Source organism: Tauraco erythrolophus, chromosome 4 (genome assembly GCF_009769465.1).
Source record: "Tauraco erythrolophus isolate bTauEry1 chromosome 4, bTauEry1.pri, whole genome shotgun sequence".
In the NCBI taxonomy this organism is placed as follows: domain Eukaryota; kingdom Metazoa; phylum Chordata; class Aves; order Musophagiformes; family Musophagidae; genus Tauraco; species Tauraco erythrolophus.
Genome location: NC_141468.1, coordinates 88,341,063 through 88,410,017, shown reverse-complemented (window position 1 = coordinate 88,410,017; position 68,955 = coordinate 88,341,063). Strand labels below are relative to the sequence as shown.

General features: G+C 52.4%; 3 protein-coding genes across 6 annotated transcripts in view; 1 reads left to right on the top strand and 2 right to left on the bottom strand.

The window, feature by feature from the left end:
- The window catches only part of LOC104379888 (alpha-2-macroglobulin-like protein 1), a 25,864-nt gene extending 22,097 nt beyond the window's left edge, over positions 1-3,767 (top strand). For both annotated transcript variants that reach the window (XM_086610701.1, XM_086610700.1), the window contains exons 31-35: positions 316-431; positions 1,280-1,370; positions 1,625-1,693; positions 2,935-3,037; positions 3,727-3,767. In XM_086610701.1, the coding sequence (XP_086466827.1) occupies positions 316-431; positions 1,280-1,370; positions 1,625-1,693; positions 2,935-3,037; positions 3,727-3,767 (420 nt within the window). The remainder of the gene's footprint in view (positions 1-315; positions 432-1,279; positions 1,371-1,624; positions 1,694-2,934; positions 3,038-3,726) is intronic.
- Positions 3,768-6,340: 2,573 nt separating this feature from the next.
- LOC104375769 (alpha-2-macroglobulin-like protein 1) lies at positions 6,341-30,084 on the bottom strand. The gene is made up of 35 exons (XM_086610785.1): positions 30,026-30,084; positions 29,553-29,736; positions 28,966-29,128; positions 28,384-28,436; positions 25,579-25,599; positions 24,944-25,103; positions 24,439-24,523; positions 23,170-23,281; positions 21,748-21,862; positions 21,218-21,327; positions 20,503-20,670; positions 20,087-20,317; positions 19,364-19,427; positions 18,831-18,976; positions 18,399-18,548; positions 18,025-18,177; positions 16,869-16,953; positions 15,945-16,059; positions 14,560-14,785; positions 14,331-14,457; positions 13,632-13,753; positions 13,088-13,142; positions 12,345-12,428; positions 11,148-11,324; positions 10,936-11,017; positions 10,002-10,158; positions 9,704-9,778; positions 9,188-9,350; positions 8,559-8,773; positions 8,207-8,422; positions 8,000-8,124; positions 7,708-7,798; positions 6,911-6,979; positions 6,502-6,604; positions 6,341-6,381 (listed from the first exon to the last, which is right to left on the bottom strand). The coding sequence occupies exons 1-35, from the start codon at positions 30,082-30,084 to the stop codon at positions 6,341-6,343; spliced, it is 4,302 nt and encodes a 1,433-aa protein (XP_086466911.1).
- Positions 30,085-34,642: 4,558 nt separating this feature from the next.
- Positions 34,643-55,637, bottom strand: LOC104374157 (alpha-2-macroglobulin-like protein 1). 3 transcript variants are annotated; one of them, XM_086610696.1, is made up of 36 exons: positions 55,579-55,637; positions 54,831-55,014; positions 53,671-53,833; positions 53,280-53,332; positions 52,359-52,376; positions 51,691-51,850; positions 51,019-51,103; positions 50,096-50,210; positions 49,189-49,303; positions 48,665-48,774; positions 48,033-48,200; positions 47,468-47,701; positions 47,018-47,081; positions 46,132-46,277; positions 45,067-45,216; positions 44,543-44,659; positions 43,813-43,960; positions 42,811-42,928; positions 41,899-42,124; positions 41,652-41,778; positions 41,242-41,363; positions 40,709-40,763; positions 40,212-40,295; positions 39,631-39,807; positions 39,375-39,456; positions 38,861-39,017; positions 38,564-38,668; positions 37,949-38,023; positions 37,635-37,797; positions 37,243-37,460; positions 36,848-37,063; positions 36,054-36,178; positions 35,599-35,689; positions 35,097-35,165; positions 34,776-34,878; positions 34,643-34,704 (listed from the first exon to the last, which is right to left on the bottom strand). In XM_086610696.1, the coding sequence occupies exons 1-36, from the start codon at positions 55,635-55,637 to the stop codon at positions 34,643-34,645; spliced, it is 4,464 nt and encodes a 1,487-aa protein (XP_086466822.1). The 3 variants fall into 3 exon arrangements, with proteins under 3 accessions (XP_086466822.1, XP_086466823.1, XP_086466824.1); XM_086610697.1 differs by lacking the exon at positions 37,949-38,023 and having other exon boundaries at positions 38,594-38,668; XM_086610698.1 differs by lacking the exon at positions 37,949-38,023 and having other exon boundaries at positions 34,643-34,683; positions 35,097-35,159; positions 38,594-38,668; positions 42,811-42,925.
- Between the last annotated feature and the right edge of the window lie 13,318 nt (positions 55,638-68,955).

Below are 68,955 nucleotides of genomic sequence, written 5' to 3'. Positions count from 1 at the left end.
AAACAGATTGCTGCAGCGACTTGCAAAAATGTGGGCTTCAAGGCTGGTAGGAGTAGCTGAGATCCAACAGGAAGGGAATAGCAATTCCCCAAATGAAATCTGGATCATCTCCACCCAGAGCTGCACCTGCCCTCCAGGAATTCCAGTGACCACCACCAGGAGCAGTGCCCTGGCAGAACCTCTGCGTCTGCCACAGTTTTCTCTTCACCAGCGCGAGACAGCAAACGGCAGCCAAACGCTAGACAAGGACATACTGTCCAACAACAACAACAAAAGTGCTATTTGCTGCCAACCAGCTTCCTTCTGTCCCGGCAGGCCATTCTGCGGTACCACATCCCTCCACCACGGAGTGACGTCACCTTTGCCGTGTCTGTGCAGACAGAGTGCACTGCACCCAACGCCACCCAGTTCCCCGTCACCGTTCATGCTCGGTAGGAGACACTCCGTTGCCCCTTGCCTCCCCTGTGCTAAGAGCCTTCTGGCACCACACCAGTCTCTTGATGGCCAGAATTCTCCTTCATTCATGAGGTCCAAGTGCTAAGATAGAATCATAGAATCACAGAACGGTGTGGGTTGAAAGGGACCTCAAAGATCATCCAGTTCCAACCCCCCTGCCATGGGCAGGGACACCCTCCACTACACCAGGTTGCTCAAAGCCTCGTCCGACCTGGCCTTGAGCACTTCCAGGGATGATGTCCCCATTCCATGAAAGATGTCTCCATTCATTTAACTGTGCTCTCCTCAGCTGGGTGAAAGGTACAAGGCCCCGGAGAGAAGGCTTGGGCTTTGGTCCTATCTCAGTATCATGCCAGTCACCACAAGCTCTCCCAAGATCTATAGGTCTCACTAATGTTATGATTAGGTCTCATAACACTAGTGACATGAAGGTCCTGTAGGACTGACTGCTGACATTTATCCCTAAGTCTTCCCTCCTCTGCTCCTGGTTGACTGTCACACCACTCTCCCCTGCTGTACCCCTGCCTGACTTGGGACAGAACTACCAACGGAGCAGGCAGAGAATGTGATACTCCCTGCCATGCCTTGAGAAGGTAACTCCAGAAGCCTTCCAAGGAATTTATTCTCCTTGGCTCAGCACAATTAAAAGAGAGATCAGGGGAAGCACAAGGTTTTACTACAGTACAGGAATAGATATACTTACAGGAGAAACACTGGAAGGAAAGGCAGATTCCTCCACCTGGGCACCAAAGCTGGGCTGGAGTATCTGGAGTTCATGGCTCAGAAAGTAACGTTAGTGCTGTCCCCTGGGTTCCTGCTGCAGCTACGCAGGGAATCGTGTGTCCACCAACATGGTCCTGATCCAAGTGGAGCTGCTGTCTGGATACAGCCCCGTGGCAGGTTCACTGGAAGAGGTGAGACTGCGAGTTTGTATCCAGCTGGGAGGGGAAGAGTGGTGGGTGTCCATCACGCAGGACTGTATGCAGAACTCTGATCATTCCTGTGGGCAGAGAAACATGGTTCTTTTCTTCCCTTTATACCCAAAGACTCTTCTAACCCTTTCCCTACCCCACAAGAACGTTTTGCCCACGTTCTCACAAGGACGAACATCCCTGAATGTTTCTGCTTTCTGTTAGAGTGTTTCTGACATTTCCCCCCCTGTTTTCAGCTAAAGAAAATGCCTTTAGTGAAGAAAGTTGAAAGCGAAGCTGACCGAGTCATTCTCTACCTGGAAGAAGTGAGTGGCCTTTAGGCTAACATCATTGTTAGGAGGACTATGGGCTAGCAGGTAGCTTTTAGCCTACTCTCATATCTTGATTCCATTAGTATTTTAAGTATCTGGAGCTGCTGTTCCTGCATACCAGCCACCTTTGATGACCTGGAGAAGTGTGTCGTGTCAGCCTGCAGTAGCTCAGCTGCAGAGCCTGCATGTAGGGCCACTGGAGTTGAGTGAAACCAGGATAACTCTGATGCTAGGCCTACATCTGTGGGCACTGTCCAAAGACTGTTGAAGGTCCATATACTGTGTCTGATCAGGACTGGGGAGCAGTAGTAGGATCCATCTAGTGAATTCAAGCAAGCCCGAATTCTTAGGAAGCCCTTAAGCAGCCTGAACGTAGTAGGGAGCGTCCAAGTTTGGTCACGGAGTTTGCCAAGATCGCTCCAAATTAAACCAGGCGATTGCACGAGCAGCAGTGCTCGCTCCACAGCCTCATTAATCACCTGATTAATGACCACTTCAGCCTTTCTCTAGCTATATGGTTCCTGTAACGGAATGGTTCCTAAACGGCACCAGGGACAAGACCTGGCTTGAATTAAAAATCTTCAGAAGCTCCAAGGAGCACTCCTACCTTTCCATGATTCTCCATCCCCAGTTGCCAAGAAGCTGAGCTAAGCTAGCCTCGTAGCAAGCGAGTTATGTCCGTGTGCGTGCACCAAACTTGCAGAGATGCTGCTTTTGTTACGTCTGCAGCACAGAGAAAGATTTCAGCTCGGGCTGCCAGGTAGCACAAGGTGGAACCCAGTCAACAGCTAGTCATGTAACTACCACCACCCATCAGATGTTCATCCACGCCTTGCGTTGGTCTGCTTAACGGTGAGGGTTGTGTGAGACTGGAGAATAAGAGCTGATGTGACAGGACTGCGTATAAGAAAAGAGCCGCTGAGGCAAGATGGACAGGGGAGCTCAGAGCAGAGCTGGATGGGAATGTGGGCTTGGTTGGGAACACCAGTGCTACAGCTTGATCCCTAATTCATGTTGAGTCTGTGGGTTTGGTGTCTCTCGTGAGCTGAGTTACATTTGGTGACCAAGAACGGGAGATGGCTACGGAATGTGGAGTAAAAGACATTTCTGAGACAGACTGGAAAGCAGAACAGATGTGTCACAGTGGTGAGGTCTCCACAGAGTCTGAGTGAGAGCAGGTGGAAGGGACTGTCTTACAGGACTTTGGTTCTAATCTTTGCATCTCTTGGTCTTAGCTGACTAGACAGCCTCACACCTACACTTTGCTGGTGCAGCAGGACATGCGAGTGAAGGACCCTAAGCCAGCTAATATCAAGGTCTACGATTACTACATGCCAGGTGAGCTCAGAGAAACCACCCGAAAGTACCACTGCAAAGAAATTTTCTGCAGTTGTCAAGTCTAAGACAATACCATCCCTGACACATCCAACTGCCCCTTAGAAGCTCTCTAGCAATGCACTTACACTCTTGGGTTTCAAAACGGTGGATCCTTCTTTCGCTGGTTACAGAATTTGCCACCTTGAAGTCGGCACGTAGATCCGCTGAGGGTCTGACTGTCCCAACGAGAGAGGAGCAAGGAGCTGCGTCGTTGTACCCTCCCTTTGTGGCAGGCAGCGAAGGCAGAGGGACCCTAGTGAGGGGGTGGCTTGGACAAGTGAGGGCCCCCTTAGGAGAATGGCACTGAAACCAACTTGTCCTTTGTTCTCTGGGATCCCTCGTGGCAAGAAAAGCTAGAAACGTGTCACGGATTGCTATCGCTCCAGAAAGTGAGGAATCCATAACTGTAATGGAGCTGTTTGGGACTTACAGCTTCAAAAGATGGCAAGCCCCACGGCGTGGGTGACGCCGGGCTAGCCGCACACAAAGTCTTTGGCACAGACCGGTGGCTTCACGCATCACAGCGGAGGGGAGTCGTGGTCTGCAAGCAGAGGGACCCCCTTTCCTAGAAACAGAGGCACAACGCTGGGATGCTTTAGGGGGTTTTGGGGAAGTGTGTCTCACCAGCACTTTTTTTCCTCATCTTCCAGAAGAAACTGCGGTGATGAGCTACAGTGCCCCGTGCGAGTGAGGTGAGGGTCCAGCCGACACTTTTTGCCATCACAGGCATGGTCCTGAGGAGTATGGAGAGGGAAGGAGGTGCAGGCAAGGGCCCTTGGTGGAGAAACTGGCCAGTCTGCTGGTTCAGGGTAGGGAGTAACGCTAAGTACGGGTAAGTTCCTGTGTCCCAGTGGTTAGACTGAGGGAAAGGGAGAGCTGAAGTGGCAGGTTTGAGGTGCCCAGCTCACGGCAGACTTGGAGGTACGTTACAGAAAACAAGGGCTGCCTGTCCCGAGTCAGTCCTCCCATTTTGCAGCAAATATACTTTCAAGGCCACACGGTTCCTTTTCCCAGTACCTTCCCTGCAGTCCCACAGCCCTCCAGCCCCGAGCACACGCCACGTTCACCTTTACCTTTTCGGTGCCAAGCCTTTCGCAGCCCCAGCCCGGCTTCTGGTCCATGCTGGGGAATGGGCACCTGCCCAAGCGCTCTCCAGGCTGGGCAAAGGCAAAGCCTGAACTCAGTCAGTGCCCGCTCCTGTTCTGAACAGCCCACGGGATGGAGAATGACACCTGCTCCATGAATCGCCCATGGGAGGCACGCAGCCCTGCCCCGGGGTGCTGGCCACGAGCCCCACGCTCTCGGTGGAGATTCTGCCGTAGGCTGCGTACGGGCAGAGTCAGAGCGCCCCGTCCTTGCTGGCTCGGTGGTCCCGTTTCATCACGAGGTGCAAAACCCCCTGCCCGAGCTCCCAGTGGTCTGCCTTACAGAAACACAGCTTCTTTTGTCCTTTGTTGTCTTCACAGGACCAAGGACGGACCCACTCTCTGTCCGTCAGTCCTTCGTGACTCCCGCCAACAGCCACCGCACGGAGAGGGGAAGCAAAGAGAAAACACTTGAACTTTCCTGCGGAGCAGTTGGCTTCTGAAAGGCTCAGACGGTGCCTGGCACCTTATTAAAAATCAGGAGACTAGAACTGTCTGGTTGAGCGATTATTCAGGTTTACTGCTTTTCTCCCAAACGAGGAAAACTGCATTTAAGAGCACCTGGGAAAAATGACTTCTTCACCTTTGCACGGACACGTGCAAAACTCTGCCCCACCAGCAGCGGACTGGCATGGGCGGAGGCGGAGCAGGCACCAAGGCAGAGCTGGTGCCTTGGTGGGGTTTACCATCACACATGCAGGAGCTGAAGGCCAGGGAGGCCTGGGATGCGTTCCATGGGTCCTTTGGCCAGCAGTTGCATTTAGAGACCGTTATCGAGAGCAGTTGGCAATCATGGTGCTGACGGGGGGTGAGGGGCTGGAGGCTCCATGCGCTGCGTTACTACCTGGAGACTGCTTCAAAGAAGAGTGGTGGCACAGGAGCTGGCAGGGAGGGCACAGGAGGTACAGCTGTCACAGCGAGTTCAGTTGCATCTCGTACTCCAAAGCTGCCCGAGTCCTACTGCAGGAAGTATTAGGAGAAACCACGGGAAGTATGAGGAGAGAGCAACAGAGGAGCTAGAAGGTTTGTACATCGACCATGGCAGAAACGGTGTCCTCACGGGCTGAGCCTGTAGTTCATTGACTGGCACAATGGAGGCAGGGTCAGGGCTCATGCTTACTTTAATTATTCTTCCCAGGAGTGTTGCAGATATGTGACAACCCCCACCCCACCCCATCCCACCTCAGGCCCTCGCAGTGCCGGCACGACTGCTGTGATCCCTCGGTCCATCCACTCGGACACAGGAGCACATGGGCTCAGCTTTCACGTGGGCTGTGTCCCAGCTGGGGCACCTCCTTCCATTCAGTGCCCGATCTGAAACATTGGGCAAAGGCAGGAGTCACGGTGTGGCAGTTCCTCTCCTTTCCTTCATCACAAATTTAGGAGCTCCTCCACCCCTTTCTGAGGAACCATGTGGGGGATAGAAGGCAAGATAAACAAGGAGAGCGTGATCCAGTACCCTCCATGGCTATCACCAGGCTGTGGAAGGTGCCTTGTCTTGGCTCGTAGTGGAGGTGGCTCTCTAGACAGGTCTTTGTCAGGTGGTGTCAGGATGGAGCATGTACCACGTCAAGATTCTGTCTTATCCTTCCAGAAGGGACTTTTCCAGACCTGTCCTGGCTTCAGGCTGCTACTAACACGCCACCCCCCTTCTCACAGCTGGGTATGTCACCCCACAAGACAAAATATTACGTCCTCCCAGCTTCAGCTTGCTCCCTTGGCTCCCTGAATCCCCTGCAATGAGTACAGTGGGGAGTGGAGGCAGAAGAGCCACGTCCAGGTCTGAGGGCCCCAGTTAGCACAGGCTGCTATAGCTCTGCGCTCTCACTCCACGTCATGCTCAGCCCTTCCTTCCTCATTCTCACTTTGAGAGACACTGTCCCTGTCCTCACCTTCCACCAGAGCCTTGCAGCTGCCTCCCCGGCTGCCAAAGAGCCCCCATCCTATCTCCACACACCAGCCTCAGGCAAGTCCAGTTCCTCTTTCTAGCTGGATAGATGCTCCCCATGGATTACCACCCTCCTTCCCGCCCGTAATTGCTTACGTTCACCCTCTCCCACCCAACACCCATCATTTCCTGATGCCATTGTTTGTGTCACGCAGGGACTCGCTGCCTACCTCAGCTGCAGACGGCGCTGTACTCGGCCAAGGCTCGCTCCTCTGCGAAAGGAAACGAGGAATTTGACTACATGCGCAGAGGAGAGCGCGTGACCCTTTTCCCAGCCAGAGAACTGGGAACCCAGCTCCCAGCGCCAGAGTAGGAGGGAATCTACAGCCCACCTGGCTGGTAGTAATCGTAGACTTTGATGCTGGCCGGTTTGAGGTTCTTCATCTGAATTACTTGTTCAAGTTGGAGAATGAAAGTCTGAGATTCATCGTTGAGCTGTGGAGGTGGAAAGAAATTAGCAAGGAAGGGGAGTAAGAAGTCATTGTCTCTTCACCTTCCCTAGGTGGAATGCTTTCCTGCACTACATCTCCCCAATCCATTAGAAATCATGGATTTTAGAAATGGAGTATGTGTGAGGAATGGCAAATGCTAATCCAACGACAATGACATTGGGCAAGCTTCCTCCGCCCGGGGTTCTGCCAGCGCTCTTGCCCCATGCCTAGCCCAGCCTCGGGCTTCTCACACAGCTCCTCGTTCTCTTGCTCTCACTGTGCCAAACCAAATGCTTTTGTTCTCACGTACCTTCTCCAGATAAATGTAGACCACATCAGCTTTCACTTCTATTTTCTTAACAATGGTTCTGCGCTCCAGCTAGGATAGGCAACAATAACACAAGGAACTTTGTGAGCACTTTCCTTAGGGCTTCCTGACCTGAGGGACCCACCGTTGTATCAAAGGGATGGTGTGGAGCTGGACTCTGTGTGGAACTGTGTCTTTCTCACACATAAGGGTTTGTATCTTTGGTAGTCCCTCCTGGACCTCCCTTGTGAGCATCTCGGGGATGAGTGATGCTGTCCCTGTGCAGCTGGAGGAACCTCCCGCCCTGGGGACAAAAGGCCACGGGGACAGTACATAGGGCTGATGTGTTGGTCAGCAAAGCGTTGCAGGCACCAGTAAAGATTCTCGTTATCTCATCTCACTGACTGCTAGACTGCTCTTAAAGACCTGCCTGGGGGCTGGGCAAATAATCCACCTTTCGATTTTATGTCTTAATTGGAAAAAAATAATCTTTTTTGACTAAATCTAGAGTTTCTCTAAGAAATCTTGTCTTAGGATTTCTGGCAAACAAATCCTGCTGTTTAGCACATTTTGTTCCTGGCCCGAGGTAGAACGGCGTCAGTGGGAGAAGCTGAACCACCTCTGATCTCCCGGGGTCAACCCCTGTGGGCTCTGCACGGAAACAAGAGGGCTGGGTTTAATTACAACAAACGGCCCCTGCTAATTTAGTTCCCTCATGAAATGAACAGTTGCCAACTGGAGCGAGGAGGTGGGACCCATTCACCACAGCCGCTCCAGTTTTTTTGTTCCAAAGTCCTTACCGACATCCTGGATTTGGGAGCCAGGGCGAATCCGGACAGCAGGGAGACCTCCACCATCACCATGTTGGACGTGACTCTGCTCCCGATGTAGCTGAAGAAGAGGCGGTCAGAGGGTCTGACGCTGTGCGCGGGACCCTGAGCTGGGCAGCCCACCCGGGACCGGGGGCATGGCAGCCGCTGCTCCCTCTTGCAGTCCTTCCCCACCTCTCCCACCCGCCAAACCCACCCTCTGCCCTGCCCACCCCGAGATGCAGCGGGTCTCACCGGAGGGGGACACAGCCCCTGGGCTCACCTGGCAAGGATACGGAGCGTGAGGACACGCACATTGTCCTGGTCGCAGCGGGTCGGCTCCGTGCGGGCACGAAGGGTGAAGGTGACGGCAGCCCGTGGGGGCGGCTGGTGGTACCTCAGCACCACCTGCGGGGCGAGGAACGGCCTCAGGAGGGAGAGGCAGAGCCCTCTACCTCTCCTCTCCCCCACACTCGTCCCACCACCTCACCTGAGTCAGGATGCAGCCGCTGCCATGGACCTGCACCGAGAGCTGCCCCGGCACCTCCGCCAGGGCCACCTGCTGCACCAGCAGCCGCCGCTGCTGGCTGACCTGGAAAGCCTTCCCAGTGCCCCGCTGGGGCTGCACCCGCACCAGCGCCTGGCCCGACGCGCTGAACGTCCTCGCCGCGTACTTCGCCAGGGCTTGCAGGGCTACAGCCGTGTCCTGGGAAGGGAGGGAGGGACGGACAGACAGCCACCCCTCAGGGCAGTGGCTCCGGCTCGGAGCAGGGAGACCTCGAGAGGACTCGTCCTGCCAACCTCGGGTGCAAGAACAGATCAACCCCCAGGGAGCCACTCACCTGGGTGGAGGCAAAGCCCCCGTAGGCGTTCTGCTGCCGGGTCAGCCAGGCCACGATGCCAGCTGCCGTCGCCATGTCGCCAGCATGCACCCGCGGCTTAGAGAGGTACGCCAGGAGCACGTAGGCTGTCAGCTCGACGTCCATTGACTGGGTACCGGGCCAGAAGCCTGTGGAAGCTGGAGAGCTTGGCTTGGGACTCCAGTGGATTTGTCCTCCTGCTGAAGGAGAAGGAGCGTGCAGGCTATCCAGAGAGGACACAACCGGGGGGTTCGCGGGCAACAAAACCCAGAGTGCTCGCAGGGCTCCTTCAGGGCATTCCCTGTGCTCAGGCCAGGATGGCTTTCTTCAATCTATTCTCCAAGGCTTCATCTGGAAGTTCACAGATTCCTACTACCTCCTCCTTCAAAAGGATCTGGAGATCCTCCAGGCTGAGGAAACCCTTTCTGCCACATCACCCTCGCAGGCTTGTGAAATAACAACACTCTGCCTTTGCACAGTCACACGGTGCCGTTACTGCACCAACGCGTGGAACACGCACAAGCACGCGCATCGTTTTTAACCGCCCCAGCTGGGCACGTGTTACCCCGGGATCCCAGCAGGGGAAGGAAGAGCATCGCCCCAGTCAGCACCTGATCTGATGGCTTGTTGCTCCAGCTTGTACAGCAGCTCCTGGGTCGTCTCGTAGTCACCAGCCAGGGCGAAGGCGTAAGCCAGCACAGCTTCCGCGTAGGTGTCCGTGACGTTGGGAACCGCCGGCTGCAGGCAGCGCAGGGTGCTCTGCAGCAGTTTGCTCTGCGTCGGGACAAAAGGCACGTGCCAAACGCTGACGGGGGCAAAACAGGGGGCAGGGGGGGCTCATTCCATGGAGCTGAACTATGTCTTCCTGATGTAGCTCCAGAGAAACCCGTGAAATTTCGCACTTTCTCGAGAAAACAGGCAGCGCAGCCCCGGCGTACGTGGGCAGCCACAGCCACCCAACACTCTCGCACCACGCTGGTTTCACGGGGATGACTTCACAGTTTGGCCAAACATCGGCCCCCTCCCAGCAGCTCCCCACCTGTTCCCACCTGGAGAACACCAGCAGTATAAGCTGCCGTGTCCCCATGGCAGTGCCCGGGCACGGGAGGGAGTGGGAGCACGCTCACCTTCGGCGGCTGACCCATCTCCAGCAGCGCTGCCGCAACGTAGGCTCCCAGGGAGATCTCATCATCCACGCTGTTCTGCGAAAGGAATGGACCTTTCACTCTCCGAGTGGCTTTTGGAAGGCTTAGGCAGTGACTCCCCAGAAGGAAAAGCATTCCTTTCGTGTTCCCTGCCACATACCCTGCTCTCTTTAAGGCTGGCTGGATAGGTTGCAGGAGTGACTCTCCAGGATCCTTTGGGATCCCACGATCTTTTGCTGTCACATTCGTCCAGCCGTTTCCCAGCTTGGCCCTCACTTACCTTCAGGGAGGAGTGAAAGAGGCTCCCTTTGGTGGCAAAGCAGCCGCTGGGGAGCTGGTTTTGTTCCAGCCAGCGTAGGGCATCCTGGACATTCCTGTCATCTATATAGATGTATTTTCTGGCTTGGCTGAAACTCTTGATCACAAAAGCTGTCAGCCTGGGAAGAGGATGGGTGGTGAGAGAAAGAGAAACACGAAAAAGGCAAAGAGAAAGTCAAAGTTCTCCTTGTGCTTGTCCCTGAATTTAACACTGCCAAAAAAGAGATATTTTTGTACAGAAAGGCAAGCTAAAAGTGGAAACGGTTCACAGGACCCAAGTGGCTCCTCTCCCTCAGCCTGGCTCCACAAATGTGCTATTCACATACTACTGCTTTAGCCAGTCGTTTCACAGGTGAAAAGCCTCTTACCTCTTCTACTTTTACCCGTTGTACTTCATCTACCCTAAATACCTAGAGGCAATCTTGAACTTCCTTCCTCCCTTCTTGTCTCCATTTCTCCCAGCCCAGACACCACAGGGTCAAGCTGGGCCAATGCAGCTCTCTCAAACTCTCCCAAGCAACACCCTCCCCAGGGAGATGGTTTTTATTGCTCTTCCCTGACCAACCTGCAGTCAGTGTGTAGCCCTCTTGGCTGCTGGGACACCACGAGCAGTACCTGGTGTTGTCCGTGAGGCAACAGCAGGGCCATAGAGACAAAAAAGGGACCTCACACCCCCTGAGATCTCATCTTTGTTGTTCAGCTTTCCCAGAAACTCTGCTGCCCTGCCTCACTGCTTTTTCAGGTGGCTCCAGTCCCTCAATCTATCTCCGTGCCGGAGAGACGAAAGCGTCTCTGCCCAAAAGAAGGAACACGCATCCTATCAACTTTCCCAGGCACATTAGCTGCTCTGGCCCAGACAGGAAAAATTAGGAGTGAGGGACACTTGCAGAGCTTACCAAGCGTTCCCTTCCCCATCCTCTTGCCCAAAGACACTGTAGGAACCATCTCTGTGCCTATACAGAAGCTGCGTCTGGTACCCTGGGGAGATGGGAACAGGGATTAACACAGCACAGAGGGGCCAACACTGAGAGTGGGTGCAAGGGCAAGAGCTGTCGGTGTGCGGGACACGGGGGAAGGCAGGGGGGCGAGGTGGGTCTGCCGTACTCACCATTGCGCAGGAACCCTGCTGCCCTCTCCTTGATCTCAGGGCTCAGCTGCCGCGTCTTCTCCAGGTACTGCAGCACGTAGACAACGGGGGCAAACAGCACCATGTTCTGCTCCCCGCAGCCGTGGGGCAGCGGCACCAGGCGGTCCATGTTCTGCAGCACCGTCCCCATCAGGTCACCTACACGAGGGTGTGAAAACAAAGCAAGTGTAAGTGTGGTTCGAGGTGCTTCTCGGCCAGGCAGCGGACAACAGTGCTTTATCCCTGGAGAGAGGAGGGAAGAGGAGTGCAGGGTGGAGAGTGGTGACTGTTTTGCCTCTTCCCAGTCATGCCACAGGGTGACCATGTTACGGAGCTCCTGAGGAGCTCTCCCGTATCAGCTTTTGCAGCCTGAAGGGCTCCAGCCATGACAAGCCCTGTTTGGGGAAGGCCGCCAGCAGAGCTGCGGTCGCTCAGCATGTGTCAGACAGACAGACAAATACAACAGCACTTAGGGAAGGGTTGAGATGTTCCTGGTCTTTAGCCAGGCCTGTTCCACCTGGCCATATGTCAAGCATCAAAATGTCAGATGGCGCTAGTCAGATGGTGTGAAGGTGTCTGTATGTCCTCCAGCCAGCCAGAAAAGCCCTGTATTCTGCTTCCTCCTTCGAGGCGCTGTTGTATAATACCCATGGCTACTTGTGCCAGGCTGGCTTCACACCGATTCTGGCACGGGGACAAATGAGCCCCGTGCAAAGAAGTGTGGTGAACTGTAGGTATGTCTGGTCCCTGTAGCCTCTCCAAAAATGTTCTTTTGCAATTCAGTAATACTGAGAAGGATTTCTTCTCTCCAGGAGCTTCTGTTATAGCAGCAAAACTTAACAGGGAGAGAAGATAGTTATGAGCTTTGCTGATTGTATCTACACAGAACTAGCCAAGGTCCCAAAGTCCCAGTAAAAATAATGGCCTAGAGTCTCTGCTCCAAAGTCCTACCTAGAAAAATAAGGTTTAGTCTCCTCTGCAGAGTCCTTTCCCCATGAAAGTCTAAGTGCTAATCCAAAAATCTGAAAGCCCAGTGTTGGCAAACCTTGCACAGAACAGAAAACAAGCATCCTCTCTTTTGAGCAGTTTCATGTCAAATGGATCCCCTGACACCATCACCGGGTTAACCCTTGCTCATCTGTACCAGCAGTCAGTGAGGCCACCATAGAAATCACTTACCTGAGATGGAAATGGAAGCCCTGGCAGATCCCTTTACTACATTGTCAGGGAGGCGAAGGGACACAGATTCTTCAGCAATGTTTCCTGAAAACGACAGGATAAAGGTGTAGCATGAAAAAAATCAAGCCAAGTGCATCTAACCAGAGGGACAAGACTGGCTCGGATAAACGGGACACTGCCTGCATCCCACACACACCAATGGCTCCCTAAAGTCTGTCCCAGTCATCACACCAAGCTCCATTGCCTGAAACTTTTCAGAACAGAAGAGACGTGAGAGCTGCTGGCCAGGCTGAGGGCTCACCAGGCTTCACAACTCAACTCTTTGTGCTTCACAACTCAACTCTTTGTGCTTCACAACTCAACTCTTTGTGCCTCACGAGAATCACAGCTGGTCATCACTCAGCAGGAGGATGTCCTGGAGAGACTTACGATGCTACAGGGACAGGGTGGGAGGGTTGGAGCAGCTCTCACTGGTGACTATCAAGCCCCAGGAACTCCCAGGAGCTCCCAGGAGTGGGAAGGAGACTACAGAGCAGGATTTTGCCACCTACACGCAGTGGCAAATTCAGCAGGGCAGCTCACGTGGAAGCAATATTTCCTGCTCTTTCCCGTCTAATAGGAAGTGAAATTTCCTACGTGAAAAACCATTTGAAGACGTTCTTTCATCACATCTCCCCCAGTTTAGCCCTGCTCTCAGGTCCAGTTATTGCAGGCTGCAGGACCCGTTCAGGCTGTCCACATACCTCCTCTGGGGCACACAAGCGAGCCGTAAGACTTCTCCACTAAGACACCTTCTGGCTGCCAGGGCAGGAACGTGGACATGGGACAGGAGAAACAAGATTACACACAAAATTCCCAAACAGCAGCAAAATTCCAGAGCACATTCAGCAGTTAGTCCCCGGGCTGTCGAGGACTCCATCCTCCTCACCTCCGGCAGCTCTGTGCTGACGCTGCTTCGCTGCTCAAGGGAGCAGGAGCGAGGCCAGGGGCTGGGGCTCCCCGGTCCGTGAGCACACACAAAAGCTCGGGTACAATGGGTGATGGAGCAGGGAAAGGTACATGGAGGAACACGGACACGGTGCATGAGCGCGGCTCAAGGAACAGCACCGTGAGAAGGGGATGGGCTCGGCTGGGTCCCGGGGGGAGCAAAGCAAACTGGGCCACAGCCCTGGTGTGCTAGTGCTGGCCAAAACGACGAGGAGAGAAAGCCATTTAGCCCAGCTCAGCCTCCCTTCCCCCAGGGGCAGGGATACTCGGAGAGAGAAGGGAGCTTGTTCTCGTACTGACCCGGACCAGCACGTGCTTGACCAGCGTGTGCCTCCGCCTCACGGTAGCTGGCAAGGGCTTCCTGCCCCCGCACCCCGGTGTGCTGTCCAGCACCTCCATCCTCAGGGTGACATTCAGCATCCCTAGCAAAGAGATGGGACAGAGCCTGTTTCTCACACCTGTGGTCAAGTGGGGTCAGCTTGCTTTCACTGACGGTGGTCCAAGAGGCTTTGGTGGCTGCTCTTCATAGCCCCAGTGATTTGGCCAGTAGAGCTGAGCCGGCCAGTACTGATAGCTGGTTCAGACATCTGAAGCATGAGGGAGCTAGGTAATGTCCCACCAATGGCGACTTCACTGCACTACATGCGACTGTCACAACAGAAGGTCCAGCAGCCCCTCGGACCCCAGTGTCCCCTTCCCACTCTGTATGAACCGCAGCACCAGCAATACCGGGTTCCACCACCCACATCCGTGTAGGCCCTTCCTCCCCAGTTGGTCCCACAGCCCTCTCTTCAAGAGTTCTCCATGCCACCCATTCAGTTCCTGCCCTCTCTGAGAAGAGAGAAAGAAAGCAGACACGATGGATCTCATGCTTGAACGACTAAGAACAAACTTTGAGATTCAGAGGAGGCAAGGCTCTGTCAGCTTCTCTGAACCTCCCACTTCCTCTCACTTCAGTTCCAGGGTTCCCCATCACCACTCCCATGTTTGCTGCCATACCCAGCTGGACTGCTGTCACATTCCATGCGAAGGTCTTGGACTCCTCTGCACACAGACACTCCCTGTCCCTGCAGGTCCGACACGGCTCCACTTGGAAGTCAGAGGATCTAGCCAGGGCCACGTAGATCTGAGGGAATGGCAGAGGCAGGTGAGTGCCTGGGCAACTCAGAAGAGATGGCGTGGCACACCACGCTCTAAAACTGGAGGGCATGGTAGGTCTGTCCCACACCTGTATGCACTGCTGCAGGTAGCTGAAGACAGTAACTTTCAGTAGAAAGGTCTCTCCTCGGATGACAGAATAGGGCAGCGTCACATCCACAAAGAAGGGCTGGACTGTTCTGAGGCTCACGGTCGGGGCAAGGCCAAATCTCCTCCCAGCCAAGCAGAACGTCTTGACTTTCCAGCCTGCAGCAGCAGCAGGTGCTGTGACCGGGACACTTCTGCTGCCGTTGGAGCTGGGAGGAAGAGAGCACTTGGATGAAGAAATTCATCCCACTCTGCTGCAACAGGGATGGCTCCTGGCACTGGTCGAGGGAGGCTGTGCAGGTCCTCATCCTTGGATCAACCTCTGCTATATTCCCAATGACTTCTACTCCAGTGGCTCTCAGCAAGGCAGCTCTCAGCAATCTTTCCCTAAAGCCACAAAACCTGCTTAAATGCCATCAGTAATGGCTTTATACCCTTCTGCTGAGCAAGACACTGCCCAAGCATTCCAGCTCTGTACACTCTGTCAGCAGCATGACGTCATGGAAAGCAGCAGCAGCACCATGTCCTCCTGAGTGCTCATTCAGCAGTCTTAATCAAAGCACCGTGGCAACAAGGGCTATAAATTCAGCAGGTGGACCCGCCAAATTGAGAAGTTGGTAGAGCATACCCCTGTGTGTGAAGAGAGGATACTTGGCAGTTTGGTCTTGAGGTGCATTGCTCTGCCCTAAAGCTGTGTAGACTTCTGTTCAGCACCTCAAAGTCTACTAAGCCCTTCAGTTTGATGTAGAATCATAGAATGGTTAGGGCTGGAAGGGACCTTCAAAGGTCATCTAGTCCAACCCCCCTGCAAGGAACAGGGATATCTCCAACTAGATCAGGTTGCTCAGGGCCTCATCCAACCTGGCCTTGAATGTCTCCAGGGATGGAGCATCCACCACCTCTCTGGGCAACCTGTTCCAGTGTTCTACAACTCTCATGGTAAAAAATTTTTTCCTAATATCCAACCTGAATCTACCTCCCTCTGTTTTAAAACCATTACCCCTTGTCCTATCACAACTGGCCCTCCTGAACAGCCTCTCCCCATCTTTCTTGTAGGCCCCCTTGAGGTACTGGAAGACCGCTATAAGGTCACCCCGGAGCCTCCTCTTCTCCAGGCTGAACAGCCCCAACTCTTTCAGCCTGTCCTCATAGGAAAGGTGCTCCAGCCCTCTTATCATCTTCGTGGCCCTCCTCTGGACCCTCTCCAGTGGGTCTACATGTACTACAAACACAGTGAAGAACAACAAAATTCACATGCAGACCCCTCTCTACACCCATGGCTGGGCTTTTGCACAAATGCGAGTCAACCCAGACTCAGTAACTGAGGGATCATCCTCCTGTCCATTTGCAAAGCCTGGCATCACTCACCCAACAGAGAACAAATTCCAGATCCAAGTTTCAGGGGAATGGTGATGAAGTCTTTCACGGGTTGTAAATTGGGGTTGATCCTTCCTAATTCTTTGGTCTTCTGTAGAAGGCCACCCTGAAAGAAAGAATAAGGAGTCTCACCAGAGTAGGAGAGGTGAACCCTGCCAATAATGGACAGCCTAGCACTGGGGCAAGAGGCAGCACAAGCAGTACGAGAGACATGGGAAGAGTCTGGCAGAGGAAAACACGAGGGAATGGGCTGATTTGGTAGAAGAGGGAAAATAAGAAGGGAATAAAGAGTGGTAACAGGAAAACCAGTTTGCACTGAGCTGGTCGCCAGTTTTGCAAGACTTGGTTAGATAAAGCCCCTTGCTGACCTGACCCAGAGTTGGTGCTAAAGAGACCAGGGACCTTCAGAGAGCCATTTTAACCAACACTTCTGTAATTCTGTGAGTAGCAATACTGTTTGGTTGCCTGCAGAAGAGTCACAGCCCTCTGCAAGCAATGGTTTAAACCTCAGCAGATGTGGGAGCCACCTTAGTGTGGTTATCCACTGCAAATCCACACATGAAGGAAGAGACTGTCTCTGCAGCCGCAGGTGGGGACAGCGGCCAGGTCTCAGCACAACCCGTGGGATAGTCGCTGGGAAACAGATCCTGGTCCACACTTGGGTTTGTCTGTGCCACAAAAGGGAATGCCATCCTCCGATGTCAGGGAAAACTCAGGTAGGGACATTCTTCAGAGCCCATTTTATAGGGACTGGGTGGCTCCTGCCAAGGCCGGTGGATGGGGCAGCCAGGCTGTGGCAGCAGCACCCATTACTCCTCAGAGAGCCCATATCCACCACCAGCAAACCCTGGGGATGAGAGAGGCTCTTCCATCTGGCCGACCTCCTGTCACAAGTATGCTGAAAGAGCAGCTCACCAGTGGCCGGCTTCCTCTCCATCCGATGAAAGCACTGAGATGGCTTCTTGATTACCAGGTTTGAGAAGATCTTCAGTCCCATGTTCTGTTAGGAAAAGAAGGAGGGCAGGGGAGGAAGAAAAGCATCTGTGAGCAGAGAAGAGCGGCCACTGCTCTTCAGAACGACTGAAAACCATCGTGGCCAGGACAGGCCAGTGCCTGGGCAGCCCGGAGCAGTGGAGGGAGGCATGGCACAACCCCCCCATCCCTACTTTCTCAGGAGATCACCAAACCACCACCCTCTCTTCTGGGAGACACCGGGACGTCCTGCTCCTCTTATGGCATTCCGGTGGCAAGGGCACAGAGGAGAGGTGCCGGCATCCTGCCCCAGCCCCTCACACACGCTGGGGGGAACAGCTGGGTGCAATCTGCCCTCTGAAGCCGTACAGAGGTGTGATGGGGAGCACGCTCCCCATTCTAGGGATACATAAAAGAGGACGGGGTCTGACTCCGAGGCCAAATGGCACTGCCTGTCCCATGCCCATGCTGCTTATGGCTAGTCCTTTCTAGAGGAAATCTGCCTGAAAGACACCAAGAGATCCACCTGGGAACAGCCCAGTTCAGTGCCATGGAGCAGGCTAACATCTAAGCCATGTCAACCATCTGTGGTCTAATGCTTGGGATCACTCCGTGTCTTTCTCTTCTGTAATACTGCAGACAAACTGTACGCAGCCCAGGACCTCATTCCCAAGCCCAAAAAGCTGAGGTTGGCTGGTCCAGGATCTCATCATCTTGCTTTCTGCATCTGTGGAGGGGAATACAGGTGTTCATATTCATAATCATAGAATGGTTTGGGTTGGAAGGGACCACAAGGATCATCTCATTCCAACCCCCCTGCCACTGGCAGGGACATCCACTACACCAGGTTGCTCAAAGTCTACTCCAACCTGGCCTTGAACACTTCCAGGGATGGGGCAGCCACAGCTTCTCTGGGCAACCTGTGCCAATGCCTCAACACCCTCAGTGTAAAAAATTTCTTCCTTATATCTAATGGGATCGTACGTCTCTTGAGGCAGCACAGCTGGAGAAGGCAAAGCCTTGTCAGACTGCTTGGGGAGAAAGGCATCTCAGCAGATTATAACTTCAACAGCTCTGGGAGAAGTCAAGAGATGATTACCCAGAAGAGGCTGAAGATGTCAGGCTGAAGGGAATGCTGTGGCGTCCCTCGCAGCAGAGGTGATGTGGGCTGGGGTTGGACACAGTGATCTGAATGCTCTTCCACTTGGGCAGGGTACCCATGTCGGTAGGCATCAGGGAACAAACCATAGACCTAGGGAAACTCAGAGGCAGGGAAGAATCAGGCCAGGAGCAGATACCTCCACCTTCCACCAGCATCCATACCTGTCCCTGACCCGTGTCCCTCGGCAGCCCACGCTTTCACACAAAGACCTCCTCATCCATGACCCACCGGCTGCCCTTGCTACAGCCTCTGCCCGCCCCTCCAGCTCCTCCATCACTCCTGGCTCTTTGCCTGGTTGCACAGACACCCACCGTTTGGCTCGTCAGCTCGCTCTCCGGCCTCATGGAGAACACGTTTTCATCCACTGCCTGTACGGCACACAGGGAGCCAGGGGCTGCCTGCAGACGGAGCTGCACCGCTGACCCCGAGGGGGCTTCTTTAGCTGGGAATCCCACCTCGACCTTGAGCAACACACCGGGAAAGGGAATATGAAAAAGAGAGAAAGAGGGGTGAGGAGGGTGACCACAGACAGAAAGAAGGACATCAGCTGGAGTCTTCCCTGCTCAGCCACTGCTACGAACAGAAGTCCCTGCTGAAGCTTTCCTGGTCCCTGGGCACTGTGCTGCAGACATCCCCTTCCTCTCTTCTCTCCAGGTCTCTCTGAATCATCTGAGGATCTCCTTCCCTCAGGCCTGTTGACTCTTTCTGGTCAGCTCTCCCTCAGCTGTAGGGGCGAGTCTCACCTGGTTTTCAAAGCACAAGGCAACATCAAAACGGACGCTGTCCGCTGTTACACCTCCGTTGGGGAAGATGGCATACACCACCAAGGAAGGTGACGGGGTCAAGTCAGCCGTGAAGGTCACAGGGATGGAGAAGGAGCCCTTCAACACTGAGGAAGGAAAAGCAAAGCGTTTCCATGGCGGCCCCTCCAAGATCTCCTTCTGGCCTCCTTCTTTTTTTTTGCTTTATAAGCCCACAGTGTCAAACCCACTCCTGCCGTGCTCCGTCTGCCCTCTCCCTCCATCCTCTGACCCGATGAGCTCCATCTTCCCACAAGTCTTCCCATTCTCTCTTCCCATCACTGTTTCCCTCGTTCTGTCTTTTTGGCCTCTTCCAGCAGACACGATTGCTTCCCTAGCCTCCCTCTGTCCTGTTCACTGGCTGCCCAGGACCTATAGATTCAGGAAGTTTGGAAGAAACTCTGCAACTCTCACTGTCTGACCTAGAAACCCACCGGGCGCAACTGCTTCCCGTTGTCCAGCTGCAGCAGACTTACTGTTCAGCTTCCCGACCCGGACACTCCTCTGGCCCTTGAAAACAATTCCAGCCTTCCCGGTGACCTGCGGGAGGAGGGAGATGGGATAAGCAGACCACTGTTTGCCACCGGAGCGCGGTCACACTCACCCACGTGCATCTTGCTCTCCTAAGCAACCTCAGAAACAAACTGTGGGTCCGATCCGACCCCACGCCTCAGGTCCAGCAGATCTGCAGACATCACAGTGTGGGAAGAGCAGCTTTAACACGTGAGATTCTGGTCTGGTCTGTCCGGTTAGGACAGTGGATGGGTAGTGGGTTCACTGAAGATACGTGGAGGAGAGCTCAGGAATTTCCCCTCTAGTAGGCAGGTCTCCAGACCAGACCAGAAGCCATTTCCACTGAGCAGCTGTTTGATAACCACAGTGAAAAAGTCATCCCCAGTCCATTTTTAAAGGGAGAAGAGTCCGGCAGCAGGTTCTGCAGCCTTGGCAGAGGCTAAGGGCGCGGTGGGCTGCAGAGGTGGAAGCCCCCTCCCATCCGTGGAGGTGACCAGGGCCCCGATGCCAGGATCACACGATGGCCAGGCTGAGCTCTACTGGCTGTAGTGTTCACCCATTTCTCCAAGAACAAGTTTTTCCTGTCATCTCTCCAGGGATGATCTAAATTACACCCTCAACACTTCCTTAGGGTCTGGTCCATCAGTGCAGCCTTTCCCCACAGGTTCTCTACTACCCTTACTCACATAATATGCAAAACCTATACGGCTGGTGTCTTCTCCCAGGTCATCCCGACTGAGCGTGAAGGTCACCTGGACGTTCCGCTTCAGCCCACAGGGCAGTGTTTCCGTGAGCGGGTGTATGTCCAGGAAGCTCTTGGTAGTGACATGGAAGGGTTGCAGGTGATGGTAAGCGTTTGTGTAACTGAAGTCAGTTTTTCGAGGTGTGTGCGTGAAATCCTCCAGCGTGAACCTTCCCTGAGAGGGACCAGAGACACAGAGAAATCAAGAGTTCCATGCTTCGGTGCTTTGTTGGGATGTCAACAGCTTGGTTTGGGAAAGGCTGCTGCTCGAGGTCCTCCTGCCCGGGCTGGCAGAGGGGTGTGGGAGCACTGGCAGAGCTCAGGGATTCTCACTTTCCTATAGGCAGAGGTGGGACTTACCTCCAAAGAGACCGATGAGCTGTTCCAGGGAGTTGTGTCCAAGTTGAATGAAGCTATTCCACTGCCATCTGTGATGTATGTTTTGATCAACCGACGTCTCATGAACTTTATCACGAGGTAAACTTTCCTGTTTTTCATACCGTTGCCATAGCGATCCTGAAGCTTAATCTGGTGACAACAGGGTGAGGCAGAAAAGCCAGTCAGACACTTATTGAATCCTAGAATGGTTTGGGTTGGAAGGGACCTCCAAGATCATCCAGTTCCAAACCCCCTGCCATGGGCAGGGACACCCTCCACTAAACCTTCCTCCCTCTGACAAGCATCGAGCCTCCTGGTTAGGTCACCTTAACTTCAGCCTGGCCTCAAGAAGACAGGAGACCTACAAACCACCCTCATCTCTAAAGCTAAGCTGAGAGTGATCAAAAGGTGCGTGCAGCTAGAGCGCGAGTGCATCACCCAGCCAGCAGCTGAGATGTCCTTGCATCCCAGCATCCCTGCTGAGATTCCACTCTTGGCTCTCAGCAGAAGCTGCAGGTGTAAACGCACCAGGGAGTCTGAAATGCAGAAACTGGAGCCACGCTGTCAAGTTACGCGGCAGCCTGCAAAGTCAAGTCCTCTGTCTGAGGGACAGAAAACGGTTTGGGTCAGCAAAATTTGCTGGACACTGAATTCCCTGGCAAACGGTGGGGAGGGAAGAAAGAAGGGAAAAAGTCACCTTCCCCCTGTAAGGCACTCCAGGGATGTAGTACACATTTGGTGTCTCAAACATTGCCCTTGCAGCTGTCCTGGAGATGAGGATCTGGCTGGAGGTGTTGATCTGCACCCCTGTTGGAACGCAGAGCGCATGGGAAGCAGGATCAGAATCGGAAGTGGCCTCCACACCCCAGTTTAGTCTCACTTTGTTATTATGCACAGCCCCTCTAAGTAGTGTCTGAAACTTCCTTCCCGACACCAGCACCCTTCCAGGTTTGGAGGCTGTTCCTCTGGCAGCTCCTTCTTTAGTTAAGATGTTTCCAAGCCCCTTTGTGGCCTCATGGAGCACGTTCCCAGCCACACCTCACCACCCGCTGCTGGCAGGGCAGCTCTCCGTAGGCACAGCGGGTTTCTTGGACAGGACCACTCTCTGTGTCCTGCAATGGTCCCAGCACCAGGTGGAGGAGAGGAAGAGGTGTGCCCACTGTGATCCTCACAGCCCCAGAACGGTCCCCCTCACCCTTGCACCTTATCTGCTGAGCCCTCGGGTACCTGTGCCCGTCTCCAGGAGAGAGGCTTCTGCATAGAGCCTGGCGTCTTCCTCGCTGGGGGCCAGGTTGAAGGCAGACGTGCTTACAGAAAGGTTGAAGCACCCCTTGCTCACAGTCTGCAATAGGAAGTGGTAGATGTTATTGGGGCCTGTCACAGAATCACAGAACGGCTTGGGTTGGAAGGGACCTCAAAGATCATCCAGTTCCAACCCCCCTGCCATGGGCAGGAACAACCTCCACTACACCAGCTTGCTCAAAGCCTCGTCCAACCTGACATAACTGTTGACTGGAACAAGTAATAATGCAGACTCATAGACAGATAGATATGATTCACATTTTAAATTCTGTATTTTCTATTTTATATGCATGAATATGCATAATTCTTATTGTAGAAACCTAAAACAAAACAGGCGTCACACTTTTATCAAAGTTACGATGTCAGCAACCTTCCAGCTTTCATAGAAATCTGAAGACTGCACTAAGTGGATCACACAGCAAATACATGAGCATTTTAATAGATCAGGTTAGAACTGCAGAATCAAATGAAAATTCAAAGTAATGAATCGTTTCCAGAGCCGGAAGATCACAACTACTGTAAGAAGTCATAATGCCAAACCATAAAGCATGAAAAGTTTCCAGCCATAAATATACAACGGAAGGGCCCAGCTATGAAATACTTTGTTAGGAATGGAAAGATGTAATAAGGAAAATATAGAAATATGCAATATATAGAATCATAGAATGGTTAGGGTTGGAAGGGACCTCAAAGATCATCTAGTTCCAACCCCCCTGCCATGGGCAGGGACACCCTCCACCACACCACGTTGCCCAAAGCCTCATCCAACCTGGCCTTGAACAATGCCAGGGATGGGGCATCCACAACTTCTCTGGGCAACCTGTTCCAGTATATAAAAGTATAAAAAGAGAAAATACAGTATAAAAGCCACTGTGTGATTTGGTTACGGAATTAACCATGTCTCCACCATATGTTAGTGTCCTTGTGTAGCTCCAGGATAGGTTTACCTTAACACGGTAATTTTGCACCTGAGAAAGCTCTATTAATTATTGTTTCTTGCTCTGCATCAATTTCTGGCAAGTTATGCTTCTTTCCAGAAATGAATAGACCTCTAAATCTTTCTGCGAAATTCCTCTTTTCTAGTCCCTGGCATTAATAAGCAAAGTTACAAAGGAGAACGTTTGGGGGTAGAGGCTTCTCAGCTGGTCTGGGCAACAATAATTGCATTAATTTAATAAAACCAATTACTCATTAGTCTACTTATCCATTACAAAGGCTGGCAAACCTTCCCTACAGAGCAGTTTGTTCTTTTCGCTCAGTCCTGGACACTCAGTCCTCCTGTCGGCGTTCCTTCGCTAACCGTGTCTCTCCAGCATTTTACTCAGTCTCTTCCAGGATTTTACTCACCGGACCGCTGTACTCCCTGCAGACATCCTTGCTGGCATTCTGAGGACGCCTCCTCGCCTTCTGGCACAAAGCCACCCGCACGGTCCCGTGCACAGCTCTCCCGTAGCTGTACCTGCAGGGAGAACACCAGAGGAGCTGGCGGGCAGAGGCACGCTGTGTTCTGCTGAGCACGCTGCTCCACACGAGTGGTCCTCCTGATGAAGGTCTTAACGCAGCTGGTAAGCAGGTGGGGCTAAATCAAAACATAGCACGTTGTGTGCTCGGGGCGTGCGATAGCACAGCTCTGCATCCAACGGAGGCAGAGACAAGGCACAGGCAGGAAAGGACCCACGTTCTCCGAAGCTCTCCCGCTTCTGGGCGCTCGATGTCCTGGAACTGCAGGCAGACACGGAGAGCCCACCTGAGCTGATGCATCCACCCCACACAGAGCAGCACCCAGTGGAGACATCAGCTCAGGTGTGAGAGCCGCCTTTCCCTGCTTTGTCTCCTCTCTGCTTTCCCTCTGGAGCAATGCCCCTGACAGTATCACTAACAGGAAGACATCTATGACCCATCCTGGGGATGCAGAGTGCTGTACTGTTTTCTACTAGGGCTTCATAAAGTCTGATTTTAAATGTCCCAATTAATGAGAAATTACATCAGATTGGCAGCAAAGAGACACCAAAAGTCTCCGGACAACCCAGCCCCAAATACAAACAAGCTCAGCCCCTTTATCTGTCTCCAAAGTGCTTTCCAGATCATTCTCCTTCCTCCTTTGTGCTTGTACCATCTGAGGTCAAGCCTTCCTTCACGGCCTCATCTGCTCAGATTTTGCTGACGACTACATGACTAGAGAAACCCACCTGCTGCTTCTAAGAAGGTAGTAAGGTTCAGCAGCACGTAAGTGAGAAGGAACAGCGCAGCCTTCTAAAAAAGTACCAGTTCCTGCTCCTTAACCTCAGCAGACCAGTCCCATACCAGATATGCGTTTTTCCCCACGTAAGGTCTTTCAAGGCTGGACACACACAGCTTCCAGAGCAGGGTGTCACTTGCCTAGAACAAGTGTCCCTATGGCTGCACAGCTACTCCCAAGTGTGGCTCATGTACCTCTTCCCCAAGGAAGAGCTCATCAGTTTGACTCCTGCACTATTTGAGATCCTTTGAAAGGAACAATTGTGTTTGGCCCTTCTTGAGCCATTTCTCCTTGATGGATTCAAGAGACAGGAAACATACGGAAGGAGAGAGGCAGTTTTGATAAGCTCTCTACTCTCTCTTGAACATCCTCCTTACCTGCCACACACACGCAGTGGGAAAGTTTTATCTGAAGCATAAATCTGAACTGGTTCCTCGAAGAATACATCAAACTTTTGCAACACTGGAACAAAGACCACAGAGTTACTCCATCAAAGGCAACGGACTACCTAGACATGAGATGGATCACAAAAGGGAAGGCTGGAGTCCCATGAAGGAACACATCCATGAGGAAAAAGCAAGGAGAAATTGAAAACAGGGAGAGCGAAGAAAGAATCCCCCTTTTTCCCCCAACACACGAACAGTCTCGCAGAGGTCCTCAGTGTATTCTCACTCTCTGCCAGCCTAGCTGTTAGCAGACACCTTCTCCAGGAATCTCCAGCACAATCTCCCTCGCATTCATTTCTGATATTACCCACTCTCTGGTTCAATCCTAGCGCCCAGACAGTAATCCTTACTTTCCAATGTTTGGCTACAGATTGTTATACAGACAGAAACAAGCAACATTTTCATCCCCTTCTTCATTCTCCATGCTCCATCTTACCACGTTCCTCCACCTTAAAGGTACTGGACGCTTTTGGGTTCACTACACTGATGGTGTAAGTCCCCAGAGAGAGCTCGGCAGCTAACTGGAACGAGAGATCCGCAATGCCCTGTTTTGGTCTCACGTCCAGCCACTGGCCAACGCGGTTTTTGTTCGGGTCCTGCAGCCCAAGGGAAGGAAAGAAGAGGCAGTTGTCAGCAACACCTGCTCTTCTCTACCCAGACCCCACTGGATTCAAAAGCGATTCAGAGATTTCAGGGGCTTTCACAAGTTCCTGCTGGTTTTCCCCCAGATGGTGCTGGAGTGACCTGAATGCTGGAGGACCAGCAGAGGTGAACCCAACCCACCAGGGGAGGTCTGAAAGGTCCTGACATTTAGACTCCCCAGTCTTATGTAAAGATGAACTGTAAGACTTAGCTAAAGCCTGGCTGGTGTTCCTGAATGTAGAAGCAGATGGAAGCTGAACCATTGGGATGGTCAACGCTTGTTAACGAGAAGTGTGTGGTCAGAGTATGTGCGTACATGTGTGTACACAAACCCTCAGAAAAGTAACTCAGCTCAGTAAAACAGCAACCTAGGTATTATCCACACTGAAATAATTTCCTCATAATGCCTGAGGAACCCGAAAGACCCACCTGGATTTCCACCACGGAGTACTGCAAAGCAAAGAGACAGCAATGTCAGAAACTGGCACGACATAGCAACCTACGTATAAACTTTCCATACCCACCTAGCCCGTGTGATAACCTGCATCAAGTGTGCATCACTTGTCTGTCTTGGGTCTTATTTCTCTCTCTTTCTCATTTCCCTTTTCATTATATTATTATTTTCTTTTATTTCAATTATTAAACTGTTCTTATTCTCAACCCAAGAGTTTTCTCACTTTTACCCTTCCCATTCTCTTTTCCCCCACCCTGCTGAGCAGGGAGTGAGCGAGCAGCTGCGTGGTGCTCAAGTTGCCAGCTGGGGTTAAACCACAACAGTCCTGCCAGAGGGCAGAGAAAACATATTGGCCAAATCAATTGTTTCCCACCATTTAGCAACTTTTGACTCCAGCCCACGTTGGAGCTCCAGCACTGCAGCACTTGGTGGTGGTGTGACTTCGTTCAGGCCTCAATAGTCCACTGTCAGCCTCCACTCTCCATCAGGATTTTGCACTGGCCATGTGGGACTATTAAAGGGCAAATGAGTATCACTGATCACTCCTTGACTCTCCAGTCACAGGATCAGTTTATGGATGGGAACCAGGGAGTCTCGATTGGTGCGATATTGTCACCAGCGCACTGCCATGACAGCAGCTGGCACCTGCTCTACTTTAACCCGCAGCAACCCCATCATAGATGGCTCCTCTGAGAGACCAGGCAAGGCAGACAGCTGTTTAATCTTCTCCATGCTCAAGGCAGCTACACCAAAGCCCACCGATACCCTTTCAGGTCTTTGAAGTACCCTCTCCTGAGGCACTCCATGCCAAGGATACACGGAACCTCCAGACCAGTCACGACAGGATGCTTTTGACACTCATTCCCATTTAGGCAGATGTAAATCCCTTCTAATAGGCTCTGGTCAATCTGTTGTTATCTCAAACCCTTTGAGCAACACGTTGGGCATCAAAAAGGACTGGCGTGGTTTAACCCCAGCTGGCAACTGAGCACCATGCCGCCGCTCGCTCACTCCTCCCCAGCAGGACGGGGGGATAAAACAAAATAAAATACTACTACTACTACTAATAATAATAATGAAAACAAGAGAGAAAAATAAAACCCAAGACAGACAAGTGATGCAAATGAAAACAATTGCTCACCACCAACTGACTGATGCCCAGCCAGTCCCCGAGCAGCAGCCCCTGGCCAACCTTCCCCCTCGTTTGACTGCTGAGCACAATGTCATACGGTCTGGAATATCCCTTGGGTCGGTTGGGCTCAGCTGTCCCAGCTGTGTCCCCTCCCAGCTCCTCGTGCACCCCCAGCTCCTCGCTGTGGGGTGGGCTGAGGAGCAGCAAAGCCCTGGCTCTGGGTGAGCACTGCTCAGCAGTGGCTAAAACATCCCTGTGTTATCAGCGTTTCCCAGCACGAATCCAAACCACAGCCCGTACCAGCTACCGTGAAGAAAATTAACTCTATCCCAGCCAGAACCAGCAGAGTAACATAAAAATCTGTGCTCTTCTTTGGATTTGCTTTTTGAGATTTTTAAGATGTACTTTGATAGATACCCTACCACTGTGAAAGTTAGAATTTACTATTAAAAAAAGAAGAAAAGTAGAGAGGCTCACAAATACCATCATTCCAAGTTCACAAATATTAAAAAAAAAGCATCAGGTTTGTAACATAAATCTCAAGAATTAGCAAAACTGTGCCACCCATAGGAAGAATTTACCCCACATTCTCCTGTAAAATCCCTGTCCTAGGAGATGGGGCTTGGAGATATGAATTACTGCTGGCTGCAGCTGGCAGTAACAGGGAGGGACACAGCATTATTAAGAGTCAAAATGCTAATTTACTCACCCATAGACATCAAACATTTATGCCGAAATGTCTTCATGAACCAATTGTAGGCAAGGAATAAATGTATCATTTACTCTATTATCCGACTAATATAGGAGATATGACTCCTCTGTGGGGAGGAGAAAGGAGTGCACGACCCTAGGCCCTCACCAATAGCCCCAAAAAAAGGAAATTAAGTCAGCAATAAAGAAGCCAGAAGGATCTAGACCTTTATTTTGGTCTAGAAGGATTTGATCCAACTCTCTGCTCACGTGTGCCCTTCAGTATTGCTCTGTCATGGTGTGAATTCCTCTTGGCTCTCCTTAAATTGTTTGAGGACAGAGGAGTGTGAAATAGCTGCAGGTGTAATTGCTTAACCGTAGGAAGGTGCCAGTCTTGCAGTTCCTTGGCCAGCACCTGTGCCAGTCTCTGCCAACTGCTCACTCCCTCGCAGCGGGGAGAACGAGCCGCTGCCGGCGGCAAGTCAGTAAGATTTGGTTCCATTCTCTGCTCTCTTCTTTTTGTTGTGACCACTTCACACGTATCCTTTCCCATATCAACTGATTTTTCATAAAAATCTCACGGATGCGTCACCGCTCGCTTCACACCCTCCTGCCACCCATCACACTCCACAAAGCCCTGAGCTTTCCGGAGTGGTGGGAAGGGATCTCCGGGTCTGCCCTGGTTCCTACACAACTGGTCTGGTAGTGGCACCCACGGCCAACAGCTGTCCCCAGAAGCCCTGCGCCCGGGCTGCCTGTCCTTGCTCGGCTCTCGATACCATCGGCAGCACCCACACTCCCACCCTCCGTGCCGCGGCAGCGACGGCGCGGCCGTGGGCACACGGGCGCTGCCGCCCCGGTTCAGTTCAGCCCCTGGGCTGAGCCCCCTCGGCGCGTGGCAGGCGGAGGAGGCAGAGGCACCCCCAGAGCCTTCCTCCCCTCCACTTCTGGGCTTTACCTTGCTCTTAACAGGGGCGAAACCCTCGGTCAACGTCACGATCCGGAATCTCACTGAAGGGAGAAAATGGAAAAAAGCACGTTTTTAGAGGCGGAGGGCATTTGGGAATGGACTGGCCCTGCACTCGCCTCCCCCCGGAATCGCAGCTCCCCGCACAGCCCCACGCCTGCCCCGCAGCCCCCCCCTGCCCCTCGCTCGGACGGACGTGCGGCACAGCACCCAGACTCCCAATATAGGGTCTGTCCCACAGGTTACACCTAGAGCTCCCCTTGGGTTCCCTCAGCTGCAGTGTGAGCAGACCAGTCCTGCCCGGCCACGGCCGAGAAGACCACGTTCACATCTGCTTCCTCTTCCCACCCAGCTCTGCTCCTAGAGCGTGTGGGACTGACCCTTCCAGTCCCCTCCTGCCCCTGGAACGCGATGCACGGGTACATCACACCAGAAGGCAGCAGATATCTTTCCCCCGGTCCCGTGGAGGCTGCATGGCACAAAGCACTCGGCAGGCCACTGATGGGATGTTGGGAACAAAGTCCAGGCAGGTTAAGGCAGAGGAACCATCGAGGTGCTCCATGCAGCGCTCACCTGTCTGTCCTGGGTTGTAGACGGGTTTGTCCATCTGGATGAAGGTGCTCGTGCCAGCCTTGCGGATCAGGACTTGCTTCTCTTCATTTGTGCTGAAGTAGTGGCCGTTGGAGATGTGCAGGTGGACGGTGCCCACCTCCTGGCTGCCTGCAGGTTGGGGCACCTAGAACACAAAAGAGGAACCGTAATAGGAGAGAACAAGATGGCATCAGAGCAGTGCTCTTCTGGCTCCTGCTGCACAGTGGGGCCAGCCTCTGCTCCATCTCACTCTGAAGGTCAGCACAGGGTCCCCTCAGGGGCTGGGAGCTGTTCCTATGGAAGCACAGGGGGCACCACCTCTGCACTTGGGACAGATCTTGGACAAGAAGAAAAGGGAACCTGTTCTGGCACAGAAATTGTGTTTGCCCCTCCACTGGACCATTGCTAGGCTCCCACTAAACACTCTCCCAGACTTTGCATTCACTCCTTTCCATACTCTCTGTCCTCCCAGCATCCTCATTCGCTATTTCTGCAACGAGAGGAGTCACGAGCCAAAAGAGCACGCTGGGAGCTACCAGCTAGAGGTATGTGCCAGAAATGGTCCTGACCTGAAATCTGGAGCACTCGAAGACCCAGTTGTTCCAGACGACCTTGCGGTAGAGGCTAAGGTTGCCAGACGGATGCACAAGAGTTAAGGCCACACGAACAGGCTTCTCCAGCCCACGGAGGTCCAAGCACACCCTCTGGGAAGAGGGGTAGGGCAGTGTGGCTGGAACGATGATCAGGTACCTCCTGCAGTGGGGAAACAAGACATTGCATTCCTGCTTGATCACCCCCAGCCCTGCAGCCCTTTCCGTTTGCCCCTCACCTTATCCTACACCTTTCCCTCCAGCCTGCCTCAGCCTCCAGCCCCCCCAGTCTTCTTGTTCCTCCCGCCAGCCCTCGCCCAGTTCCTGTACCCCAGCGATATCCGTGGGACAGGAGGACCCCGTGGCCACAACGAGGTTTGCAGGGTGCTGCGAGCCGCCCCGTGTTCGTCCCTTCCTGTCCCTCAGCACCACAACTATCGACCACAACTTACGGTTGTGCCGCTATCCACAGGGCGCGGAGCAGCCAGCTCAGGAGCAAGAGAGTCCACATTTTGGTGAGAGATCCCCAGAGAGATGTATTCCTCTGGAGGGTCAATCAGGGGAGAAGGTAGGGTGCAGCTTCTCTCCTTCCAAGGTCTCCAGGCTACCTGCTGTTGTGGCTGTTTCTCCCAGGAAGCAGAGAAGAAGCCCCGAAGTTTCATTCCTTCTGCCTCATTCCTGTGTTTATACTGCCGCAGGCGCAGGGTTGTACCGTTCGGGCTGTTCCCCAGCCAATCCAAGTCCTTCTGGACTCCAGCCTCTGCTCTCCTACTCCCCTGGGGGTGGACCAGCATCATTCAGACAAATGTACTTTTTATTTCGCCAAGCAACCGCCTGTTTCCTGTTCACCACGCTGGCCCTGCTCCCCGTGCCAGCTACAGCGCCAATCCCATTGTTTTGCCTCCGGCTGGATTGTCCCACCAACCCCTGGCATGTGCAGCCGGCTGGAGCTCGCGGTGAACTCTCCTGGTCACGCTGTCCCAGAGCTTTCTGAGGCTGCAGCTCCCGAGGCAGTTGGGTCTTGAACTGGAGACCAGGCTTTGGACAACGTCAGGATATACACGTATATAGGCATATAACGGAGCCCGGGAGGAGAGCGGAGAGCTGGCACAGCTGGAGCCCTCACCTTCCCTCTGCCCTACAAGTATGGCAGTTTGAAGAGGAAATTTAGCAGCTGCAGCTCACTCCACCTATATCACACAGTCCTCCGTGGTCCAGTACAGGGCCAGCTTACCAACACAGGCACCCACTGGTGGAAATGAGGGTCGAAAATCAGGCAGGCAGGTCAAAACCTTTATGGCTTGAGTCCTGCTGGGTTTTCTCCTGCTGCCAAGAGGCTGTGACTCTGGCCCTAGGTGGTGGGAACACACGCTACCTAGTTTGGGAGCTTCTTTTCCTTCCCACCCCCCAGGCTTTGTTCAGCTCCGAGCTACTGGTGCCAACAGCTGAGAAAAAGGCGTCAGTGCACCTGGATAAACACCCAGACAGGAACTGGAGCAGAGCGTGAGTCGCTCCCCGGCGCGGGGCTGCCTCCCGTTTCTTTCCGTGGGTCTCAAAAAGTACAGGCAGTGCCTCTGAACAATCCCAGCTGACATTTGTTTGCTCCCAGTAGGTCCACAGCAGCTCCAGGGGACGGCCTGATCTCTCCGAACAGCACAAGGGCTCACGATGGTGAAGGTGCTGAGTCCTCCTGCTGGCTCCAGCAGCCGTTTCGGGAGAGCGGACACACAAACGCCTCCGCAGTCCGGGACTCAGCACCGAATGGCAACCCACATCCTGAGCAACCACCCAACCCAACTCTCAGACAACGGAGCGCTGGAGCAGCAAAACCAAAGTGGCAGGCTTGGTATCAACCCCACTTCCAGCTCCCATTCCCGGTGACCAGGAGGCACTCGGGAAGCAAGCACCTTTCAGCAGGGCTCTGCACCCACCGGAACGTGGCACAGGGCACGCGGTACCTGGCTGCTGTCTTGTGCCAAGACCCTTCCCCTGCCCACAGACCCACCGAGCGCTTGGCCTGGAGACAGGCAAGAGGCACCCAGAGCTGAGGCTGGATTTGTGTCCCCAGAGGTGCTCCTCGGTGCTCCAGCAGCAGAGCTGATCCCCAGCTAGGTGGGAGCACGTGCACCACCGAGATTCCAGGTTGAGTCACCGCTAGCCCTCCGTTTGTGAAGGACAAACGAATGACTATGGTTCTGCTCATGGAGAATTCTCTGCTCTAAGAGGAGAGGGGGAAGCTTCGGCCGCAGAGAAATCACTGGGTTTTTTATCCTGTCTTTAAATTCCCCTGGAAGGCAGCCACCCCCTCCCAATGCTCTCCAGTAGCCAGACACCACACGTCCTACAGTTTAAGTCCAAGAAAGAACATTCTGAAGGACACAGAGGAGATGTTAAGAAAGCAGGCACAGAAATTGCAATGGATCTTGAGTCAAAAATGCCACTATGTGCAATTTCACACAGAGTGTGTGTACATATACACATCAGAGGGCTTTTTTTGTGCACGAACTCCTCCTGCAACAATGGGCTCGTGCACGAGCTGCCCCTCTTGCACACATGGTGTGCACGACATACGTGTGTACGTGCGTGCGCGTGACCACTACAGCAGTTGCTTTTCCAACAAATCCCTGTTGCTGGGACTCCTGTCAGCTCAGCTGGCTGCGCTTTGTCCAGCACTGCAAACCAGAGAAGCACGTGGTGGCGTTGGCAGTGCCAAGCTCTGGCCAACGGCGCTCTCCAAGTCCCAAGAGCAGGTGCCGGCCTCCAGCTCTTTGGCATCGGCAAGGACAGACGTTGCTGGAGGTGAAGGCAAAGGGGGAGAGGAGATATTTGCAAAGAAAGTGGCAGTACGTGCAAAGTTGCCTTTAAAAAGTTTCAGAGAAAGTAGTATTCTGGCAAAAATCCTGTTCTGCACAGTTGGGACTGTTGAGGAAATTGAATAAAGAGAAGGAAAAAGCACCTGTTCAAACAAAGGTGCAGGAGGAGGGAGAAGGTGACAGCTGGAGTGGAACCAAGCCTGGTGCCAGCACTGCTGGTGCCGGGAACGCCGAACGGCTGTGCTGGATTTACACATCCGCTCTGGTCCCGTCGCCCCGCACACGGAGCATGGAGTGGGTATTCCCAGCCTGCCTGGCAGGAAGATCTCCTTGGTGCACCATGGAGAGTGTTGGCTCTTCACCAGGACACTGTGCAGCGCTCATGTCTTTGCCTCCCAGCGGGGACCTGCTGAGACTCCCGTGTTACTCTGGAACTTCAAAGTGGAAATTTCAACCCACTTTCCGAATCCCTCCCTTTAAACCACAACCCAGCCCAGCCTTGCCGCAGGACCTCCGCTGGAGGACCTCCAGGGCTGTGGCCAAATCCAGACCCTCAACCTCCTCTCCCCTCCAAGCCTGACTTTGCCCTTCGCCATCACACCCCCACTGCAGCTCTGGTGAGGGTCATGGGGACCCGCCTGTCCACACTGCGACACAGCACTGCCACGCTTGAAGATCTCAGACCACGAGCTGCAGTTCCTTAAATCGTTAAGGTTTGCTTTTCAAAAGCAGCGCTGGATGTTGAATTTTCACATATGCTTTGGCTGTTGAACGTGACCAAGACCCTTCTCACTCTCCAGGAGCTCATTAGGGGGAGAGCTCAACCTGGTGGCACCATCCCTGCTGGACAACTCAAGTTTCAACTGTCCTGTGCAAGATCCAGCTTCACAGGAGCTGCAGAAACTGCTCCCCTCCCACTCCTAGGTCAGGAGAACGGAAGCTAACCAGAGGGATACACAGCAGGTAGATTGACTTGGACATCCGTGAAAGTGCAGCATCAGCCAAGGCCTTATTGCTCAGCTACATCCGTGTGCAGAAGACAACGTTCAGTGGGAGCCGTCTCCATACGGGGCCAGGAGTCCTCACCCCACACCGACGGCTGCGTGACGCTGCCGGGGCAAAATCCAGCGCTGGAGGAAATGACTGCCGGGAGCGCGGTTCAGCTACGCTCCCTCTGGGAGAGTTTGCTTCCGCTCTCTCCTCCAAGGTAATCCTCCGTCACCGAGTCCAAACACACACCACAGCACCCAGATTCGTGATTTCTGCTTTATTTCCATTCTTTTTTACAAGCAAGAAGAGCCTTGGATTAAAACAATCAGAATTAATCAGACACCCCAAAGGATTCACCGGGAAACGGATGTTGGGATGAGCAGGATGGTTCGGGCTGGGTTGAGTCCTGAAAGCCAACTTGAGATTTGCCCCAGCCCACTGGGATGTGGCTTTCCAGGTGGCACATGCCCATCACACCAGAAGCAATAACGCAGCAGCCCGGCTGTCCTGGGGCATCTCGCGTTGGTGGCATCCCTGTGGGCTGAAACAGCTGGCAGTAAGGAAGACCATCAAGTCCTTGGAGAAATGACAGCAGGAAGAGGGAGTAACCCAGAAAGCACATAACGTGACCCAAGTGATGAACTCCGGGATGCTGACAGTGAGGGAGCCCAGCCCCTCCTCAGGGTTGTAAAGGAAAGCGTTCCTCTGCTTCGATCTGGTGCCCAGGAAGAGGTGGGACCTAAACAGTGCAAACTGAGACTAGTACCATGAATTCTGCTTGGAAGTTCTCCGGGAACAGTGCAAACCACCCATGAGCACTGTCGCTCCGCTGGTGGGCAGCCCCACACACCAGCCCAGCCCGGACTGCGCTGCAGAGCTCCGGAAAACACATAGAATCATAGAATGGTTAGGGCTGGAAGGGACCTTCAAAGGTCATCTAGTCCAACTCCCCTGCAAGGAACAGGGATATCTCCAACTAGATCAGGTTGCTCAGGGCCTCATCCAACCTGGCCTTGAACATGGCTGCTCCTTCACAGCACGGCCAGTGTCCCACACCACACGTCCTGCCTACGGGGCAATCCAGCACAGACCAAACAGAGAGTCCAGGAAACAGAGGGCAGAAACTAAAGTCCCTGGAAGGCTAGGGAATTCCAGCCATAGTCCCGGATGAAGGGGACACGCTGCAACAGAGATACAGAGGGAGGTGGTTGGGTTGCAGAGGCTGCCAGGTCTGTAGAGGGGCTGAGGAAGGGACTCACACCTACCTCAGATGCAGAAGACATTATAATCAGCCAGAGCCTGCTCCTCTGCAACAGAACAGGAGAGACCTTAGCTATCCTTGCACGGAGCCCAGTGCAGACACCCGGACAGCCCTGGCACCCCACGGTGCCACACTCACCCGGATGGTAGTAGTCGTAGACCCTGACATGACCTGGCTTCAGGTTGGTCACCCCAACCTCCCGCTCCAGATGGAGGACGTATGTCTCAGACAAATGGCTCAGCTGAGGAAGAAGAACAAAGAGCAGTTCACTTCCAAGCTGTTCTTTTCAATCCTCACCTCGATTTGACCTCGCTCATAGGCAATAACAACTCTGCGGAGTCAATGGCACGACTCCAAGATGAATCCTGAATATCCTGCTTTGCCAGCCCCAGCCCTGAATTCCCCACACAGCTCTACTACCGTCCTCCGTTCCTGCAGCTTCTCCACTAGCACACACACCTTGTCCAAGTAGATGGCAACACCTCCTTGTGTCTTCTCAGTCCTTCTCACAGGGTGCCAATGCTGCAGCTGGGACAGGAGAGCAGAGAAAGCAACTTAGTTGGGCTTTTTGAAAGGCAAGTGTGAGACATCCCAGTAAGGTTTATCCCAGTTTGAGTGGGCAGGTTCTCATTCGCTCACTTCCAAACCTCGTTTGGGCTCTGAGCCCTTCAGGCTGATCTCTCTGCAGGGCCACTCAGCTCTTGCAAAACTCGAGGACAGGAACCCACCTAGCTGCTAAAGATGTGCTGAGCGAACCGGGCCAGAAGGATGACCATCCTCAAGGCACAAAGAAAGAGCTAACCATATGTGTTCAAGTTTCTTGTGTGGCAGAGGGGAAGGGATGGTCAGATTGCTCAAGAGAGAGACAGGCAACACCTTCCTACGCAACTTTCCCCTCTCCTCGGGCATGGATGGTCCCACTGACACCACATCACCATCACCATGATGTCAGGCTTCTTACAGACATCCCGGATCCTGGAGCCAGGATGAATCCAGACAGTAGGGACACCTCCACGATGACCATGTTGGAAGTAGATCTCTTCCCAGTGTACCTGGGGGAGAAGATCAAAATGAGAGTCTCTCCCAGCTTCCCCTTCCCTCCACCCCCACACCCTGTGTGCAGGACTCTGAGCCAGACAGGATTGAGACCAAGGCTGTCACTGTCCCTCTCCTGGCGGCCAAATGATGGCTGCACTGCTCTGAGCATCCCCAGGCTGAGATGACCACTTGCACTCCTTTCCCTAGCCCTCAGAAACACTTCCTCTTCCCCGGAGACACTGGTATCTTTCCTCCTCCATCTTCACCTGGACCTTCTGCTGAAACTGCCTGGTGCCTGCACTGCAGCCAAGAACACCCCTCGGCTCTCCGGCCATGCCTGGCTTTCCTTCCCGAGCAGAGTTCTGTCTTTGGAGTCACCTGACATTGACGTGGACAGTAACAGAGTGTGCGTCCCCCTCGGTGCAGTTGACTGGCTCGGTTTCCACTCGCAAGGCAAAGGACGTGGAGATCTGTGGGGAGGGCGTGTTGTACCTCAGCACCATCTGCAGGGAGAGACAAAAAGGCAGAATAAGAACATAGATGATTAGTTCAATATCCTCTATCACACCCTTTTTTCCATCAACTACTCTAATCCTCAAGGAATGGACCCCAGACAGTGACTGGACAGACCATACACAGTGAGCTCATCCCAGTACCCAAAATAAATGTCACTCAGGCTGGAAACCTTCCACGACCCTTCCTGCCAGGTCTGCTTCTCCTCACCCTTCCCCTTGAGACTGTGCAAGTCAGGCAACAGCAACGGGACCACTATACAACATATCCATCCTTGGAGACCCTGAGAGCCATGGAAGTATCACTGTCCTCACGTTCAGACACGTCCTGGCCATGAGTTGTCTACAGTGCACAGGTTTATTACATTGGCAACAGGCTGGGATTAAAGCCCAGTTAATGCATGTTTCATAGAACCATGGAATGATTTGGGCTGGAAGGGACCTCAAAGATCATCCAGTTCCAACCCCCCTGCCATGGGCAGGGACACCCTCCACTACACCAGGTTGCTCAAAGCCCCATCCAACCCAGGGATGGGGCAGCCACAGCTTCTCTGGGCAACCTGTTCAGCCTGTCTCCTTGCACAGAGCTGCAACGGAGACTTTTGGTTTTGGTAAGAGGATGAGCAGAGGGTTGTCACAGTGGCGTCCGTGGGAACCTACCCGGGTGAAGACACAGCAGCTGCCGTGGACCTGCACCGAGAACTTCCCCGGGACTTCTGTCAGCGCTGCCTCCTGCACCAACAGCCGGTTCTGGTAGGAGACTTGGAAATTCCTCCCAAAGCCTCTCTGGGACCTCACCCTCACTTCTGCAACCCCTTTCGTGCTGTAGGTCAGCGCTGCGTACTTCGCCAAGGCCTGCAAGGCGACCACTGTGTCCTGGACAAGAAGAAACGATTACATCCGCAGCTGTGAGACCCGAAGACAAGTGAACTCGCTGACCTGAGGACCTCCATAGACAGGGGCTCCTCTCAAAGCCTTCAGCCCTGCAGAAAGTGTGCAGAGATAGTCCAGAGGTTCTTGCTCAAGCAACATCCCCTTTCCCGGCCACGAGTTACCTGTGTTGAGGCAAACCCTCCGTAGGCGTTCTGCTGCTTGGTGAGCCAGGCCACGATGCCAGAGGCTGTGGCGAGATCGGACCCGGTGACGTTCGGCTTGGAGAGCAGGGCCAGCAAGACGTAGGCTGTCAGCTCCACATCCACGGACAGCGGCTGTGACCAAGGGCCGGCGCTGGGTCTGGGCGTGGACCAGGTCTGACTCCAGTGGATCTGCCCACCTGGGAAAGGAAGGGAGTAGATGACACCGAGGGATGTCAGGAAGGAAGTTCTGAGGAAAGCTCTCCGTGGTGAAGGACCTAAAGGATAAGGCTATGCTCATTCCAGGTTGCATGGAAGGAAGGGCTCAGAAAGGTCTCTTCTCCGATATTCCCCTGGCACTGAGGTTCCCGTACCTGCTCTGATGGCCTTTTGGTTGAGCGCATCGAGTAGTTCTTGCGTGCGTTGAGAGTCCTCAGCCAGGGCGAAGGTGTAGGCCAGCAGAGCCTGGGTATAAGTGCTGGCAGCTCTGGGAAGGGAGGGAGTGATGCAGCCCAGAGCCCTGCGCACCACCGTGCTCTACAGAGAAGAGTCACATGGGAGTTGGTGGCACAGAACACACACAAGGCAGGCAAACTCAAGGTGCACAAGCAGCAGGATCCATCAGCACGTGCCGGGACAGAGACCACCCCGTACGTTCCCCCAGGTGTCCCTGTGCTCAAGCCTGGACTCGTCTCTTCGTACAGTGTCTCCAGCCCTTGGTACCAGGTGCTTGACAGACCTGCCCTGAGCCTGTTTTTTTTAACTGCCAGGTCCACGGAGTAATCAGTTATCATCTTTAGCACTTGTAAGAATTCCCTCTCGATATGACACAGTTGTGCAATTCCAAGCGCCCTACTTCGCAGCATGTCCCTCCCTACAGCACTCCTGTTCCCGACGTGCGCTTTCTGGGAAGCTAAAACACTTTAAAAGTGTCATTATGGCTATTTACTTGACTGTGGGAGCAGCTACACCGACCTCTCCTCCCCAACAACTCACCACTAGCTCTCTGCTGTCTACAGTACAAAGGGGAGCAAGGGGGTAGGAGGAGGGAGCAGGAAGGAGCAGGCAAAGCCTGGGATAATGGGCACAGCATCCGGCCATGATCTCCAGTGGCTCCCTGTAGTCCAACCTCACCTGCTCCCCCGCCAGGGGTGTCCTCCTCAAGGGACAGTTGAGGCTTTTTCCTGAGGAATGACAAGGTCTTCCTCCCCGACCCTCTTGCTCTGTACACACACCTCTCCAAGACGCCCTGTTGCCAGCCCCAGTGACACCACTAGGCTCTTCAGGATTCAGATCTTAAGACAAGAGCATGGCAAAGAATCCCAATATTTACCTCCGGTGTCTCTCCTGCCTCCAAGTATGCAGCAGTGATATAGGCAGCCAAGGGGACCTCCCCATCCACACCTCCCTGCAAGAAGCATAAACATCCCAAAAGCTGGCAAAGCTAACTCACAAAGACCTGAAGCTTTTTAGTAAAGGTTCCACCTATCCCTGGCTTGCTCCAAGAAAGCAGAACAATGCAGGAAAGTGAACTAAACAATTACCAGTACATTTGCCAAGAACTGCTTTGAGTTGTCCTTCAAGGTGCTCTGGCTCTTACCTTCATGGCTGTGTGGAAAAGTTGGCCCACATTTCTGAAGCAACCGTTGGGAAGTTGGTGGAACTCCAGCCAGGTGAGAGCAGCCTGGATGGTCCTGTTGTCCAAGAAAATGTATGGCTTGGCTTGGACAAAGCATTTAACCACAAACGCGGTCAGCCTGGTTGGTGAGAGAATAGGAAAAAAGGCATGAGAGAGGGAAGAGGGAAGCAGAAAGAGGGAGTGAATGAGAGAGAGAAGAATGAGTAGAAAGAAAAAATCTAAGCAGAATTTGAGGAAAAAGAAAAAAGTAGGAGTTTGAAACTGGTGAGTCTCTCCTCACTTATTGTTCTGCTATTCCTTATCTGCTGGTCCAAGGACAGCTCAGCCCAAGGACGGCTGCACAACCTAGGATGCCCTAGCCCACAGAACACCTGGAACACTTTGGGTCCAGTAGGAACGAAAGGACTTAGCGTCGCAAGCAGAAGGCTGCCCACCTCCAGGCTGTCAGCCAGGAGGGAGAGAGCCCAGGGCTTACCAGGTGTTGCCGGACTCATCCTTGGTACCAAACTCACTGTAAGAACCATCGGGGTGTTGATACTGCAGCTGTATCTGGTACCCTGGGAAGCAGGATAGGATACCAGTGCTCAGAATGGTATTTGCAGTGAGATCACTGGGCAGGGAACGGTATGGTCTTAACTACAGACATGGGTGAGGGCTCTGGGGGGAAGGGGAGCGGGCAACCATCAGACGTGGGGGAAGGCAGAGGAGCGAGGTGGGTCTGCTGTACTCACCGTTGCGCAGGAACCCTGCTGCCCTCTCCTTGATCTCAGGGCTCAGCTGCCGCGTCTTCTCCAGGTACTGCAGCACGTAGACAACGGGGGCAAACAGCACCATGTTCTGCTCCCCGCAGCCGTGGGGCAGTGGCACCAGGCGGTCCATGTTCTGCAGCACCGTCCCCATCAGGTCACCTGGAACAGAGCACGGGCACCTGTCCACCTCCCCGGCAGCAGGTTTGGGGATTCACCTCCTCCTGCCCATGGCCCATTCCCAGCAGAGCCCCAGGCAGGACAGCCCAGCACAGCAGTGTGGGAGCACCTCTGCCCAGCCAGTTTCTCCATGCCACTGGGCCCTCCACATGGGCTGGGTACATGCCCATCCTGGCAGGGAAAGCCCATTAACGGAACACCCTCTCCCTTGCTGAGTGTCTTCACTTCTCTGGAACCAGGAAACGCAGCCACATGCATGGGAAGAATAAGGCAGCGGAGCCTTGGAAACCTCGGAAAGGGTGCAAGGGGTTCTGGGTTTGGCCTTCCCAGGGCTAAACTCAGAGGGATGGGATTTGGAAAGATGTTACCACAGCTGAATTCCTTACCAGTGACCGAGACGGTGGCTCTGACCGAACCTTCAATCACATTCAGAGGCAACATCAGGGACACGGACTCCTGTGCTGGATTCCCTGACACCGGCAGGGTACAGTGCATGGGGAGGACAAAAAAAAAAAAAAAAAAAAAAAAAAGGAGATTCTGATGAAAACAGAGCCTTCAAAACCCCTAGAGACTGTTTGAGACAGCTCTGTGCTGACATCCCATTTTCCTGTCACAGAGGTCGCAGATCTCCTCAAAAACCCTGTCCCGTTCCACTCTCAACTCTCTCCATCAACCTCATTGCGACTGCGCTACCCCAACCGCCCTCCTTCTAAAGAGGTGGAGAGGGTCTTCTCCTGGAAGCCCTCTGCGGTCAAAGCCACCTCCCTCCTTCTGCAGCTTGGTCACCTTGACAAAGGAAATATTTCAACGAGTGGAAAGAGTCAGGAGGTGGTTAGGTAGGAGGTGGGGGGGACGAGCAGGGTGAAAGAAGACAACCACCCACCTTTCTGGGGACACAGGACGGAGCTGTGAGCCTTTTCTACCAGCACTCCCTCCGGCTGTTGGAGCACAGAAAAGGAGCGTTATAATGAGCACACAGGAGAGAAACAGGGTTACACGTGGATTAGAAACAGACATGGACAAAATCCCAGTTCAGGGTGGAGAGTCAGCTGGACTGACATCCCTACCACATAAAAATGTAAATTCTTGTCAACTGTTTTCATTTCAGAGGAGAAATCAGCACGTGTTTTCAGAACATCCTAACTTCTGAACGGCTGCGGAACTGCTGCTGTAACATTCAGCAGAGCTCGAGAGTGAAGGCATAAGAGTCCCCACATTTGAAGTCCTCCACGGTGTGGAGGGTATCCCTCTACCTCCTGCATCCACCAGCATTCCCGGTTGGACCCAGCTCAGGCCCTGCTATTCTCATTACACCCCTTGAATAGCACGGGGTAACTCCCAAAATTAACCTGCACCACATCTGGGAACTGTGCAAAGCCCACTTCTAGGTGCAGGGAACAGAAGAGCTTGGCTAACCCGGACTAGGAGCAGTTTGGTGATGGTGTCTTTCTGTCCTTGGTTGGGGACAAACGGTATCTCTTCACCACAGAGCTCTCTGGTGGCCACAGCCTCCGTGTTGAGGGTGATGTTCATGACCCCTGAAAATAACACACATTCAGGTGCACAAAACGCCTTCTGAGGAAGCACTTCCCATGAATACAACAGAAGTCACCTACTGGCAACAAAAAATTGGATCAGAGCCCTATATGACTCTGTTCCTCCTATCACAGACTTGAGAGTAACCACGACCATAGGATGAATGCAGACCAGTACTCCCTGGTGAACAGGGCAAACCACTCCTCACTTCACACCAGCCCTTACAGAACATGCCCACCTTTGTCTCATCCCTTCCCAATTCCACTGCTCCACCTCCCTGTTCCTCTCACCCAGTCGCTCAGCTGTGACACTCCACTGGAAGGTCTCAGCTTCTCCGGCGCACAAGCAGCTGCTGTAGACACAGCCTTTGCACGGCTTCAGCTGCAAGTGGGCCGACTCCTCCAGGGTCACTTGGATCTGACGAGGCAGCAGGGATGGCAGGTGGGAACACGATAAACATCACGGGCCACAGATCTCAGCCATCTCCCACCCACCCACACCCTGCTTTTCTTGCAGACCCTACCAGGGCTCACCTACCTTCATGCATCGCAGCAGGGAGTTGAAGACCGTTGCCTTCAAGAGGAAGGTCTCGCCCTGGACCACAGAAGATGGCACTGTGAGCTCCACAAGAAAGGGCTTGAAAACACGCAGGCGGGAGACTGGAGCAAGTCCAAAGCCATTAGGTCCTGTGCAGAACATCCCTGCTTTCCATTCCGTGATGGTGTCAGGCACAGTGACAGTGACACTTCTGTTCCCACCAGGACTGCGGAGGAGCAGACAGCAACAGAAGCACTTAACCAAACCTCGCTGTGACCTGCTCTGTGCCACCCTCTCCAGCGCACCCCGTCTCCTAAGCTCGATCTAACCCCTTGTTCTGCTCAAGTGGCAGCCCTGGCAGGGCTGCACGTGGGTCCTTGCAGAAGCAGGGACCCCTGCCTCAGGTGCTTGGATCAGCAGAAGGTTTTTGACAACAGGTTACGTGGCTGCAGGACGCCACCCATCACCCTCAGCGCTTTTCTCAGACAGCGCTCGCCCTTTGCACAGCTGAAAACGCTGCCCAGATGCCAGCAGCTCCATTCTTCGTGGCCGAGGGATGGAGAACCAGCAGGAGAGCAGCCAGACTGGCTCAGCACCAGCAGAGCTGAGCGGGAGGGACAGACCCAGCCGTCCACCTTCCCGTCGGACACTGACAGTTCAACGGCCAACACAAGGACAAGGCAGAGACTTGGCTCGTGCCCACCTACCCACTCCTGGGAGCAGCAGGCTCTAACGCAGCCGCTGCCACGGCAAACAAAACCAGCCCCAGCGAAAGCTACGGATATGATTTGGCTCCAAGAACTGGAGATGTTCGCTTTTGCCCGGCACGTACAGGAAGGCAACACACACAACCGAGAAACCTTTGGTTGCTCAGATCAGGCTGGTGGGTAAATCACCCCTCAGTTTACTCACCCCACGGAATACAAATCCCATATCCAGGTTTTGAGGAAACGCTTGGGCAGTTTCTCTTCCGCTGAAGACACAAGTGAAAACACGGAGCGCCGATAGGTGGGTGCTGTCAGATGTTCTGCTGGACACAACGAAGTCCCCGTCACCGCAGGGTCCTCTGGCTCTGGTTCAGAGCAGAGGGGCTCCAGCCCGGCCCAGGCTGCAGGTCACCCGGGCAGCTCGGCGCTGGAATGGAGGTGCTACCCCAAATTTTAAAATCTCTTGTCTCATTTCAAAAGTCAGAGGTGCTGGGAGCAGTACTTGCATTTGTAGGCACCGAGGGAAGGGCAACCATGCCCTCACCTCAGAGATCAGACCAGGGATCCCGACAGCTTGCCAACATTCCAGTGCCAGGAGCCACGAGCCCTAGGCAGCCCCAACAGCTCAACGGGTTTATCACAGTATCACAGAATGGTTTGGGCTGGAAGGGACCTCAAGGATAATCCAGTTCCAACCCCCCTGCCATGGGCAGGGACACCCTCCACTACACCAGGTTGCCCAAAGCCTCATCCAACCTGGCCTTGAACACTTCCAGGGATGGGGCAGCCACAGCTTCTCTGGGCAACCTGTGCCAGTGCCTCACCACCCTCAGTGTAAAAAATTTCTTCCTTAGATCTAATCTAAATCTCCCCTCTTCCAGTTTAAATCCATTGCCCCTTGTCCTGTCACTACACACCCTTGTCCAAAGCCCCTCTCCAGCTTTCTTGTAGCCCCTTTAGGCACTGGAAGGTGCTGGAAGGTCTCCCCGGAGCCTTCTCTTCTCCAGGCTGAACAGCCCCAACTCTCTCACCCTCTCTCCATAGCAGAGGTGCTCCAGCCCTCACATCATCTCCGTGGCCTCCTCTAGAGCCAGGGAACACTCTCGCTCCTCCATCTGCAGTCACAGCCTCTTAGCTCAGACTCAGAATTGCTCTCCCCGAAAGACTGAGCACCCCGTATAAGAAGAAACACTTGGCAAATGCTTACTGCTGTGTGCTTTGAGGGGCTGGGCAAACATCAACATGGGCCTGGAAGTAAGCATTGCTGTATCCCGCAGCATAGTTGTCGATGGAGTGGTTGGACACGCTCTGGGTTTCCTGATATTGGTGTTGGATATAATTTTTAACCCCATTTCCTGTAGGAAAAAAAAAAACAAACACTGATGCACCAGAAGCTTGGCCTCTCTGTGCTCTCTACCCTGTGCCTTCTTGTCCCCTCACGCAGTGGGGACATCACTGTCCTCTGGCTTGGCAAAGTATTCTCTTGCTTCATTTTAAGAGGGAATTATTCAGATCCTCAGCAATGGGCAAATAAGGTCTTCTGAACTAATTCATCCGGCCTGAGTCAGGCAAATCTATTCTTTTTCCAACACATGGTCATTTAGGTGAGCACGCGCCTTCTCAGCCGGCAGAGCGCAACCGCTCACGCTACGGAAATTTTAACGTACTATGTGAAATCCAACTAAAGTAACTGAGCATCCCTGGCCTCCTGGATCACACCAGGGAGGTGTGAAAAAGCGCAGTAACACAACAATTTCTTCCTGGTCAACAACTTCAAGGCACTTACTCAAATTGCAAATGAGTTACGAGGGGCTAAACTGGACCTATTTATTGCCTGTACTGTCCGTAACGGCATTCCCAGGATACTGGTAAAGTCAGGGGGCCACGCTTCCCTCAATTCATGAATTATCCCAACCCACCAAATCGACCATTTTTACCCTGAATGCTGTAAACACATCAGGCTCATCAGAATTTGGGAAGCCACACCAACCAGCATCTTCAGACACTTGGCGAGGATACCCGGAGTTATAAACAGACGGGAACAGCCCAGAGATCTAGGCAGCAAGAAAAGGGGGGAAAAAAAATAAAAATTAAGCACAAATAAAACCTGGCATCTCCTTCCTGTCATACCCCCAAGGGCGGTTTGAACTGCTCCTCGCTCCCGCGCAGGAGTGCCCGCCGGGAACACACCGTCCCCCCTTCCCGGCTCTCCTCCGACGGAGCCGGCACAACCCACTGAGCCCAACACGCCACAGAACACCAGAGGCTCATTGACCACGGGAGCACTGAGTGATGATGTTCAACCTCTTTCCTAACACGTGCCCCTCACCCCTGCCCGTGCCACGCTGAGAGCGCCGCCGATCCTTCCGGGCACGGCTTTGGGCTCCTCGGACATAACTCTCCGTCTGCCTCCCTCTCCTCCAGGTGAGCACAGGGGCTGGAACAGGAGCAGCACACTCACCAAGGGGCTGCTGAGCTCTTTTCCCGGCCTCAGCACAGGCACGCTCCGATCCGCAGCCCAGATGGCACATGTGGAACCCGGCGCTGCCAGCAGCTGCAATCCCACCTCCGACCCAGGAAGGGTCTCGGGCACCGAGAAGCTCAGCTCCGCCTGCGGGGGAAGAACGCGGGCAGGAGGTGAGGGACACTGCTGCTGCCACCCCACCAGCTCCTGAGCAGGGAAGGCACCTATGGGAAGAGAATTTCCAAGGACTTGCCTTGAATGGAAACCTGAGGAATCTCCCAAGGACCCCCCAGAAGGTATTTAAAAAACAGGCATGTTAAGGTTCTAGCAGGAAAGATGGCAGAGGGGGAACCACCAGCGTGCAGAGCTCACGGCGCTGGAGACATTCTTGTGCCACAACACAGCGCGCTCTGCCCAGCACAGCAGTCAGCCACCATCACACACCTCACATGGCTGCTCTCCTGCTCCTTTAGAGCCCCAGATCTCAGATAAGCCCAGTCCTTATCTCCAGGCTCCCTGTGGGACTGGTCTCCACCTCCTGAAGCATTTCCTGCTCTTGTTGAATCTGGCTGTCCGCAGCAGATAGCAGCTGGGCAGCGGTGGCAATGCCAGTCCTCAAGTTCATCTTTGGAGTGCATGACAGTCAAGAAAGCAGATTCCCATGGATGTCACAACGGCCACGAGCGCTCAGCCCCTTCTGGATGGCCAGTAAAACCCACTTCTTCCACCACCAAGGCCAGCTGTCTTCCCAACACCACGAACTAACAAGTCTAAGTGTCTGCTGCAGCAGCGGAGCGGCCCCGAGCTCTCCTGGGAAGCTGGGCTGGGCTGGGATCCTGCTGGGCTACTCAAGCCTACGGAGATACGGATGGCAATTCTCTGCCTCTCCCAAACACTACGGCAGCCCCCCCAATGCTTGGCACCTCCTCGCTCCGTACGTTACGGAACACTTGACGTGACAGCATCCCACCTGGTATCAGTCACACGTGTTACGTGTTCCACAGTCTCTTTTTACTCATACGTGCTCACACATTGAGTCACGGCCTCAGCCACAAATCCTACCTTATTTCGGAAACACATGGAGACACTGAAGACAGCAGAATCAGCGATGATTTTTCCATTGGGGAAGATAACATAAACAATAAGTCTTGGAGCGGGACCGTAGATCAAGCTGAAGGTAAGTGGGATGGAGAAGAAGCCTTTCAGCACTAGATGGAGGAGAGAGGGAAGAAAAGAAAGGAGATATGGTCGTGAAAACTGACTCTGATCAGCTTTGGCCATTCTGCATGTGCTTGCTCAATTCCTTTCCTCGAGTCTTTCAGGACCAAGGAGATTTCTGGAGATCACTGAAACAATCGGCACATTTCTGGATCTGGTATCCAAGACCAGCAGAAGACTCTTCCTGGTTCTGTTCATTGCCTCAAGGAGATGAAACAGCTCTTTGGAGTTCAAGCTTAGCTCCACAAAGAGTGAAAGTCTCAGATATCTTTCAAAGCCTCCCATCACCAAACATCGCCCATCCCACCACCAACAAAGAGGAGACCTTAGCCCCAAAGCACCTATAATTTAGGCTTTGAAAAAAAAAGATCTGGAGAAGCAGACGACGGTGAGCCAACACCCATCAAAACGATAAGCTGTGGCATCCTAACTGCTCAAAGATTATTTTTAGACACAGTTGCAAATTGAAGCAGGAAAGTTCTAACAAAGCTCACGCCGCTTCCAGGGGCAGTGAAAGGAGGCTCCAGGATGAGCCTAGGGGCTGGAAAACACTGAATATTGTTCTCTTGGCACCAAGCAGGAGGGTAAAGAAAGACAAAAGCTGGACAGGCACGTTGCTCAGACATGACAGCTCTGAACTGCAAAGAAGCTTACGCCACATATCCCAGCAAGATGGGATGCCACAGTCCACCGAGCGCTTGCTAGACACAAAACAGGGGAGCGCACTTACTTCTTGGCAGCCCGACCCAAACAGTCTTCTGACCTGCGTGGACTATCCCTCTTTTCCCCGTGACCTAGGGAAGAATATGGAAAGGGAAGACAATGCCAGTTACGCCATCTCTAAGATCACTGTGCAGATCAAAGTAACCCTGAAACTGGACATTAAACGGGGGGTGCAGGAGGGACATGAGTTTTACTCACTCTCCGGTAGCACGGAGAGCTCAGGAGATCGAGACTTTGGGGAAGACAGGTGAGGCCCCCACCTGCCCTGCGTCTGTGCAGAGCCCAGAGAAAGGTGCTGCCTTTCCTGCTATCACTGCAGTCCAGGATCCAGCCCCACGATGGCCGGATAAGCCACCTGTCCCAAGCCACATCTACCAAACATCAGGCTTGAACCTGCAGGAGATGCTGATCTTGTGCCTCTGAGCCATCGCCCACCAGCACTTCCTCAGAAACTCACAAAGTAGGAGAAAATGACACGCTTGGGCCCGTGTTCCAGGTCCTCCTGATGAATCCTGAAGTCCACCTGGACAGCCTGCTTTTTACCGCAGGGCATCCTTTCCGGCACACGGACGACAGAGAGAAAACTCCTACTGGTGCTGTAGAACGGACGTACGAAATAAGAGGCTCGCTGGTAACTCAAATCAACCGTCTCAGCCTCTTTATCCAAATCATCTTGATGCAGGACACTTGCCTGGTGAGACAGAAAACAAAAAAAAAACCCACACCAACCTCACAGTTAATTTCTCTACTTATACAAGTCAGCTGCCAGTCACCTTCACTGCGGCTCGGTGAGAAGGGATGAACTCACCGTGGCACAGGTGCCTGTGCGGAGAGTTCAGGAGGAAAGCAAAAGGGATCTGGAGAATAAGATCTCAGAGGGAGCCAAGATCCAGCACACCAGCTGAGGTGTTCCTGGTTTCAATTACTGTCCTTCAAGAAGGGACGGGGCAGACGTCTGTAGGGCAGTAAATAGCTCTGAGACGCATGGGTACCCCTGCCAAGGGAGACCCTTCCTCACTTACCTCCAGGGAGGCTGAGGTTCTGTTCCAAGCAGTTGTGTTCAGGCTAAACGAAGCTGTCCCAGAGTCTCCAGTGATGTATTTCTGCTTCCACTGGTGCTCACCGCAGCTTACTACGAGGAGGACTGTTTTATGCTTCAGTGCCTTGCCTTGGTAGTCGACGACTTTAACCTGAGAACGTTGCGGTGAGCAAGACAAGTGCAGAAGAGTCTCATGAGTGGGCAGAATCTCCTGCTTCTCCCCTTCAGGAGCAGCATTTCCGAAGACAGCAAGGTCACCCTTCCAGTCTCCAGCAATATTGCCAACACTGCTGCTGCTCCCCTCCTATCACCACTCGCACTATCACCTTCACTCACCCCCACGCTCTCTACCCCTTCCCCAGCAGAAGGCCTCCCAGTGGCTGAAATTCCAAAAGCCTGGGTTTGCGCCCCACATACGGATCCCACAGCTGCTACTCCTCGAGGCTTCTTTGGCAAAAGGCAGTCTTGGGTGTTTTTCTCACTTTTGACAACTCAAGAGTTTTGTCCCTGGGAGTCAATCCGGCCCTCCCAAGCCCCTGGCTGGAGGTGAGGTCGGACCAGACGTGAAGGCATCGCTCACGCTCTCCCCTCCCAAGGGCTCTAACTGGGAATTACCTTGCCCTTGTACGTCTCTCCAGCGTGGTAGTAAGAATTCACATCGTCAAACACGGCCATCCCACGGATCTTGGAGATGAGTAATTTGCGGGAAGCATTGACACGTGCCTCTGGATGAGAGCAGCGAGACAGAAAGGTCAGGGAGGGAGCAAAGGAAGCCAAGGGACCCCCCAGCAACCTCCCCGCAGAGTGACCTGCTGGTCATAATGCTGCCCCCATTCATCTGCACACACGTTACACCAGGGCGATGATCTGCCCAGGGCTCATGGTGTCTCCTCTTCCTCCCACTTCCCTCTAACCCGTGGAGAGGGCCCTGAGCTTCCCCACCCAAGACCACAGGCACCCAGAGCGAGCATGTCGTGCCAGAAATGGTGCCTCTGTCTGTATCTGCGAGGTCAGACCACAGGCCCCAACGGGCTCAGAAAGCTCAGAGCCCTGGCTAGTCTGGGAGCCTCCAGTGTTCTTGGTGAGCCTAGCGCATCGTCACACGCCTCTTCCCAGCCACCAGGGATGTTCCGAGTTACCTGTGCCATCCTCCACCAGCAAAGCCTCCGCAACTACGCTGTCCTGATAGTACCGAAAGTCTCGACTGAAGGAGGACAGACTCACGTTTGTGAAGAAGCAACCTGCCTTGTCTGTCTGAAAGTAGAGAGAGGAAACAAGATCTGAGCAAGGCACTTGATGTTTGAAGTCACCCAAACGGCGCAGAACAGCGGTGCAAAATTCCTGCTCTCAGGGAGCTTGCCTTAGATAGCAGTCCAGATGTGGAGGTGGCACACAACGCACACCCAGTCATAGAATCCTAGAAAGGTTTGGGTTGGAAGGGACATCAGAGATCATCCAGTTCCAACCCCCCTGCCATGGGCAGGGACACCCTCCACTACACCAGCCTGCTCAAAGCCTCATCCAACCTGGCCTTGAACACTTCTAGGGATGGGGCAGCCACAGCTTCTCTGGGCAACCTGCTCCAGTGCCTCACCACCCTCATAGAGAAGAATTTCTTCCCTATATCTCATGTAAATCTTCCCTCTTTCAGTTTAAAGCCACTGCCCTGTGTCCTGTCACTCCACGCCCGTGTCCAAAGCCCCTCTCCAGCTTTCTTGTAGCCCCTTCATGTACTGGAAGGCTGCTGGAAAGTCACTCTGGAGCCTTCTCTCCTCCAGACTGAACAGTCCCAACTCTCTTAGCCTGTCTCCGTAGCAGAGGCGCTCCAGCCCTCAGCTAATCTTCGTGGCCTCCTCTGGACCAGTTCCAACAGCTCCATGTCATAGTCACCGGGCGCAGTTAGGAAGAGGCAGCACCAGCAGACCACTGGCCAAGCAGCCAAAACCACGGGGTAACGTCGCTATTACTTCAGCCGAAGCCTCCAGCAGCCTCACCTGACCCTGGGGCCGAGCACAAACATCTCCCAGCTCCTGCTCAGCATCTCACCTGGTTGCTGAACTCCTGGCAGAGATGAGGTTTCGAAGCACTGGGCAGGAACGGGGCTATCCCCTGGCAAAGGCTCACGTGAACCATCCCCTGGACGCCTTTGCCATAGGAGTACCTGTTTGGGGGAGCAGGGAAAACAAGAGGCAGTCGTGGGCAGTGAGGGAACACAAGGATCGCTCTCCCAGCCCAGCGACCGCTCAGTCACCACCATTCACAACACCGTGGCAGCCACGCAGCAGCCCCAAGAACCCCGACCTGGCTAGGAGGGCCGGGCCACGGCACCGCGGCAGCGGGAGATCCAGGGCTCCGTGGTATCATTAGTGCCAGACTAATCTATTCAGTGTTGTAGGTGCTGACTCAGCATGGAGCTCTGCACTTGACATCAGCATCGCCTGCAATAACGCCCCAGGACAGCTGAAGGCACGAGGAACCAGTGATTAACAAAGTGCCTTTCGTTAAGAAAGCACCTTTAGACGAGGCTGTTAACCCCAGCCTTGTCCTTGGACTGCTCCTGGGGCAATTCCTTTTTGCCTCTGTCTCATTCCTGCTAGAGCATCACCTGGAAATGCTTCCCTTCATCTCCCCTGAGATGGTTCTGCAGGAGATGGACACCACACATCTGCCACCTTCTGCCCCACAAAGGGCTGCTTTCCAAAGGGTAGGCTGTTGCCCCGGGTGTGGTGTAAAGACTGGTGGAGTGTTTTGAGAAAAGGGACACTGGAGGACCAGGAGGATAGTTGTAGGAACATTTTGTGTTGCATCAGGGCGCAAACAGCTGCCGCAGGAGATTCTGGCATGCTCTAACTGAAGTGTAGTAAATCTGCCCCGAGCACCTCGAGCACCTCGTGGTCACCTAGCCATCTTCTGCTCATCAGGCCAGACAGACATTGCCCCAGGGCCATCCCTCCAAGCAGCATCCTCACCTGCCACACACCCGGAGCGGGAAGGTTTGATCTAGTGCGTAAATCTGATGTGGCGCCTCAAAGGTCACTTCAAATTTTGGCGGCACTGGAAGGAGAAAGCAGAGAACTGTAGGATACACGTGTCCCTGGCCAGGGACAGCCCTTCCAGAGAATCAACATGAAGACAGACTATGGAGGAATAAGAGTCAGGAAAGGGAAAGGGAAGATTTCCAATGTTTCTTTAACAGATTTGTGTGTCGTCCGTGGTTGATTGCTCCTTCCCAAATTAAAACCCAAATGTGTCCATGTCCCTGCGATTCTGACAGCTACTTGCACTGAGAGCAGACCAGCTTCCCAACCCAGCTGATTAGGGAATGAAAGAGAAGTGGGATGGCACTGGACTTCATACTCTCTGGAAAAGCCCACCCTAAATGACCTTCTGTCTGACACAGAGGTCTGCAGGAATCAGCTGTGCCAAAGCTCTGGGGCAATGCACAACACTCCTCCTACATGCTGACCCAAGGTCCCAAAGTGGTCTTTCTCCTGAGCCTCAGCTCAGACTCTTTCCTATGACAGATGCTATTTTTTCCCATCTGCTCCCAGGATGGTTATCATGGAACAAACACTCAGCTTCCTGGATCAAGAGCGCAAGGTCCTCCCTGCAGCTCTGACGCATACCCCACGTGCTCATACCATACTCCTCGACGGAGAAGCTGCTGTAGGTGTTGGCACTGGTTACGTTGATGACGTACGTCCCCAGCAGAGGCTCATCACTCAGCTGGAAAGACAGATCCGCGATGCCGTCTTGGGGGACCACATTCAGCCACTGCTCTATCCGGTTGTTCTTAGGGTCCTACACCCAGAAGAAAGGAAGAAACAGTTGTTCCAGCATCTCCCTGATCCACACCCCATAGAAATCGAGCTTCAGGATTTCAGTGCCGCAGACTACCAGGTTCTATAGCTAAGGAAGGAGGTTCAGTATAGGCCAGTCAAGAAATTTTGAAGATAATATAATGCTCAGATTCTGCTCCCAGCATCTGAGTCTTCTTCTACACTTACCTAAATTCTGATCTCGAGGAAAGATCCTTCACAGTTCTAACTTTTTTCATAAAAGTCTAAGTTGATCTGTCTATACTCTTGCAAGTCTAGAACAACTCACATTTCTACTGAAACAGTTAGTTGAGCATAACCTCAAGGAAGGGCATGAAAAAGCACCTGTATGGAACACGTCAGTCTAAGAAATCTTAAAGTTCTACTATTCCACTTAGAGGTCAGTAAAATCTGACAGGAACTGACTACGAATAGCCCAGCAAAATGTCTGCAGCAACATCACCGTAACGTTAGATTTCAGCATCACTCACCTGGAGAAACAGGGAAATCTGGAGGGGGGAAAAAAGGCAACAACATTAGAAGACAGAAACACATGCCAGCAGCACACACAAGGTACTTGAGATGCAGAGCCTTCTCTGAAGGATGTGCAACTACTGATTTGGCAATTTAGAGCACTGACAACAATATGAAGTAAAACAAATGTCACCAAAAAGGAGAAATACCGGGTGGGTCCATTACAATAAGGTCTGAAGAAAGGAAAAGGAAAAGCCCATCTGGGGGTCACCCAGCACTTGCTAACGACTTCCTGGCCAAGTCCTCCACCAGGAGAACTCACTGCCCAGACAGACCTAGCTCTGGCTCAGCTGCAGTCTGAGGTACAGGATCACATAGTTTGGAAGGAACCTCCGGAGGTCATCTAGTCCAACACCCTGCTGAAGCATGTCTTCTCAGAGCAGATTGCTCATAGCCCTCTCCAGCTGAGCTTTGAACATCTCCAAGGATGGAACTGCCTTCTCTGGGCACCTGCTCCAACATCTGATCCTTGTCGCAATGAAAAAGTCTGTCCTAATGTCTAACCAGAATTCCTCATGTTCCAACTTGCAAGACCTAGATGGAGAGCACCCGTCCCCACCATGCGTCCAGGAAAACCTGACTTGCAAACTCGTCACTCCCCACGTGACATCATCTCAGCAGGAACCAGTATGTCCCACGCTCGTGCTTGCATGACCATGTTACTGAGACAAGCAAGAGACACGTGCGATACGCCCCTGCCACCTTCCTGAGTTACCAGCTTTTACTCGAGCTGCTATTCTCCTCTGGACGCTCACCAAGCCTGGTGCAGGGATGGAGGTGGAAAAGTTGGAGCTCTGGCACACAAGCAGGGTAGGAAGGATGCAGGGTCCACCCACGGGACAAGGCAGCCTCTTCCCCAGGCCCCCAGGGCGGCTTACCGAGTCGTTGAGTGAAACGAATTCCTCATCCAGAGTCACGATGCGGAATTTCACTGAAGGCAGGGAAAGGAGGGAATGTATTGATCAGATCTCAGCCCTTCCCTCCAGACCCCTGCTCCACCTGCTTCCCCACCTCCTGTCTCCATTCTGAACACATCTGTGATAACATCTGACACGGACGTGCCCACGCGTACCACACCACGGGCAACGACCCGCTGCCCCCACGACTTCACAGCCCCCACACACCGGACATGACAGCCACGGAAAACATCACAGCAACACGAGACGTTGTCTCCCAGCCTTCTCTAGAGCTCTCCGTGAACCTCAGGTGACAGCAGGCTCTCCGTACGGCGGTGGCAGCTCCGCGGCCGCTCCCACGCGCCGCTCTCACCTCTCTGCCCCGGCTGATAGACGGGCTTGTCAGTTTGGATGAAGGTGCTGCTGCCAGCCGTGCGGATCAGGACCTTCTTCTTCTCCTCAATACTGACTCCTTCGCCTGTGATGATCAGTTTGACAGTGGCAATCTCCTCTGTGCCATCAGCTGGAGGTGCAACCTACATGGACAGAGAGAGGACAGCGCTCAGCCCCCAGGGGATCTTCTTGGTCCAGTTCCCCTCCACCTGTCCCAGGACATCCCCTCCAATACGTGGATCCAGACCACATCCAGATCTCCCTCAGTCCTACAGGACAGTAGGAGGCCCTGCACATCATGGAACCTGACCTTCTTCCCACTGCTTAAGGAATTTTGCCTCTGGTGACAAGCACGTGCCTGAGACCTCCGAGTCTTCAGACTTGGTCAGGAAGGTGGGCAGATGCCAGAAAGGTGGGAGAGGGCAGCAGAGAACCAAAGGAGGGCGATCGAGCTGCAGGACAGTCTCACACGCTTCAGAACTACCCAGCATGTACGAGTAAGAAAGCCAGATTAGAAAATACAACCAGAGGGTCTTCCTGACTCCAGCAGCCACGGACAGCCCAGAATATCCTGAATAACCGAAGGGATGCTGTTTAGGCACGTCCGCCTTAGACTAGATCTTTGCTAAATCCTCAGCAACAACGCACCAGCTCTAAGATGCTGTTTAAAAATAACAAAGCACATCCATTTTCATCCAACTGCTCTTCAGTAGGTCCTGAAAGCTGAGCTGCTGCCTGACTCCAGGTCCTACAGAAGCTGCAGTGTGTCACACAAAACACCGTTTCCCCAAGCCTTGGCTGTGGAGCCACGCAAGGCCTTCGGAGAAGAGCTAAAGCTGCTTCACCTGGTCTGGGATGGAAGAGAAGGAAACAGGTGGGCTCTTATGTGTCCAGAAGTATGGTCGATTTTAAAAAATGTAACTTCAATTTAAAAATTAGATGCAGAAGAGGAATTCAGTGCTGACCACCAGACATTGTGCTGGGCTACGCATCCCTAGGCACCACCCACTCCCCTTCCTAGCAGGCTCACCCCAAGGCAAGGCAGACCCTGTCCATGTCACCCCTGGTTAGGGAGTAACACAAGGGATCTACAGCTCCTGAAGAGAAAACCAGCCACAGCGTTTGCCTAGGGTGGCTCACCCAGAACTTTGTGCACAGGAAAGTCTTCTTCTTCTGGATGGTTTCTTGCACTAAGAGCTCGGGTCCTGCCGAGCGCTCCAGGACCAGATTCACTAGAAGCTTTGCTTCGTAGCAGGTGACGTGGAGGCAGGCAACTTGGGTGGACGGGTAGCGGAGGTCCGCAGGGATCACCACCAGGTAATGCCTGAGGCAGGGGAAAGAAAACATCAGAGGTGGCATCAGACTGAGGGTGCCGAGAAGCAGAAGAGCTTCCCTGCAGCGGCCCACTACTGCAGAATTCCTCAGCAACGTGCCATGGCTGCAGTCGACATTCAAAAGCACTGGTGAACCCAGCAAAGTGATTGCCTCACTGATAACGTGAGAAACAGTTTCTGCTTAATTAGATGAAGTACAGTCCTATCATCTTTTCCAAACCCCTCACTCCAGCCATCTCCTGAACTCCCCAGAACCATCCCTTGCAGGCTTCACGAGTGGCCTCGTCACCTGGCAGTCTAGACACCAGGGATGTGACCTGGCGTGGCAACTGGAGAAGCAAACATCCCTGGGGCTACGGTCCGACTCGGCAGCCCCCTAAACAGGTGGCTTGTATTTTAACTCTCAGGAGTCAACGCAATGCACGGGAGGGACAGTAAACCACTCAGCTACCCTTTGGGGTGATCCAATGGAGCTGACGGCATGGAACGCGGTCCATCTACCTAGACCGATGCCTTCATGAAAGAGGTGGAAAGAGAAGTTCAGCATCACTCACAGTTGGTGAAAAGCAGTTGCCACGTGGAACAGAAGGCTCAGGAGGACGGCTGTCCTCATCCTGGGGGCTCTTGCTGCCCAATCTCCACTGGCCCTCTTCCTCTGAAACCACCGAGGCTGTTTTGCAGGGGGGTAATTTCTTCCTCGCACAGCCTAAATGAAGAGGTGGGCTGTGGGGAGGAGCCGGCCTCTCCCCACCTCTGCCTCTCTCCTGAGACTACACGTGGGCAGCAGTCGGGATGGGTGTACGGTGCCCAGTGCCCCTGCGCCAACAGCAGGACCTTTGGCTGCCATCCACCCGTTCAGAACATCCCCTCCTGCAAGGCTGCCATGGAGACACCTGACCAAATGGACTTTTCATGGGGGGAAAAAAACAAAACCAACAAAAAGCCCCACACAAAACAGCGAGAACTTTGCTGCTCAGTGACCCAGGCCAGGTCCTGAGCACTTGTCACTGGCGTCCCTTTGTTCCAGCTGGAGATGGATTGCTGCTGTGCAGCCAGAGCTCACCCAGCACGGCCCAGGCAGCCTCGTCAGCCTGGACAGAGGCTCCGGATCAGATCACGGGGATGTGGGTCTCCTGAGGCTGTCTGAGTGGAGAATGGGAACAAATCCTTGCACGCGCATAAGGAAGCACTGGAGCAACACTACCACCAGCCAGCAACCACTAATGACTTTGCCTTTTCCTTCCCCATGTACAATGAGGGGAATGGAAATGGACAGTGGGCACCAGCTCCCCGCACCACCCATCAGCCAGTCTGCAAGGAGCGGCCAGCAGGGACTAGACTGGGTCCAGCTCCTCATTGTCCATGTCTGGGCCTGAAAGGTCCAGGGCACAGGGATACAGCCTTCTGGGTCTGGTTTTGAACCTGAGGGTCGGGTTAAAACTCACAAGTTAAGTATGTGGGACATCCTCTAGCACTGATGACTGTCCCAGTGACACAGACAGCTACAGTTCTGTGCTGGAATACACTTCCCAGTGCCGTTCAATAGTGCTGATGCAGCCTAAGCTTGCCCTGTCTGGGTCCCACCATGGTGTTACTCAAGCAGGCAGCTGGGATCTCTTTGTCTGGCAAAACCAGGTTCCAGGATGTCCAGAAATTTCCAGCTAACTTGGGATCCCTGTTCCTAAGGCTCTCCATGCTCTTTTTCCAGATGGGGTTGGGAAGACTGACCTCCATTTTACCTCTACCACTGGGCCACTCTAGAACAAGCAGGCGTCATGGGGGCTATACGTTATGCACAGGAGCTGTCAGTGCTAGTATGGCCGTTGTCTCAAGCGAGTGTTTCACTGCTCAGATGATTGAGATAACCAGCCAGAGGCCAGACATCCCAACCCATTTCAGAAATCAGCTTTGAGGTGGTCTAAATGGGTGTGAGGCTCCTAGGCCAGGAAGACTGGACACTTTCTGTTTTGATGGCAACTTCTCCCCATCCTGTCTCTTTGTGAAGGAAGGTCATGTTACTGAGAATGGCAGGCAAACTTACAAATTTCTGTCTAAAACTTGATATTTTCCTACAGAAAGCACCAGTTACATCTGTCATAAATCAACAAACCACAGCCAGAGAGGTCGAGCTGCTGGCAGACGTCTGACACTGGCACCCACCAGATCTCTCTGACCCTGTCCCACCGCGCTCCTCCCACCATGTTTGCCCAGTTGTGTTCCCTGTTCCTCGCTTGGCTTCGGTGAACCTGGGTCCTGGTCACAGGACACACACCTGAAGGATCTGCATCGCGGGGTGACCGACAGCTGCACAGGTGTGGTGGACCCGAACGAAGCCTCTGTAACAGAGAAAGCACAAGAAAGCTGTGCACAGTTCCCAGGTCTGCAGTTTCTTTCTCTAAATGGACTCAGAGAAGGCCTGTGTGGCAGACGTGCTGAGCCAAGAGACCCACGGGGAGTACGGGATCTACCCCTCCTGAGGACAGGAGCAAAGGACATAGTGCTTGCTGACAACACAAAACCACAGAGATACCCGTTCTCCACAGAGAACTCCAACCAAAAATGACAAGGAAGAGGAGGAGATTTAGTAAAGGTCACACCTATGATCATGGAAGACATCTTCCATGGTTCAGAACGAGGACCAGGAGCAATGGCACCTTGGAAATCAGTCTGATGTTTTAATACCTTTGAAGAAAGCAAAAAGGTGATGGCATCAGCGTCCTGTATGGAAGAGTAGTGGGGAAGCACTGAAGTCTGCGGAGCACTTTGGCAGGAGGCTCTGCAGAGAGGAGGAGAAGTCATCAGCTTCTTTAAAGAATCACATCTGTTAGAGAGCCTGTAGTTCAGAATAATTCATCAACGCAACCGAATCGTTCTTGATCCTCCTCTAGACACTCATCACCAGCTTCGTACAGACCTAGGGCCTCCATCCTTGTTGCCTTTTTTCCTTTCCAGTCACAAACTTCATGCTCCTAATCACTGACCTTTCCAGCTCCCCTCTTACACACACACATAGACACGCTCTACAACTACTGTGTAGCATCTTGGAAGACAATGGGATTTGATATCCCTGTGTTCGGATGGCGAAGTACACTTTTGCATTGAGGATATTTCATAAAAAACCTGTGAGGCCACAACGTTTCTGCAATCTGACCAGCACCCAATGCAATGGAATCCCTCAAAAGCATCTCCTCACAATGCCGAGGTGGACTGCTGCACCCACCTTCTGCTGCCTTGACAGCAGGACTTGGCCGCTGCACCAAAGCCAAGCGAGGAGTTGGGAACACACCTGGACAAACACAGCAGAGGGAGCAGGACCTGACTGGGTCAGAAAGCTTGAAGGCAACACACTGTGAACTGTTCTATGCCTCACTCAACGCTTGGCTCCTACACCGAGATCATTCCAAGAACTGCGAATCTTCTGAAATTTTTGCCCAGAAATTTAGTGCAAGCCTTTAGATCATAGGCTTTAGATTTGTTAATTGGAATTGAGCTTAGAAGAATTACAGAACTACGCCCAAGGGAGTCTGGAAACGTTCACAAGAGCCATGGATCTCTCCCCAAGGAACAGGTGTGAACCCTGAAACCTGCAGCTTTGCATCCTTCTCACAAAAGGGCACAAATAGCTAGAAATAAGCTGCACTAGTTAACGCTCCGAAAACGCACACAATCCACTGCAGGAGCCTATTATCTTCTGCAGCTTCGTGGCCCAATACCAAAGCTCCAGTTCTTGCTTCATCTCTCCTACTGACTCCACAGAACTGAGAAAGTCTCGCCAGCACTCCAGGAGCAGTGACTTCTCTGAACCACAACATCCCGAGTTGTAAATCCAGATCTAGACATCGTGTAGATAAGCACTCAGGGAAGCTGAAAGCTGTTTACAAGTTGGTAAATTGGCTCAGCTGAAGCCACAAAGACTTCCAGATCTGAATGCTGTGGCTTAGGAATCACGTCCAGTGCTAACCAAGAATCACAACTCAAACCAGAACATAGTGGTGAAGTTCAGGGTCCTACATAAAGCAAGTTCCACCAGAATAACTGTGGTGAAGCTTCAACTACATGTAGCATATTTGTGGACCCATTTGTCAGGTGTTATGTGAGATTCACAAATTGGCAACTTTGATGACACCCAAGGAGCTCCTTCTTCGTGGAAGGACCAAACAAAACTCATTTTGTATGAAAATAGTTCTAGAAAACTGACCTATTACAGTAGCTTGGAAGAGCTGATCTTTGTGGAACACCTTGAACGCTGTCAGACGTGGGCAGGAGGCTCCACTCGAAGTCAGGACATTTCATCAAAACCTTGTGACCATGTCTCTTCCATTTAACGTAGGACTTGATCGTAGAGCTGGAGACGAACCATACGGCAACTGAGAGACACGCCCACGGTTTCTGAACACAGGCTCAGAAGTTTGAAATCAAAGGGCGTGTGGAAGCAGGATCAATGTCAATCAGATATTTAGTGTCAGAAACAAGGCCCAACTCTATATGCACCAGCTACTTTGACGGCACACATTCACGCATGCCACGTGCACGGCAGTGCCATCTTTCTGGAGGCTGCATGAAGAAAGGGACAGGGAAGTTTCTTCCTTTTGCAGAAAGGTATCAGAGCTGCTTCTTCTTCCTCTGGCAGTCTCATCAGTCCCTCCTCTTGCTTCCCTCCCTTTCCACTGCTGTCTTCTTTGGGTGGCCTTCCTTGCTGAGCTGCAAAGGATGGGATAGAGTAAGCAGTTGGCCAGCTCATAGATGGGCAGAGCCACAGTCCCTGGGCCCGTGCAGGGAAAGGACCTGCTGCAGAGGGCAGGATACTGGTGTGCTCAGGGGGACAGACTCTCCATAACAAAGCTCTTTTCTTCTCCCAGCTTATCCTCCTTCTCCCACCCCACAGTTCTGCTCTACTTCTATCTCTTCGTTTTACGGCACACAGAGAAGGTGAAAATATTTGCTCTCTACAGTAGAGACACCAGCTCTTCCATCCCGCATCTGGACTCATTTACATACTTAAAAGGGGCTTGTAAGAGAGACAGAGGGAGACTTTTTACCAGGAGTTATGGTGATAGGACAAGGGGTAATGGTTTTAAACTCAAGGAGGGGAGAATGCAATTAGAGATACGGAAGAAACTCTTTACACTGAGGGTGGTGAGGCACTGGACCAGGTTGCCCAGAGAAGCTGTGGCTGCCCCATCCCTGGAAGTGTTCGAGGCCAGGTTGGATGGGGCTTTGAACAACCTGGTGTAGTGGAAGGCGCCCCTGCCCATGGCAGGGGGGTTGGAACTGGATGATCTTTAAAGGTCCCTTCCAACCCAAACCATTCTAGGATTCTATGAAGAGCTTGTAGGAACCTAAGTTTGGAAAGCTGTAGAAGTCTGCAGGTTGACTAAACCACAAAAAAATATATTTTCTGGATTCTAGGGGTAGAGGATCAACGATAGGTATTGGAAATGACCTTACCCCTGGTACAGAGCAGTCCATGTCCTCATTGACTTCACAGGGATAACCTTCATTTTGGAAGGAAAACAGAAAACACCTGCATATTCACAAAAAGGGCCAAGAAAATCTAACAAAAAGCTCACACTGCAGACAAAACGTGACAGATTGCTACCCAACCATAACCCCACAGATTTCTCTCTCTATTCTTTAACCTTTTTAAACACCAGCAACCCAGCACATACTGCAGCTCTCCAAAATCTCAACAGAGCATTCTTGAATCAAGATCAGCCGTGTTCAAAAGTTAGAATTTTAGTGTCGCTCGATCACAGCTCAGCAGACTTGTCGAAGGTTGCGAAGTCTGCGGAACGCTGGAGCGTTTCCACGTTTTCCCTGGAAATAATTTTTTCAACTGCTGAATAAAGACAGACCAGATCTCATCTCTCCCACCGATGAGGAGCTGCTCCGATCGGCGGCGACCTGTGCCGTACGGCAGCGCCGTGGCCAGCGAGTTTGGCAGATGGGCACTGGGTAGTCAGGGAGACTCACTCGGAACAAGCACTGCCTCGTGCCCTAGCAGAAGTGCAGAAACATGGGAAAATGGGGTTAGATGGGTTAGGAAGCTGGGAACACGTAGACAGGGAAGGTTATGATGAAGGATAAAGGTGTAGACAAATAGGACACAAACCCCCAGGAATTCAAGCTTCCTTAAATTTTAAGCTTTTTTTTTTCTTTTTAATTTAATTTTTTAATTTTTAAGCTTTATGCTTGGCTTAAAAATAAGCCTTTTAAAAAGTCAGTTAAAAGCTGTAACAGATACATGCTGAGTTCTGAATATCCTTCTAGGATCTGGCCAAGTAATTAAAGTAAAAAATTAATAAAGCCCTACGTGTTTCCTGTAACGTTTTAAAGGCAGACCACTGAGCAAGTGTAAGTCACTGGTGAACGTCCAGAAAACAGTTTACAAAGGTAAAGCTCAGCCAGCTTTGGACAAGAGCAGTCTGTTCGTGTCTCCGCAGAGTATTTCCTTTCCTCCTGTTTATTCACCTGGTTCAAAGTAATGACTCATTTATTCAACTGGAAGAGCCTTTGGGGACTGCAAAAGCATGGAAAAGGCTTTTGCCCTCTCGTATCTGCCACTAAGAACTAGCTGTGAGGAGCTGAGCTCTGAAACGTTGAGGAACACAGTGACCAGAAGAGTAAAAAAAAAAAAAATAAAATAATAATGAAACAGTTAATTATTTTTTGAGAGATAAATCTTGCTTTGTTTAAATCGAATCCATGTAAATGTCAAATATGTTTAGACAAGTTTACTTCCCATGAATCCAAAACATCTAAGGTAGGTCTATTTAATGACAAATTTCACGTGCTGAGGGATTTCTGTGTTAACTGAGTTCCAGCTCCCAGGAAGCTATACTGGAAGGAATCGAGAAACAAACCCTGATACTTGGCTTGTGATATTCTCATCATGAAAAAACGAAAAGCAAAGGCTCTGAAACATTAACCTGATCCAACACGCACAGCTAAGCACACAGTTCTGGAGAGCAAAACCAGGTTTCCAAGACCATGCAGACAACTTTTGCTCAGGGTATACCGGTTACCAGCCCAAAAGATGACCAAATAGTTTAAATAAAGGCTTCTTAGTTGTTCATTTAAATATAGTTAAGTAACTAATTTATAGCACTTCCATGTGCATCGGCTGATCCGAAAGGCTGCAGTTCTGACCCCAGCTGTGGTCCCAGCAGGAGGACCTGCTGCTCATGCAGCAGCTCAGCTCCCTCTAAAACTCAGCAGAGTTTTTCTGCCTTTCCTCCCCACCCTGCAGCCTCACCGCCCGTTGCAGCACAGAGCCACCCCGGCTGCTGGTGCAGAGCACATCCCCCAGCCCCACGAGCGGGATGCTCTGGTCCATGGCACCCACGGCACCCAGCCAGCTGCCCACAGCCCCGGATCCCCCGTCAGTGCCCCTGCTCCATCAGTGCCCCCGCTCCAGCCATGCCACAGCGGGGCTGGTCTCCAGCTCCCACAGTCCTGCCCTGCGCGGCCACGGCCCCCACGGACCCCATCCCACAGGCTCTCACCCCAACCTTGGACCTGCCTCATCGTTTCCCAGGTGCCACACGGACCCGGTGAGGTTCGTGGACTCCAGCAGTAGTATTTGGGAACACAGCTGAAGCAGCCCAGGAAACTGCACAGAATAAGGCACTGAGTGCTGGGGGACCTGCCCTGCAGAGCTATGTCCAGCAGGAACTGGAACTACCTCATCTCTACATCCCCTACCAAAAGCCACCCTAAGTCACAAAGATGTCCAGCCTGCCCTCCCTCAGTCCCTTTGGCTCCACTACCCATGGGGAAAACCTCACATTTGAGCATTTTACTACAGAAGTCTTTACTAAGCTTTTTGTAATCCTCCTTCTCCTTGTCTACAGCCTCAGCAAAATACCTGGCACGCAGGGTTTCTGCCCAGAGCTGGCTCCACTCAAATTCTCAAATGTGGATAACTGGGAACCACTGGACTGTTTGCTCCCCGAGAAACATCTGCTTTCCGGAGTGAAGGAACGTGACTGATACAGCTGTGCCCTACAGGCACACACGTCCTCTCTACATCAGGGCTGAGCAGTTACTGTTTCAGAAGGGATTACCTGGGGAGATCCAATAATCATGGCTCAATTTCTGCTTCTGGGCCAAGCTGGGGCTCAGTGTGCACGTGTAATAATCACGGGGGGTTGTGTGCACATGCAGATTCCACAAAAACTCTTCCTTCAACGGGATGCTGCAGGCCAGAACGGACTTGCGAGTCCAGGTAACTCGAAGCAAAAGTGCAGTATGTCTTACTCAAGCTCGTTCTCCTCACTACAAGAAGCTGTCTTCAGTTGCAGAACTGAACCAGTGGGACTGAAACTAAAGGGAAAGCAGGGAAAGAAATTATTAGGAAGTTTAGGCATGCCCAGAAGCCAAGAAAGGAAAAAACATTCAAAGGCAGGGAACAAGGTAGGGTATGGGAGAGCTCTCAGCCTGGAAACCAGTGGGAATAGGAAAATGATCATAGAATCACAGAATGGTTTGGGTTGGGAGGGACCTCAAAGATCATCCAGCTCCAACCCCCCTGCCATGGGCAGGGACACCCTCCGCTACACCAGGTTGCCCAAAGCCCCATACAACCCGGCCTGGAACACTTCTAGCGATGGGGCAGCCACAACTTCTCTGGGATCACTCTAAGAGGAACTGTCTGAATGTTCAGCTACTACTTTTTGAGATCTGCAGACCCACGAGTCCCACCCACAGGAGCTTGGAAAGATTTCTCCAGCCATCTGTATCAAGGGTAACATACGTACCCAACACACTCTTGCATTCCACTCTCAAGCAGTAAGGAGTAGATCAACTTCTGTCTTCAGTTAATTTCTTCTTTCTCTAGAATCCTAATGCTAAAATAACAGGCTGACGAGAAGGAGAATGGGTCATGGGGTTTTCACTTGCTGAAAACCAGAAAGAGATCAATGAGTCTTAGAAGTCAACAACCTTTTTTCTGTAGGTCCCACTTACAGAGATGAGCCAACAGCCTGGTCTTGCCAGTGGACTGAGTTGGGATGACGTTTCCTGGCTTTGAGTGGAGTACTTTGACTGGAAAGATTGACATATATCTTGTCTTTGCAAGCTGAAATAACAGCCATTAAAAAGTCACCTTTGTTGATAATATTAGACTGAAGAAGAAAATAGTGGTTCAAACAACTATTTTGTCAAGAAGTCCTACAGTGATGAAATCTTCCTGGCTAGACAATAAAGGTCTGGTCTGAGAAACTGGATTCATGTTGTATGGGTAAATGGCAGGCAGATATTGCTGCCAAATGTGCCTCTCCTACTGTAAAATATGTTCTAACAACGACAAACACTCCAGAGTAACTGATCGTGAAGATTGTCTAAGACATGTTCTTTTCAGCTTTGAAAACTATTTCCACTTAACAGGGTCACTTCTGGCACAGAAAACCTCTGCAGCAGCATTCTCTGGTATCTGCAAAGCCATCCATTCCCACAGATGTTTTTCAGATATGCTCCACACCATGAGCTGAGGAATATCCATCTTGATGGAACAGCAATTCTAAATTTTGCAATGTACCATCGCTTGCGGGAGCAGTACTGACTTCTGGGGATGCTGTGGATAGAGAATATAAAAGCCAGAGCTACCAGGGTTAAGCTTTTTGAAAAAAGATTTTATGTGGTCTATCCAGACTATATAATCTAACAACTTGACGCGGGGGCATCGCGGTCGTTAACTATTGCTACTTGTAAGGAAGATCCAAAGGATGGTTTTAGCTTCTATTCATGTGAACATCCACACGTGCACAAACTGCATTGGAGTTTCAGGAAATCAGTACTACTACCCCTTGCAAACCTGTATACTTGAGTTTCTAAATGATCCCAGGCCCTAATTTCAACCTTTTTTGTTTTTAAATCTATAGCGGCTTTACAAACGGTAACTAGTAAAATGGATTTCAAAACAGTACTACTTGTAATTTCTTTTTTTTTCTAATCTTAAAAAGCAGTGCAACAAATTTTAGCTGAACTTTATAGATTTCCAGGTAACTTAGCTAATCATGCCAAACAGCAGCATGAATTTTCAAAAATATTACTAGTTTGAGGGTTATCAAAGTATTAATAATCATAGAATCATAGAATGGTTAGGGCTGCAAGGGACCTTCAAAGGTCATCTAGTCCAACCCCCCTGCAAGGAACAGGGATATCTCCAACTAGATCAGGTTGCTCAGGGCCTCGTCCAACCTGGCCTTGAACGTCTCCAGGCATGGAGCATCCACCACCTCTCTGGGCAACCTGTTCCAGTGTTCTACAACTCTCATGGTAAAAAATTTTTTCCTAATATCCAACCTTAATCTACCTCCCTCTATTTTAAAACCATTACCCCTTGTTCTGTCACAACTGGCCCTCCTGAACAGCCTCTCCCCATCTTTCTTGGGGAATCACCCCAAGATGCCTAAAAATACCAAGACTTTGAAAATTCTCATTTCACCTCTTGGGCCAAACTCCCTGCCTCCCTCCCCATCCCAAAAAAGGCAGCATGCGTATCCCACTCAGAAAAATTGGCAAAGCCATTCTGGTGTGATGTTCTCCTCAAAGCAGAGCCAACGTTACATCCCGAGTGGGTCACTCCGGGCCCCGTCCGGCCAAATCTGGACAGTGTCTGGGCAAGGAGATCCCACAGCCTCTTCAGACACCTGTTGCAGCGCTGCATCGCTCTCAGGGTGAACGATTCCTTACCATGGCCAGTTGGAATTTTCCTAGTTGTAGCTTTAGGCTACAACCGTTTGTACCCTAAACCACTGTCTTTACGTAATCTGGAAGAAAAACTCCAAATAAGACTCCTTGATGCTTGAAGAACACAACTAACTACATCAACTCTACTTCTGGTGATAGTTCCACTCTAATGATTCTTTTTTACTGTTTCCAGGAAATATTTTTATTCTACTCTTCAAAGTATTTCTAGTGCTTCTGTGTTTTCCCTGAGAGCTTCAAATCTGTGTTTATGTACCGTATTTAAAGATATTGCTTACAACACAAGTTTATTTCACTCATTAGCACTGTTTCTTTCTTAATTTTATTAACATGCTATATTTGGTCACTAAAGGCAATTTAAATGTTTCTTGGGATTACGAGGAAGCAGTAGCTTCAGAAGTTTGGTTTTGAGAAAAAGAAGTCAGGAGTACTAACTACGTGCCAGCAGAGGGAAACACAGCCTCAAGAAAACTAACTCACCCTCTGGGGAGATGCTTTTTACCCATCACACCCATGGAAACAGACTGATTCACCCAGGGATCAATTAGATTCATGGAGATCTGGTAGGACATGTTGTCTTGCATCTTTTCTTTACTACATATACTGACAGAATAAGTAGAAGTGATCTCTGCTTCGAGTTGTGTCTGTTAACACATGACTGGGACAACTTGCCCAGAGCAGTTGTGGCTGCCCCATCCCTGGAAGTGTTCAAGGCCAGGTTGGATGAGGCTTTGGGCAACCTGGTGTAGTGGAGGGTGTCCCTGCCCATGGCAGGGGGGTTGGAACTAGATGATCTTGGAGGTCTCTTCCAACCCAAACCGTTCTATGATTCTATGACTCGGACATTTGGGGTTGATTTTTTTCCAGGTTACAAGCATCAGTCCAGGTTTTATCAGAAGTTCAGTGACAGATTGCTGCCTTAAGGAGGTGTGTTCAGACAGCACATATCCAGAACACTGGGAGGGCATCCAAAACTAATGGGGAAGGTAGGAAGTGTATAAAAAGCTTCCAAGAGCAGGACCGCTTAGGAGCACGAATTTCACCTCTCGGAAAGCCCTTGGCCACTCTGGGCTCACTGCATCTGCTTCCAAACCCCTCTAAACCAGTCCGCTTCTCACACTCACTGTTCTGCCTCCTGAGGGTTCCACTTGTCAAAGGACACTTACAAAACCATGTAATTAAAAGATGCTGAACTCCTCCAGGCAACTAAAGCCAGCAGACACACCAGGACCTGCCTGCCAACTCCATACAAACAAAACAATGCCCCACAGCGTGCTCTGCTCCAGGGGATGCTGAATGCAGCGATATTAAACACCAGCCATTTGGGCTGAGGGAGAGAGATGGAAATTTAATTAAAAGTTGGTGGCTACGACGAGAAATTCTGCAAGATTTGGCTGCCTTAAGAATACGTTTTTTTCTTTCCCTTCCCCCCAACCCAAGTCAGCTACAGCCTCATCCTGGAAGTTTTGAGCACCTTCTTTTTTCCCCTGATGTCAGGAGGCACTGACAAAATTAACCACTTCGAACCCTCTCCCCCAGAGCATCACAAATACATTCCCCCGACTCCGACTGTACTCCTGCACCCACCGCGCAGAAGAGCTCAGCACCACTGCACGCAGAAACCTGATGGGACTTTCCGAGTTCTGGTTATCTGCACGGTGTCCTTCATGTTAAATTCCTGTGACTGCATCCTCACTTTGGTCCCCGGCACCTTCGGTGGCACGCAGCTCACCAGGAGCTCCCTGTGCCACAGCTGACCTGGCAGCAGGTCACCACCACCCTTGCTGCTGGTGTGCTGGCGAGGGAACGCGTGAGCTGCTCGGGAACCGGCGTCCAGAGCTCCTACCTGCAAACATGGTGTGACTCTGGCAGCAATGCCATGTCTGAGTGAAAAAACAGGACACGTGCCCAGAAGTCAGCCAACATACAGAATCCCACCAGTCTTTTGTCTCTCAACCCAATGGACCCTAAAGCAGAACGGGCGGCTGTCACTGCGTCACAGATGTGTTACAGCTGCTAATTCCTGATGAGTCGTTTCCCCGTGTCCTTCTACCGTGTCATCTGCTCTGACAGAACACCTTCCAGAGTAGGCTTGTCTTTGTGTACAGTCTAGAACACCACACATTCAATGCCACTTTCATCTCAGTAAGTAACTAAACTTCCGAGGAAACACGGCAGGAGCTCCGTACCAGTGGTGACACCAAACGGTCTTGCACAAAGGGACATTAACCACAGCCCATTAAAACTGAGGAGGAAAACGTAATTCAGTGCTCCTCCCACAACTTTTAGGCAAGGTGACAGGCACGGATTTTTGACAGAACGGCCAGCCTTGCCAGGAGTGCCACAAGACCTTAGCTCAGTTGCAAGAAAAAGGAAAGTGCAACAGCTCAGAGCTGTTGACCTTTGGGATTTAAGCAAAAAAAAGCCACCTACCAAATCACTCTGCAAAACAGTATCTCAGTAGACCAATGGGAGGAAGATGGTTTAGAGAAGAAAGCAGCTTTAGGGACCCCTCTTATCCTTCTGCTACTACGTCATCGCCACGCCAAGCGGAGCCAGCTGCACCATACTCCTTCAGTGTCTCCCATCCAAACAAACTGACTCAATGTGACAGCTGATGGAATCAGAACCAAGGATGTTGTAACAGAGCGTTGCACACCCCCACCTAACAAAACCTGGAAACTTAAGATACTGAAAACTCTTTCTTTCCTTCCCTCTACTGGGCCTCTTTGCCCATTTCAGGGTTTGCATGTTCCAGAGTAAAGTTTCATAACTGAGCAGTAATTTTTCATTTCCATTCCCCCTTCACAAACTCAGCTGTTTTTCAAAACACGTGAGCTGTTGCTCGGAGTGTGCTAAGACAAAAGCTCACCCATCCAAGCCACCGCAGGATTCGGGCTGCGAAGAACGCTCCGAATGACTTTGTGGCTGAGTTCTTCCCTCCAGAAGGGTCCCTTGCAAACAGGACCACAGAAAGCTGTGCAGCGTGATGCTACGGGGAAGACTAAGGAGATATTCTTCCCTATAACACAGCACTGGCCACAAGGCTGGAAAGAAGGGACTAGAAAGCCATGGAGGTGGCTGCTTTCTTTCTCCAGCAGCTCTACACCCTGCCTCTCTCCCACCACAGATGTGACCTCTGGTCCAGCAGTGACCTACCACAGCTGGAAGCAATTCTGTCCCTTCCTTCTCTCCGAGTTTCATATTCTTACCGAGACCAG

Excerpts from the sequence above, each read along its gene's own strand:
- LOC104375769 (XM_086610785.1), bottom strand. The coding sequence starts at position 30,084 with ATGTGGACTCTCTTGCTCCTGAGCTGGCTGCTCCGCGCCCTGTGGATA. Across the intron at positions 19,428-20,086 it reads GTATAGGTTTTGCATATTAT|GTCACCGGGAAGGCTGGAAT; the intron begins GTGAGTAAGGGT and ends CTCCTCCCGCAG. Across the intron at positions 9,351-9,703 it reads AGATGGGTCAGCCGCCGAAG|AGCAAACTGCTGCAGAGCAC; the intron begins GTGAGCGTGCTC and ends GTCCCGACGCAG.
- LOC104374157 (XM_086610696.1), bottom strand. The coding sequence starts at position 55,637 with ATGAGGACAGCCGTCCTCCTGAGCCTTCTGTTCCACGTGGCAACTGCT. Across the intron at positions 48,201-48,664 it reads GAGAGACGTACAAGGGCAAG|GTTAAAGTCGTCGACTACCA; the intron begins GTAATTCCCAGT and ends CAACGTTCTCAG. Across the intron at positions 41,779-41,898 it reads CCCTGCTGCGATGCATGAAG|ATCCAAGTGACCCTGGAGGA; the intron begins GTAGGTGAGCCC and ends CTGCCTCGTCAG.